This window comes from Lygodium microphyllum, chromosome 2, assembly GCF_053477565.2.
Source record: "Lygodium microphyllum isolate KBCC chromosome 2, Lygodium_microphyllum_v1.1.10, whole genome shotgun sequence".
NCBI lineage: Eukaryota > Viridiplantae > Streptophyta > Polypodiopsida > Schizaeales > Lygodiaceae > Lygodium > Lygodium microphyllum.
The window spans coordinates 139,439,484-139,511,572 of NC_141136.1; the positions used below are offsets into that span (position 1 = coordinate 139,439,484).

At 41.0% G+C, this 72,089-nt stretch overlaps 1 protein-coding gene across 1 annotated transcript; it reads left to right on the forward strand.

The window, feature by feature from the left end:
• Window positions 1–6,907: 6,907 nt before the first annotated feature.
• Window positions 6,908–37,193, forward strand: LOC148040394 (U-box domain-containing protein 43-like). The gene is made up of 3 exons (XM_087699138.1): window positions 6,908–9,083; window positions 9,386–9,701; window positions 35,573–37,193. The coding sequence occupies exons 1-3, from the start codon at window positions 7,866–7,868 to the stop codon at window positions 37,036–37,038; spliced, it is 3,000 nt and encodes a 999-aa protein (XP_087555264.1). The 5' UTR covers window positions 6,908–7,865; the 3' UTR covers window positions 37,039–37,193.
• The last annotated feature ends 34,896 nt before the right edge of the window (window positions 37,194–72,089 follow it).

Genomic DNA, 72,089 nt, shown 5'->3' on the forward strand with positions numbered 1-72,089 from the left:
CTCTCTCTCTCTCTCTCTCTCTCTCTCTCTCTCTCTCTCTCTCTCTCTCTCTCTCTCTCTCTCTCTCTCTCCCCCCCCCCCAAACTATTGCCTTGACCAACATATCTACATTAATCATCATCTCAAGTGTGTGCAATGATTGGTTTAAAGCATCCCTTGGATTTCTCATCTTGGTTTGCCTTCTTTTGTCTTTAACATCAACCTTCCTATCTATTTGTACCCCCATTACTCATGCATAATCATTGAAAAGTCCATCATGCAATTGAGGAAGCAAACAATTTACCTACACCACAATACTAAAGCCAAATCCCATTACACCCATGCCCCTTTCAGTATTTCATTTGCATAGCAATTGTTTTGGTAATTGGGTGCTTGGCTACTCGAAAGCAAATTCAATTGCCTTCCAAGTGAAAATCCTTACACATGTAAGCATGAAAACCTTTAACTTCTTCTAAAGAAGCATTTGCACATTAATAACTCACCCCTTTGTTCTAGTGTAATCATCTCAATTGAACATCACTACTTCACCACCAACTTCAATGAGGGTGACCATGTACCTAAGTTCCCTTTTGTAGAACTTAATGACCATAGTAGAGACTTTAAAATTTACGAGCACAAATTGGGCAAAAATGCAATATAGCTAACATGTCCACGTTATGGCTTAAAGTCTCCATTCTTCTCTTGTTTCCAACAAAGTCTATTATGGTTATGAGATGGTTTGCATGAATATTTCCTTATAATAAATATTTGATTTGATTTTGCTATTTGAGTGTTACATGTTGAGTCTTGTGGTATATAGAGCATAGGATGCTCACCTGAGAGGGCAGACTTGAAGAGTCATGCACATTCATTACTGTGTTTCAAACAAAGTTTTGAGCTATTATTGTGGCATACTCAAATTTGCACTTCTTAGCCACATGTAGGCATATTCTAGCCCAAGTTTTCCTAATCTGCAAGTCCTTATCCATGTGTTTGTAATCCTTACTCTTGCAAACTTGAAGAGTCGTACCCATTCATTACTATGTTTTTAAAGTTGTTTTTATGGCATGCTCAATTTTGCAAATATGGATTCATTTCTTTTAGGTAAAATAGTATGCAAAGATGGATTCCATTCCAATGCAATGATTTTCTTTGCAAGTACTGTGTATGCTATTGTGTAGGTTGCATTGTCAAGGTATAGTAGGTTTGAAAGAGAAATTTATCTATTTATACATTGTGTTCAGATAATTGGTCTTTGTGTTGGTTGATTGTATGCAATACTAGATAATTTTTCCTCTACAAGTTTCTTTTCAATTCAATCATAGTATAATGTTGCATTGTTTGCATCTTCTTTATGTAAGGCATGTGTGATGCTCACTTGTAATTGATTCTTCTTCCATGTGGGATCTCTTGCATTTGTATTAGCATGTCTTCACAGAACTAGTCCCACATAGACAAGTTCAATGACTTGGATGACTCCTTTGCATCATCTTCTCAACTAGAGCAAGAGATGAATACTACTACTTTTGGATCCATGCATGGATGCATCTCTTGTTGTGTCATGTTGCCATACACCACAACATCACTTTCTGTACCATGTGACCATTTGGGATTGGATTACTATCGAGTCCCTTCTCCATGGGACCTTTGCCTTTGACACCACCCAAGCCTTGGCAAGGCATGGGCAACATTGCTTCCCACACTGTTGTGACCCAATAATTTCAAACATATCCTCCTGCCATAGGTCCAATGGAACAATCATTTGTAGGGGTGTTGTACATGGATTCCTTATCCCCACATCATCATGTTTTATCATCACCCCACCTAGCATGTCAAGGCAAATGTTTCAACATGTTCATACTCCAACCGAATCCCAAATTTGAATCAATGCACCATTAGGTTTTCCTCGAGTACATAGACATGTGGCAAGGAGGTCTAGTTTTGCAGAACAAAATGATCCTTGGTGCCCATTGCACAATCCAAGCTCACCTATGCAAGTTGTGGAAGAAATAGGACCTCAGGCACCTTCGACCTAAAATACTGACCTGTATCCAAGAGAGGGAGATGTTGCCTTAGAAGAGCAGGTGTAGGAAGAATTGCGTCTAGCTAGTGGAACCAACACAACCACAACCTCCCTCCTCTTTATGACTAGGGCGTGAATAATGACCCTTGGGATGCAAGAGAGACAATGATTCTCATCATGGGCCAAGCTTGACTTAGACAACACGATTGAGACTGGAAGCCTACCCCCACGATTGAGAACCAATGGCCATAGATGGGAGTGCATTGCTCAATAGTATGCAAGATCAAATGTGAACTAATGGCCATAGATGGGAATGCATTGCTCAATAGCGTGGAAGATCAAATGTGAACCAATTGGCCAAGCAATGCAAAACCCAATGGAATTGGGTGAACAGGGAATGAAAGAGTATATTTGATTATGTGTGAAAAATCCCACCAGGCCATCTATCTTATTGACATATGACAAGTAGGGAGAGCAAGATAATGAAGCTACGAATATCTTTTGATACAAAGATGCATGACATCATTAAGAGCCATTGTGGAGGACATAGATCAATGGACCCATGTGACAACCTTGTTGACACATCCTCAAATCTTCTAGGTGAAAATCCCTTACTTTGCTCAATTTACATAAGAAGTTCATGATTGCTTGTCTTTGTGGAAGGTTCTCAGTGCCCATACTTCCATTTTTTTGGAATCTGATTTACAAGTTTTATCAAATCTCATAGTTGTTAAAGAGCATGCAGGAGTGTAGGAGAATCGAAACAATGTGGGGAATGTCCCCAACCTAACAACAGGAGAGGTTGAAGGAGCAGTAGCAGCCATAAAAGATGAACCTGATGTGGACAATTCTATGATAGGTAGCCACAAGCGTCACAAACCAAATAGAATAGCACTAGGATGGGACCTGGAGGAAACCACAAGACATATGATGGATCACCTATGAGAGATAGAAGAGAGGAGAGCAGCATGGGAGCAAGAGGCATTGTAGGCCACCTTGGCTAGCTATAGGGAGTCCCTTGATGCAACTCTTGAAATACAATGAGAAAGACTCATTCGTCAGATAGAGAATGATAGGGCTTGCAAGCAGAATGGGAGAGATGCAAATGATGTCATGCAATGACTACAAGCTTCTATTTGTTTTATTTGTGGGGTTGCCTTGTCTTCCTATCACATAAATGATCCATTGGATTTCCAATTGCAATGACTCGTTGGGAAACCAAACTTGCAAAGATCGGATATGCTTTCTATGATTGAGTCTTGTCTTGTAATCAAATTACTTTGCCTATTTTGGAAATCACTATTCTTGACAAACTCTTTATAGTTATAGAGATGTGTCCTCTTATTTAATAAAATAATATTCATTGTGCATTGAAATGTATGTGCATCGACGAGCGAGATATTTAGACATGTCCAAAGGGTGTATAGGAAACAACTTTAATGCACAACATTAACACACACGAAATGTTAAACTGTCTTGTCTCACTTGTCAACAAGAGAACATGAATAACAACATAGCACAGAATTGCAAATAAGACAAAGATTGCATAATAGAAACACAATCATAAAACAACACACAAAATAAGATGGAAATAGGTTTAGTGTTGGGGTAGTAGATAGACAATTAAGATACATATTGAATTATAACAAGGCTAATGAATAAGTACAATGATTAGTACAAATAACAAATTATGTTGTGAGTGTCAATGCAAATTTGTGATGATTGAAGTGGAGGCAAACGGGCATGTAGCATTGCAAGATAGTGGCTACATCAATTGTTGTCAACAAGCATTAATAACACAAATGGATTGGATGATGTGGTAGCATAGGCAAAGTAGCAAATGGCAAATTGTAGCCATAAATGCATGAGTATATTGACATGGTAGCATGCACATTCAAAAATGCACTTTGCATGTGGCAACCTATTGGGACAGTAGCAAAAACATGTTGAGAATCAATTGTTGTCATCGACAAGGCATGGACCACATTTGCATGATGATGGGAGTTGAAGTGCATCAACCTAGGGAATGCGTTCATTTTAATCCAAGTTAGATTAATGATGCTTGTCATTGAGTTGTTCAATATGGCAACTTAGCATACAATACATTGTTAATGCAATAAAACCCACAGCTTTGAACAAAGATGTAACATGGAACATTTGAAAGGTTGATCAAATGAAAAAACATGAGATGCATCACATATATTGTCGCATGAGATAATGAGCTAGACAATCTCTTTGTATCTCTGTGCTATATGCTTGTGCCAGTGCATGCACTTGTCTATCTTCCTACACAAAACTACCACATGCATGATCTATAATTTTCTCGCCAATCAATGCAAATATTATCCAATGCACACCATGTAACAATGCATCTGGCAAGGAACTTGGGGTAAGGATGGGAAAATTTTCCATTCAAATAACACCATCATTATTTTAGGTGACCAAAAGCACGCTTGACAACACTTATTGTGGATGCAATGATGTAGATGTACTCCCTCCCTAGGTCCATTTTTGGCAATCTATAGGGAGTCATGAACCAATCATATAGAGCAAATCCACCATAGACTATGATGTACTCTTTCATGGTGAACACTCTATTAGAGAAATGTAATCTAGAAAGGTATTGACCACTAAGTGCACATGTATAGAATCTGGAGTTATGGAAAATGCAACTTTTGTGAGTTGCACCTGGCCATCCTACATAAACATCCAAGAAGAAGCACAAGTCCCTGTCCACAATGCACTGGACTGACATGGAGTAGTTCTTATTACCATCAAGCCAATTTGATGCACTAACACCTTTGGGCTTGTCCATGTTCACATGGGTGACATCAAGAGCCCCACAAAAATTGGGCAAACCCCTATGTTGCATGAATCCATCCCTGACTCAGCCCATGCTCCAACATCACATGGCCATTGTATAAAGTAAGATGTATGTAACAAGACCACATCCACAAACTTGCACACAATCTTTGAGACAATGGAATTCCGAACCCCAAAGTGTTCACCAATCTCTAACAAGGCAAAATATAGCAATAGCCACCATTTTCCTGATAGAGAGAACTCTCCTACTAATAGAATATCCCCTTGGTTTAGGTGATTCTGCATCATGTTTGAGAGGTGCATAAACAATGAGATTGGAAAGCAAAAAACTCCCTAAATCATGCATTGTCTTCTCTCATAGCATGAATATAGAATTCTACCAATCAATACAATGAGGTTTCTCATAGAAATCGAACCAATCACAATGGGTCACAAGTCCATCCAACACAAAGTATGGGGCAAAAACTGAATAAGGTCAGTGATATCCAACTACTATTCACATTCCACTTAGCATGAATGTATTGGTTGCCTATTGTAATTTTAACATTCCATGCAACAATCTACGGGGGTCATAGTAGTGTAGGGCCCATAAATATTATTGGCTAGTGATACTTATCTCGTGCACAATAGCATTCCAAAGTTGGGCCCACATTCCACACAACAATGTATGTAATCAGCTAAGATGAAAAGCTACTGGCTTTGTAGAGACAATGCATGGCCTACGTTATAGACACGGAATGATGTGGGTTCTCTGCCTTTGTAGGGTGGGTGCAGGGATCCTGTGGTTTGTTGTTGAAAGCGATCAATAGAGAAGGTGCACATAAGGTGGAAGGTTGAAGGGTGTTGTTGCTACCACATTTTTATTTTTATTGGGGGGAGGGGGGTTTGAAAACCCCCCATGTGGCCCAAAAAATAATTATGGGAACAAAAAACGGTTCCCAAAGCATTAGCGTCATAGGAATTGCTCCTATGGGTTTTTATGAAAATACTCAAAGGGTGGTGACCTTGTGGAAAAACCCTTTCCTTTTGGGTATGCACACATGGTCCAGTGGCTTTTGGTAAAAAAAAAAGTGTTATGTTTTGTTGCTTTTCGCCGTCCATTTTTTAAATTTTAAAATTTTTGAGCACCTCATCTAGGTGATTCTCATCATCAAGACTAGCAACTTGCATGAGGATCATGTGGAAGGTGCATGGAGGAGGTGGAGGGCCATGGTGGGGTGAGCATTGGACATGGAATGAAAACAATACAAGTAATAAAGAAGGAAACATGTTGTCCTCGATTTCAACATCAAGAGAAAGAACAAAACCATAAATGTCATGTAAGGGAAGAAGATGATGAAGAAGGGGCAAATGAGGGTAAGGAGCAAAGGGAGGAGGTGAGCGGCAGTAGTGAGCGAGGGGACGAGGTACTAGCCTTGTTACAACGTCAAGGTGAAAAACTTAGCATGGCAAGACAACGAGATAAAACATTAGAACAAATTAGTTGGAAACTGGTTGGAAACCGTTCTCGATGAGAAACCCTTGTGGGAACATCTCCTTAGAAAAAGGGGAGGTCTAATGCAAGGCTTACAAGGTATAGAAGCAACAACTCTTTCTATTGGTTTGACCATTCGGTGGTGCATTTGTCCTCCAGTTGCAGGGAAAAGTAATAGATTCTTTGCCATTAATGTGAAGCATTCGCTTGTTAAGCTGCTGCCCCTTGGCGCAACTGGAGGGAATTGCAACATGTTGGAAGCTTTCTATTGGTCCTGTTAGAGCTGGCATGACATGTTGTTAGTTGTCCCTAGAGTAGTATTCATGCACACAGGTTGCTCAATGTTCATGAGAAACATGTTTCAACTCTAATACAAAAATCTTCAAGTTTTACAAATTTTGAACTTAACCTTAGATTTTCTAAGGTATTTTGTCAATATGAAATTTGTAAATAATTTTCTAAAACAAATCTTATACTAAACCTCGGCTTTTCGTGAACACAAGGACCAGCGTGACGGGTCCCGACTCCCGTCTGCTGTGGGGGCTCCCCTTTACGACCATTGGCTATGAAGTTATGAGCTACAGTAACCCGTGAGAAGACACCTTTATGATAATCAAATCCTTTAAAGCGTCTGTTTGATCGGGTCTTCGTCGTTCCGGTCTCGCAGGAGACTTCGCTGCGATTTCCGAGTCCGGACTACTTCATGCCAGTCATGAATAGCAATGCCAAGGACTGATTTTTTGCGCGTCGCTCCTGCCAACAGACGAGGGGTATCTGCGGCCCGATCGACCGATCGTGCAGCTCACCAGCTCATAATCTGTTGCGTCCAGGAGCTTCTCACAGGAGGTTTATCGCAGTGCATCGCATTCTTTTTCCACAGTCCAAGACAGGAGGACATCGACCATCCATCTCGTTCTTTCTACAGGACTTCCTTTTTGGCATCATTTCGGCTGCAAGATAAAGCTCCCCTCACTGACGGCTTAATGGTGGATGACGACGTACTTTGTGCTGGTGTCTCTACACAGGAGAGAAAGTTCCGGAAATAGACATCCGAGCAGAGGACTTAAGCCGGCTGACGGCACCCTTAACCCTGGTTAAAATGAGAGCAGGGTGACGCAGAGAATGCAGGAGAGGGAGGAGCACGAGGAGAGGGTGAGACGTCAGGAGTAGCTTTTTGAGGCCTCCATACATTCTCTGGATGCATGTGACTGGCCTTCGTCGATTGATGCACGCTTTAATGCATCCTAAGCAATCGAATTTTACGCCTCTGACAATCAGCTTCTCTGGCTTTCTAATTCATGTCCAGGTGCTAATGCTTATTTAGAAGGTTTGATGTTGCAAATCTGGGTCTTTCGCATGTGTCGCTGTACAGAGGCAGAAAACATGCTCATGTTGTGATCATCTTCAGGTTTATTTGCATTTCTCTGTCTTTGTGCTTGCCTCCTTTTCGAAGCCTCTGAGGAGTAAGGCTTAGTACAGTTACTTGTAGTACTACTGCCTTCCCATCTGAAGGTTCACACACACACACACAGAATTTAACGGTGCTACGAAGAACCATCTGTGAAGATGTTGATGGAACTTCTCCCAATCAGTACTGCGCTTACAATGCTTACAACTGAAATTGTAGACGTTGCTATTGCAGCACAGGATGTTCTTGTTGACAAAGATACTTACACTGTAGTTTCCAAACATATCCACGAGATCCTTCCTGTACTCAAATCACTCGATCCTCATAAATTGGAAGGCTCACAGGCAGCCAGGGAGGCATTGACTGCCATAGAACTGGACATCAGAAAAGCCAGGGGTTGGGTTGACTTGTACAAGACAAGGTCGCAATTTTACAAGCTTGTGCATTGTCGAAACATTGTGAAGCAGGCTGAGCAGATAATCAGGGATATAGGGAAGTCTTTGGCACTTCTCTCACTTGCGAGCACTGAGGTTGCCATGGACATTCGGCACAATGTTGAAGAACTAGGAGATCAAATGCAGCATGTTGAGTTTCAGGCTTCCCAGCAGAAGCTTGAAATAATCAACAAGATTGAGTTGGGAATCCAACAGCACAACACCGATCAAGTATTTGTGAATGGCTTGCTAAGAGACATTGCTAGGGCAGTTGGTGTGCCAGTTGAAGAATCCGAGATAAGGAAACAGCTTGCTAGCCTAGAAAGAGAGAAGGAAGAGGCAGCGGTTAGAAAAGAAAGAGAAGAAGAGGTGTATATGGAACAAATCATTGCACTTCTCTCAAATGCTGATGCCGCTCATTCACAGCAAGATGTAAGAAGAGATTACAAAGACAGGTGGTACATAATGAATTCCTCTGAAGAGTTACCTCCTCTACCTTCATTCAAGTGTCCCTTGACAAAGGAGGTGATGCTGGATCCTGTAACTATAACTTCTGACAAGACATACGAGCGAGCAAAGATTGAGGAGTGGTTTGACAAAGGTAACAAAACAGATCCACAAACCAAGGAATTGCTGTCTGACCTGAGCCTGAAGCCTAACAATAAAATCAAAGAGTGTATTATAGAATGGAGGAATATGAATTACTGCATTCGCATTCAAATTGTGAAACGAAAGCTTGCATCAGTAGATGAGACTGATGTTAAGCAGGCACTGGAGGATCTATGTGAACTTTGTGACAAAAACTCCAACATGAGATCCTGGATATCAGAAGAACACTTGGTTGCTGATATAGTCATAAAACTGAAGTCAGGGAATAAAGAAATCAAGAAAAAAAGTCTGTTGGCCCTTCGCACAATCATTTCAGGGGATGAGAGTAATAAAGTAAGCAACACTTCCTGTCTTTGCCATGGCATGTGTCATAAGTTTCTAGTTTTGCTGTTGATCCTTTGCACAGTAATTCCAGGGGATGAGAGTAATGAAGTAAGCAACATTTTTCTGCCTTTGCCTTTGCATGCATTGTGTTCTCTGTGTGCGTGTATGCGTGCAATGACTTAACTGCTTGCATCACTCCTTGTTATTTAATTAAATGTGAGACTATTGGTCTTACCAAATGAAAAAGTGTCTGCACATGTGCATGTGACAGCATCATATGAGAAGAACGTTTTGGTTCTTTCTTTTGACAGAAGCAGCTACTTGATGCCGGTGGAGTCGAATCAGTGGTTCACTGCCTTTCAAGGGATATCAGCATCTCAAAGCTGGCAGTCTCCTTACTTCTGGAGTTACTGCAAGGCAAGCCATCTCATGCGTTTGCATATAAGAAGCTTAGTGAAGTAAGGGGTGCCATTATTTTGTTGGTCACTTTACACAATGGGAACGACTTGGAGGCTTCACAAAATGCTAAACAGATTCTGGAGGTGCTGATTGACAGAGATGAAAAGTATATTGTGGAGATGGCAAAGGCAAATTGGTATACACCTTTGATTGAACACTTGAGTCATGGTCAGAGCCTGTCCTACCCTTCTTCTTTGTGTTTGTGTTAAAACAAGAAGGTTTACTCATGGCAATGCTTGGTATTATAGTTTTCAGTGCATCCCATTGCAGTTATAGAATTGTGCTGTCAAGGCTAATATGTCTCAGCCATGCAAATATTTCCTCGGAAGTGGTCTTGGCATAATTTTAAGGTTTTGTTAGAACATAGTTGTTTACAAGCAAAAATGAAAATGTCTTAACTATTAAGATTTACAAAGGGTAATTGAGAAAAATTAGAGATGTCCAATCTAGTATTCATGTGAGCTTTGCAACAACTAGAAAATCAAAAGGTATAGTACATGATATAACCGCAAAACGTGTTTCGCTGGCACTGAAATGCGAAACAGCTGAAACGGCTGAAACGTTTCACTGAAACGCGAAATGCTTTGAGTGAAACAGCTGAGTGACATGATTTTAAATGGAAAAAAAACTTGTTTTTTGAGGTTTTTGGACACTACATATATAGGATATGCATCATTTGTTGATGTGAAAGGATCTGCATGGTGTAATTCTATAAGTTGTAACTCATTGTTTATAAAGAAAACTGTCTCCTATGTATTATTTAACCGTTTCACTTGGGACTTTCCCAAAGGTGATGTTTTGGGGGTGAAACATTTCGCAATTACCTTGATAGTACATCCTTTGATACATGTGTGAGCCTTGGACTTGATCTACCAGTGATTAATAGTAGTTAGATCTTGACAGATCGAGTGTTGAGAAACCACATCATTCCTTCTTCATTCCCATTTTTGGTTTTAGCTTCCATCCCCAAAAGGCTTTCTAGGGTCTTCCGAGAGAGTCGGAGCACCGTACGAGAGATTTTAGTGGGCGAGACTCTAGACAATTCATGTCTATATATACGGCACATCCCCCATTGTCAGCACTTCACCACACTCACTCGTGAGACATTTCTCTCTCCTCTTTGCTTCCTTCATCTTCTTTAGATGCCTTGCATTCTTGCATCAGTTTTGCATTTGGAGTCCATCCTGCTGGCGTCATCATCCACACATAGGTGATAGCTTCTAGAGCCCCTCCTTTGCGTTTGGTGCTTACCCTTGCTAGCATCAGTATTCACCTGCTAGGTGTCAGCTCTTCCCCTTCAGGTGACAACTCATCCTTGTGTTTGATTGCTGTGGAGGTCCTCCTCCACCCGGCTCCTTTCTCCATCATTAGGTGTCATCTTTCTTAGCTGATGGAGTTTGCTTTTGCAGCATCTGGCGGCTGCTCCACCATTTGGCGTCACATCACAGTTGGTGTTTCCATCATTAGAGGATCTTCATCCTTGCGTTTGCAGCATTTGCCCCTCCTCCATTATCTGGCGATAGTGTACTGGTCCTTGGTGGCATCCAGCCTTTACGTTTGGGCTGTTCGGGAGGTCACCTTCATCAGTCACTCTTCATCCTTGTGTTTGTAGATTTAGAGGCTTCTTCGACGGTCTCCTTGCTCTAGGCGACACATCTTTATCTGTGCGTTTTCAGATTTAGAGACTTCTTTGGCAGTCTCTCTGCTCCAGGACATCCTTTGTGCTACGGCACCCTTGTATTAGATTTACTTCATTATTTCATTCATTCATCTGAGTTTCTCTTCTTTTTTCCTCTTAGTGTTTGCCGTACACACTGTGTTTCTCCCTGCAAACCCTATTGTCTCTTTGGTTTCTCAATCATTTTCTTGACATAATATTAGAGCGAGAAGCACTCTGAGCCATGAAGATCCTCTGCATTAGTGAAGGCAAAGACAAGTTGTAGGATTGGCATCAACATCTAATTTCCTTACCATTTCCGTTGCATCATTGGGAAATATCCTTCTTCTCCTTCCCACTCTCTCGTTTACAAGTTGGCATTATGGTATCTTGGCATCTCCATTGTCAAATTGCGTGTCTACTGGGTGCTCCTATTGTAGCAAGAACAGTCACACCCTCAAAGATTGTCGACATCGACCTTTGTTCCCTACCCCACCAGTGTATATGCATCTTCCACCAGGCTTTCCTTGTGCTACCTCTCCTTTTTGGGCCATAGAGATTGTTTTGCATTGGTTCTCGGCTTACAATGCTCAAGGCAATAAGACGCATCTGACGCACACTAAGTCCTCACAAGCAAACAAAGGCATTAAGACCTCACGCGGTGATAAGTCCTCTTGGAGACCACTACATTGTGCAGCGGTTTCTCCCACCCATTTTTGGGTCCAGTGGCTCCCACGGCCCACATCTCCTCCATAGTCCACTCCATTGAGAGCCCATGCTTGTTCCCCACCCTTGGCTCACCTTGAGCCTTTTATCCCACCCTCTTCTCCTCAGGTTCGAGAAGACACATTTGTTGAGAAACCACTTCAGTTTACACATTTCATTCAGGGTTTCCCACAGACAGCCCCAAAAAAGGTTGGTGTTTAATTTTGGCCACTTTTTTAGTGGGTGCCCACACAATGGTGCGCCACCCTAGACAACTTATGTCTATAAATAGGTAGTTACTTCATTCATTCTTCATACTCCTACCATCACTCTTCACTCATTCTTCACCCCTCTTCCTCTATCATCAGACACCCTTCCCTTCTCTCACCAGTGCCTTCCATTGCTCTCACACCCCTTCAAGTGGACATTGTAGTTCGTGGCTCATGGCTGTCTCACCCTTCCTCTTCTGCTTCAGGCGCCCTATTCCATCACTAGGCCTTGCGTTTGGAGCATCTTCCACTTGGCGTCACCATCATCTGCTTAACGTCAACACCCTTCTTCATCAGGCTCCACCTTCACTTGCGTTTTTTTAGGTTGGAGGCCTTCTCCTTGCTTGGCATCATCATCTCCAAGTTGGCGCCAACATCCTAGCCTCTAGCAATAGTCTCTATCATCGAGGGTCAGTGATTTCATCACTCATTGATCATAGGGGCTGTTGAGACTTGCATTTTTGCAACGTGACTTCTTCATCACCTAGCGTCACTCATTTACCACAGGGGCTGCTCGGACTTGCATTTTTGCGGCTGGCTTCTCCTCCATCACTTGCCGTCACTTGTCTATCACGGAGGTTGCTGGGACTTGTGTTTTTGCAGCCTGGCTCATCTTCCATCATTTGGCGTCATCATTATCCACTTGGCGTTAGCATTTGGGCTACTCTCCCTGCTTTTGATGGCTTCCACTCTGGAATTTGTGTTTTGCTGCCCAGGTTGCTTCCCGGCATTAGAGGATTGCGGTTTGCTCCCTCGACAGTTGGTGATCATCTTTCACATCTCCGACGACATTAGAGGATTGCGGTTCGCTCCCTCAATAGTTGTCCTTCACCTTCTAGTGATTACTTCGATAGCCCATTGCCCCGAGGATTGTGTTTCGCTCCCTTCATTCTACAAATTTCCCACACGTGCTGTCGCTTGATTCAAATAGGATAGTGCAGTTATCTTTTGCGCTTTGGCTCCATTGTATCAACTTTTCTTCTCATAGCACGTTTCAGTGCATCATTGTCGTGTTTTTCTTGTGTTTTTGAGTTTCTCTTCTCTCTCAGTGTTTGCCATACACACACACCGTGTTACTCCCCGCAAATCCTATTGTCTCTCTAAAGGATCTATCTTTGATCGGGGTCCTTGGATTTTCAGTGGTGACTTTATGACTAGGCCTTTGTATTCCTTCCAGCATGGTGTAACGGAGCTAGTGGCTTCTCACCCGAGGTTGTGTTTCAAGTTCACATCACAACTAGCGTTTCCATCATCAGAGGCTCTTCATCGTTGAAATTATGAGTCGATCATGCAATCATGCACATACCCAAATGAGGTCAGCTATGCTGCAAAAGGCAGCAAATGCACCTGTAAGCTGTAATGAAGCATGGACAGAAGAGTTGATAGTGAACAGGCTGAAAATGCAGGTAGCATACTTAGGAGCATGAACAGCAATGAGTAGGATCGGGGGACACTAAAATTCAACTGGTTAGTACTTGGGATTGCTGCAAACTGCAGCAAAGATGACTATAGGACAATGCGAAAAACTATGGCTGATGAAAGCATGATTAATCATTTTGGGAATTGAGTACTAGCTATGAAAATGAGTCAGCAAATGCAATGGAAAAATCAGGTTAAATTTAATCCTTGATTATTGGTAAATTTATTTGGCTCTCGTATAGCTCCAAAAGCAAAACTCAAAAAGCTCTCATTGAGTGTTCACTCCACCAAACTTTAAAATGTTCCTGTTGGGTGTTGATGTCGAAAAACTCTATGTAAAGGGAGTGCAAGGGAGACACTTTTACTCCTGCATCTATTCCATCATTCTATCAGAGAAATTTGGAGCAATAGAAGCAAAAAGATGAAGCTGCTGTAAACAATAGGCTGTGGGTGCAGCAGAGTGTTTCTAGTCTCCCTCTCCAATAGGATGCAATGTGCATCTATTAGATGATTATGAGATGGAGGAGAGGTATGCTTTAAATAGGCCGAAATGGAGCAAAATAAGGATCAGGTCGGCTAGCAATTAATGAGGCCACAAATGCAGGTTGGCCAGCCATAAATGTGCAACCCATTGAGAAACGCAATGCACTCAAATAGACTTTGTGTACAATCATGGTATGTACACCACTAACACTCTCAAATCATGGGGTGAATAGTACAACAAAATATAGAATGATGAATGACCCACCCGTTAGCAGATATGTTAGTTCATGGTTGAGTCTGTACATGTGATTCAATGGGCTAGGACATCAATATATTTTCTTGATTATTTAGGCATTTTATTTGGCCATTTATGATGTGGTTTTGTTGGCTGATTTGTCATATGCTTTGACATTATTTTGCTCTATATCAAGCACTCCTCGTCCACAGTCATCATCATTCATCTATCATCTATGGGTTCTTGGTGGAGAGAGGAGCTGGTGCCATTGCCTTCATAGTCAGTGACTCACATTGGTTCTGTACTGTCTCATGTCTTGGTATATGGATTCATTTCCTGAGCATTCTTCTTGAGTCCTTTTCTTTTGCGGTGCTCTTTTGTTCTCTCTGTCTTGTGTTCAGTAGTCTACTTCAGCATATGTACATGCTTCTGTTGCTGCATCCACTTTTGACATGGTATCAGATTGCAGGATCTTTCCTCCTGCTGTTGTTTTTCTGCTGATTACAGGTTTGTTTTACCTCTTCTGATCAGGTGACCTGTTGTTGACTGTTATCCAGCTTGTCTATGGTCCAGTACAGCTTGCGTTTTGTGCCTAGGACCTTGCTTTTTCAGTCTGCGACAGCTTTTTGCCTTGCCATCGTCAATTTGCTGCATTTAACACTCAATTTAGCCTGCGTTTTGGTTTTCTGACCTTGTTTGCTGGCTGGGTGACTGTATGTACAGATCTTTTTTGTTGGTTTTGGTATCTTTTGGCTGTATTTTCAACTTCTTGCAATAGTCGCACTTCTTTCTTGTTGTTTTTGGCATCCTTTGGCTGTATTTTCAACTTTTTGCAATAGTTGCACTTCTTTTCTAATTCGATTTTGGTTTCCATTGTGTGTGAACTCTCATTTTGTGAAGTCATTGCTGTTGGTTTGGCTGTATTCTCTCTCTATATACCTTCTATCCTCTATCGTCTCTTCCTATATTCTCCAGATGGCTCCTCCGTGCACTTCTACTAATGATAAGTTACATGGCCTTGTCTTTGTCAGAAATGGTGCAGGAATGGAAGCATAGACAAGTACTAAAATAAAGTGCTGAACACAAGACGGAAGAGAAAGAAAACATAAGAACATTGCAAAGGAAGAGATCTCAGAGATGTGCTCAGGAAATGGAATCTATATACTAAACATGAGACAGTCGTGTACAACAGTGAGTCATTAGTTGCATGGACACTTGCGTTGGCCTCTCTCTCCAATGGGAAGTCCACCTGATGAATGATGATGACTGAAGAGGAGGAGGATGGCACTGTAGATTGACAAGTCTGGAAGAGGCTGATGGCACTGTAGATTGACAAGTCTGGAAGAGACTTGTGAAAGTGTATATGGACAAGTGTGTTGAAGAACTAGCCTGGAAGAGACTAGTTCAAAGTGAAGATGGACAAATCTTCAAGAGATTAGTCCATGTGGGGTCATCAGTGGAAATTCACTTTCAGTTGAGCTACATTGCAAATTTGGATGTAGCCATAGTCTGCAAAGATGGTCAGAAGACTAGTGGGATGCAATGGAAGCAACTCCTAAAATTTAGGGAGTTACTATTTTTGGACCCCAGAATCTGTTCGTGTCATTATCTTCGTTTTTGTACGAGGATTAATCCTTTGGTCTGTGCCGAGGTCAAATTTTGAACCAAGGATGGAGAATTTTAGACCGAAAGGTTTAAACAGTAAAATTGTTACATGTATGCCATGTGTCACAATTTGGGTCACAATTTGGGCATAAATTCCCAAAAGAGAGAGAGAGGGCAGCACAAAAACGAGTTTCAATGCATGGGGGGCTCATTTTTGTGAAAGGGAGATGGATAGCTGCTGCAGATGGAGAGCTCTTGAGAGCTGGTCTACCCTGTCTATGATGCACAGAGGGCTGAGCTTGCTTCCTATTCTCTCTCTTTCTCTCCCTGACAGTATGGTTATGCTGCAGAATCAAGGGCTTTTCTTTTGATTCAGGTACAACTGCGTGGAATATACTGTTTTTGCATGAGGCAAGAGCCTCCTTTCTCCAGGAACAGGAGCAGTTGTTTGCAGTTCCCAGCAGGGACAGGTGAGGGTGGTAGCCTCACCAAGCAAGTGTCTGAAACAGCACTAAACCAGAACTGATTCTGGACTATTCAGAGGGTATTACAGAGCCCAGTTGATGTCAGAATCAAGGGGCACTTGGCCCAGATGATGCAAGACAGTGCAGGGAACAATATGAGCTGAGAACAGGTGTCAGAACAGGTCTGAACCAGTAATTACAGTGGGCTGAACAGTACAGGGAACAATATGAGTTGTAAACAGGTTTCAGAACAGGTCTGAACCAGTAAATACAGCAGGTTGAAATGGTCAATTCTGCACTCCAACCAAAAGATTCAGACTTGGGCAGAGTTTCCCCTCCTGGTCAACTTGTTTTGGGTCAGTAATTGTACTGTTATGTTGCCAAATTTCACCCAGAATAGGTGAAAGACAGCCCATTGTACTTTCTCCTCTTTTTAAAAATAAAGAAATACCGCAAGGGGCGCCTAACTTAGGGGCCAATAGGGTGTCTGTGTGGCAACAGGAGCATTCTAGCTTCCTGTTTTTCTTCTTGATTCTGTGTCTTTAAGTTCAGGTAAAGTGGGCGACTGTTAAATTGGGTGAAAGCATTTATATATTTTGGTTGTACACTACCGCCCTTCCCAGTGAACAAGCCGGTTTCATTTTGCCTCCCTTTCAAAGTTGTCCGTGACATTAGAATTGTCATTAGAGCTATTGTTCAAAAGATACTCCTTTTAGCTAATTTTTTCTCTCATCCTTTGACATTCCCTCACTGATTCTCAGCATATTTTAGCCATTGATGAAGAGCAATTGAAGAAATTGCTGCTGAACCCTAGTGTGCAGCAACCATTATGGTTTCCACAGCTGCCTTTGTAAGGTAGCCCATTCCCAAATTATTGTGGTTCGCATGTGAGAGATCGAAGATCCAAATTGAGTGTGGATTGTTGTACAATCAAGGGGCAAATTGTGCCCAAGCAGTGCTAGTCATTTATGATAGGCATTTGTATTGAAGATTGAAGGAGATCAGCTTATATCTCAGTTGCATTTCAACCTTATAGCAATACAAGATATAGAAATACTACAATGGGTGCCAGTTGTTGGGGCCAAATGGGTATCGACTGTCCTAGATTAAGTGGTAAAGTGTGTATTTTCAGATTCATGCATTTGATGCTTGCTGTCATTTGAGTTAAATCAGGTTATCACCACCCCTGCTAAGAAGGAAGGCTGGTTTCACACCTCCGGGGAGTTCCATTTGCCATAGCATGCATGCCGAATGTGCCCCCTACCTGGTGACTTACTCCAAATGTTGTCGGAGTTACCTGACGCTTGCAGCTCACTCTTATTGAGCTAAAAATAGCATTATAAACTGGATTAGCTCTTTAAACAGCCCCAAACATGTAAGTCACCAAACTTTCATTAAAAAAAATGCTTTCCTAGAGAGTGTGTACCATAAGCCAAATCCTAATTTGGGAGGATCGACACTTCTATAAATAGACAGGCTGCCCACACTCAGCCTATTCTTGTTTTGCAGATTGTTGGCGCTTATTCCTTGTTGCTGTCCGCACCCCTTTCGACGGATATCTCAGTTCGAGTTTGCAGTCCATCAGCTCGCATCTACATCTAGCCCTCTCCATTAACTGATGATCAGTCCACAACCCTCTCGTGTTGGCAGATTTGTGTGTTTATGCATGAGTCTATGCATGTCAGAGAGGGGTGAGCACATTCTAGATATTCTAGGCGTTGTATATTTGTCATTTTCATGGTGTTTAGGGCATTTATTATTGGCCGGTCCGACATCATTTATGGCATTGATTTGGCCTATATATTAGGCACTCCTCCACATTCATTTGTATCATCATTTGTTGTTTACCTCCTTAGGCTCTGGTGGAGAGAGGGAGCCGGTGTTGGTGCCTTCATAGCCAGTGACTCACGTTGGACTTGTACTGTCTCATGTCTTGGTGTATGGATTCCATTTCCCGAGCATCTCTTTGCTTTTGAGTTCTTTGTGCAGTGTTTCTCTTTTCCCTTGTCTCGTGTTCAGCAGTCTATTACAACAATTTTTCACGCTTCCATCACTGCATCCACTTTTGACATGGTATTAGAGCTTAGGATCGCTACTCCGGTTGTTGTTTTATGCATTTGGACTTCTGGTTTGCTACTGGACTTGTTCTGACTGGTGTGACTGATTTACAACCTGGGTGACCATCCTTTGCTAATTCATCTTCTTTGTATCTACCTCATCATGGCTTCTCTGGCATCTCTTGATGGACAACATGTAGATATTTTTTATTCCTCTACAAGTGTTATGTTGGAGACGTGTCGTGTTCAGCTTCCGGTTTTTGTGAGGATGCTATCTCTTTGTGCTTTAGATGTTCTAGTTTCAAAGAGGGGTGCTATACGATAGTAGAAGAGGAAGTCTGAGTGCTAATATTTTGGCAAGAAGGGACACCTCTGGAAGGACTATGGGACATTAGTAGCTTTATGGAAGGAGTAGGTGTGGATGGTGACGACTCTTTTGGCGAGTCTTCCTCATCTCCAGGTCTAGGTTTAGGCTCTAGTTGTGTGGCCCTGGCAATGGCTGCAGGGCTTCCCTTCCAGGTTGCTAGTATAGGTGATGCAAGACATCCCTCACAGCTCTCTAGTGCCAGAGGAGTGTGATAGGGTGGTGAGGTGGGACAGTTGTGCCTCATCTATACATGTATATAGGTGCATAGGATCCAGAGAAGGGTTTCCTTGATACATTGACCGAAGTTTGGTAGGTTTTCAAATCTTAGAGGTGGATTGACATCCAAGTTCATGATGAGCTGCTTCTTTGACAGAGAGCAGGATTGGCTCCTAGTGTGAGCTTACATGAGGGGACACATTGGCGGTCTAGCCAAAGGTGGGGAATCCATGGTCACATATGATCAGAGACATTTTTGAGAGGACGGTCTTGTATGCTAATGTGAGACATTGTTGATAGATATTGAGAGTTGCAATGATTCTTCTCTATTTTCAGGAGTTGGTATGATCGACATTGACATCAGATTCTCTCCGAAGCATCTTGGTGGTGGGCTGCCCATTCCCTACCTAGATATCCATTGTTCTCTTCTGGTGGTTATTGTTGTATGGATCATTATATTGTACCATATCACCCGTGATTTGACAGAGGGTGTTAGCGGATATGTTAGTTCATGTGTGAGTTTGTGCATGCTAGAGAGGGCTGGGCACATTCTAGATATTTTAGGCATTTTATATTTGTCATTTTCATGATGTTTAGGGCATTTATGGCATTGATTTGGCCTATATATTAGGTACTCCTCCTCCATAATCACTTGTATCATCATTTGTTATTCACCTCCTCAGGTTCCGGTGGAGAGAGGGAGCTGGTCTTGGTGCCTTCACAGCCATTGACTCACATTGGATATGTAGTGTCTCATGTCTTGGTATATGGATTCCATTTCCCGAGCATCTCTCTGCTTTTGAGTTCTTTGTGTAATGTCTTGGTATATGGATTCCATTTCCCGAGCATCTCTCTGCTTTTGAGTTCTTTGTGTAGTGTTCATTTCTTTTACAATGTTTCTCTTTTACCTTGTCTCTTGTGTTCAGCAGTCTCTTACAACAATTTTCCATGCTTCCTTTGACATCCTGACCCTGCGTTCGCTGCCTAACAACAGTCTACAGCCTGTTGGTGGCTGTTTCCAGCCATCCCCATCTGTCTGAGGAGCTGCTAGTCCATGCGTTATGCTGCTACAAGTCATCTATTGCCTGCATTTGTTGATCAGCTGCATGGCCTGCTTGCCACGTCATCATTTGCAGCTGTGTTTAACCTTCTACATCATCAGATCTGTTGTGTGTGTTGTTTACAATGATCATCTACATACTTTTGACAGTTTCCAGCCTGGTGCCCTACACTTTCAGAGGATATTTGTTGCATTTTGGGAACCATTAGAGTATGAGATACTCTCCAACTTATACTCTCTACCCCGATCCTAGAGACTTCATTATCTTCTTCAATGTTTGTCTTTGAGTAACCCTAACCCTAATTGTGTTCTTTATTAGTTTGTGCTTTGTTGTACAACGAGTAATTCTATACAAGGTTGACTTTCCACATTGGTGTCATCTCTAGCCCGTTCGACACAACCAAGGCTTGTCAAAGTTTTCCTTTGTTAAACCTTTAGTATTGATGGTTTAATTTATTCTTTAAGGGGCACTTCACATGAGATGTGGGGCTTTTCGAATCGGGTTAAAATTTATCAAGATTTCTCACAAATTTCCCAATAAAAATTGGGCCTTTTCATGTTGGAGTCCTTCGCCATCAAATTGAGGTCTCCAATGACACGTTCAAGATCGACTAGGCCTTGCCTTTGACATTGGGCAAAAAATGACCCGCCAAGCATCCAATGCTTAGTGATGCCATCACATGCAATCATAATCAACTGCATTGTCCTTGGAAGACCCTTCATGAGAAGATCTGCAGGATTATCATCTGTATGCACTTTGACAAGCTCAATGCTCTTGCTGTCAAGTATATCTCTAATGAAGTGTTACTTCACTTGTATGTGCTTCGTCTTTGTATGAAAGACGGGATTCCATGCTAGCATGATAGCACTCTGACTATCACAATGGAGAACAGGTAACTCTGTAATGCCAAGCTCCCCCACCAGACGTGAAAGCCATAAAGCCTCCTTGCATACCTTAGTGGCAGCCACATACTTTGCCTCTGTAGTAGACAGTGCAACACACTTTTGTAGCCTAGAGATTCAAGAGACTGCTTCTCCTGTGAAGGTAAACACATACCCAGAAGTGGACTTTCTACAGTCCGCATGACCAGCATAGTCTACATCCGTAAAGCCAACGACAGATGCCATTTGCTTTCCAAAGCAGATGCACAAATCCTTTGTGCCTTTGAGGTATCTCAGAATACCTTTCACTGCTTTCCAATGCTTTTTACCAGGGTTTACCATGTATCAACTAACCACTACCACTGCAAAGGCAATGTCAGGACGTGTAGCAACCATAGCATACATCAAACTGCCAACGGCTGAAGCATATGGTATATTGACCATTTCAGCCTTCTCACATCAGATGTAGGGTTGTCCTTTGCACTGAGTTTCACATATGGAGGCAATGGAATCCCAATTGTTCCCTCTTCGCCCCCCCCCCCCCCCCCCCCCCCCCCCCCCCTCCTCCTCCATATTGAAACGCTGCAAAGCCTTAGAGATATACTATTGCTGAGATAGATAGAGTAATCCTTTTGACTTATCTCTGAGTATTCGCATGCCAAGAATGTGATTTGCATCACCAAGATCCTTTATGTCAAAGCTGCCATGAAGATTTATCTTGAGTCAGTCCAAGGCATAAGTATCCTTGCCAGCAATCAGCATGTCATCTACATATAGAACCAAGATAATTAGGCTGCCATCTGATGCCTTCTTAGCGTACAAGTAGTGATCCACTTGGCTTCTATGAAAACCTTGAGATTGCATAAATGTATCAAACTTATGATACCATTCTCTTGGTGTTTGTTTCGGCCCATACAAACTCTTTTGAGTTTACATACCATCGTCTCTTTCCCTTTTGCCACAAACCCTTCAGGCTGCTGCATATATATGTCTTCATGCAAATCACCATGTAAGAATGCAGTCTTTACATCCATCTGTATGAGCTCCATATCTTCAGCTGCAACCAAGCCCGAAATGGTTCTCAATGTAGTCATCTTGACTACAGGAGAGAAGATCTCATCAAAGTCAACTCCATGTTCTTGCTTGTATCCCTTCGCAATCAATCGTGCTTTGTACTTTGGCAAGGAGCTAGAAGTGACCATCTTGTAAACCCATTTGCATGGAAGCGGTTTTTGCCCTTTAGGCAACTGCACCAAGTCCCAAGTGCCATTTTTCTCAAGAGATTCCATCTCTGACAACATGGCTTTATACCATTTCTTGCTGTCTTGTCTATCCATTGCTTCCTTGAAGCAAGACGGTTCACCACAGTCTGTCACCATGACATAATCAGCCACATTGTTTGCATCAGGAACGAATCTATCAGGTCGTCTAGTAGCTTTAGACGATCTCCTAAGCCAATGATCATTGTTTATTGGCTGTTGAGCCTGCAAATTTCCATTTTCAGCTTCCTGTCCTAGCATTTCAGCTTGCAAATCAGCATTAACAGCTTGTTGTCTTGGCTGTTCCTGCACATCCAATGGCTCATCATTATGGGCAATGGCTGGCTGATCATTTCCAGCATTATTTTCCACATTTGCAAGTTCATTTACAGCAGGTATTTGTTGTTGTACGGAGTGTACATTTTGCTGTCCAAAAGGTATTTCTTCTCGGAATACAACCCTACAGACCTCCTTAGTCTTTTCTGGTTGTTTATGCATGCGATCTTCCCGGAAGATAACATCATTGATGCGTACTATTTTCCTTTTCTCGGGATCCCATAATCTATACCCCATTTCACCCTCGTCACTATATCATAGAAAAATGCATTTACAAGACTTTGGCTTAAGTTTGCTGTGTTCTTATTTACGAATGTGCACAAAAGCCTCATAGCCAAACACTTTTAGGTGAGCATATGGAGATGGCTTACCGGACCACGCTTCCTGAGGGATAACCCCCCCCAAAAGACCTGTTTCGTGACCGATTAATCAAGTGAACAGCTGTCATAACAGCCTCTGTCCAAAAGCCATGGGGTAATGCAACATGATACAGCATAGTATGGATTTTATCTTGTATGGTCTGATTCATACACTCTCTGCAACTCCATTTTGGGGTGGATTATGAGGGGCAGTGAGCTCCCTCTTTATCCCTTTGATGTCACAAAATGCTTGAAAGACCCTGGACACATATTCCCCACCACTGTTAGAGCGAAGTTACGTAAGTGTCTTATTAGTTTGATTTTCAACCAATGCCAAGAATTTTTGAAACTTGTCAAGCACTTCGTCCTTGCTACGAATAGGATAAACCCATACCTTCCGTGTAGCATTATCGACAAAGGTCACAAAGTATTTCTTTCCCCCTAAAGATAACCCTGGCATCTAACATAAATCGAAACGTATTAACTCTAGAGGAGAAGAGTTCAGCAAAAGAGATTTCTTATGAGACGTTTGTGCATGTTTACCATAAACACAATGATTACAATGCTCAAAATTAGCATAACGAAGACAAGGCAAGTAACCCAAATGAGAAAGCACTTTCATTTCAGTTTGACTCATGTGTCCCAACTGGCCATGCCACAAAGAAACACTTGGCTGCTTGGTCACGGCAACAACATGGTCACACACACTAGATCCATGGAGAGGATACAAGGTATCACTTTTGCAACCTCTGGCAACCACTCTAGATCCCTTACAGATCTTCCATTTCCCATCACCAAAGGTGGTACAAAATCCATCGTCATCTAGCTGCCCTGTGCTAATCAAGCTCTTTTTGAGCTGAGGTACATGCCGTACATGCTGAAGTGTGAAGACAGAACCATGCTGAAATTGCAACTGCACACTGCCAATACTTGCAATGTCACATGCATAGTTGTCCCCAAGATGGACAACACCTTGTCGATCCCTTGTATAGTCAGAAAACCACTCATGATGAGGGGTGACATGAAAGGAAGCACCTAAATCTAGAATCCAAGTGTACATGTCATCATCCGTATCTGCAAGTAAAACATGTGTACTAAAGTGTGAAGAGACAAAGAGTATGTCAGTCCCACTGTCATTGTCATGAGTGACTACATTCACCTCTTCAATTTTGACACTGCTCTTCTTAGGTTGACTCTCTTTCTTCTTTTCCTTGCTATCATTTGTCTTCTTGCCCTTTCCTTTCTCTTTCTTCCATTTGTAGCAGTCACATTTAAAGTGACCCTTCTTGCCACAATGATGGCATTCAACATCCTTACCATGTGATTTACTGTGTCCCTTGCTATCAGATTTTCCTTTCTGTTGTGATCTGCCCCTAGTATGTAAAGCATTGGAAGACTTACTGGATGCATTGTTCTGCGGATTCATTTCTTCCATGAGTAGAGCACTCTCTACATCAGCATACAAAAGCATCACATTAGAATTGCTCATAGCAGTCCTGAATGTATCCCAACTCTTTGGCAAAGTGCAAAGCAAGAACGTAGCCTTAAATTGTTCATCAATCTTGAACTCCAAGGCAACCAGCTGGCTGAAAATGGAGTTAAACTCACTCAAGTGAGTAGACATTGCTGTACCTTCTTTCATATGCAAATCCATAAGCTTTTTCAGCCAGTAAACTTTGCTTGCGGCACTCTTCAGGGCATACAGTTCTTCCAATCGAGTCCAAATAGCATATGCATAATCCAAACCTTCAATGTTAAACAGCAAGGCATAAAAAATTGATAGCTCGATGGTTGAGCGTGCAAGCTCATTTAACTCATCCTAGTCTTCTTGTTCCATGTTTGCGGGCTTTGCCCTTTTGGTCTTAATCGGCCTTGCCTGCTTCTTCTGCAACAAGATATTATAGCACTATTTTTGCCAGACTGCAAAGTTATGTGCTCCTTCAAGCTTCTTAATGTGCATGAGATGACTGCTGTCACTATTGCCAGCCATGATTTTCAGCCCAAATGTGACCAACAAATTCAGCAAATGCAGGCCCAAACTGTCCCACAAGTGACTAAGGTACAAACAGTACCAGCCAGCAATAAATAACCATGTAAAAGCAGAAATTTGAGATCTGCAAATAAATTTTCAGAAGCACTAAACCTTGTGCTATAGCACTCCACAATTGATTACAGTTGTTCCAAGGACAAATACATCACATTACATGAGAAGTCCCAAAATTTAGCTGCAATTTCTGTTGTATATGCACCCACAGACACAAAATTTGACATGCACGATCAAAAGCCCCAAAATTTTTGTGCTCAAAGCATCAACCATACATCTGCACTGTCTCTGACATGCATAGAATAGGCCGATTTTGCCAAAGAGCAATTTTAGAAAAACCCCCAAAATTTTCAAGTGCTAGATGTCCAAATTGCATGGAATTAAACACGCATGTACATAAAATGACCAAATGGCGCACAAATTTCGCCCAAATAGCAAAAGCCCCAAATTGCACGGGGTCCAATGTGCATCAATGTCGAGAAATTGGGTAAATTTCAGCCCAATTCTTGCATGTACATGAAAAGCCCTAAATGTCAAAGGCAAAATGTCACCAATTCCTGCAATTTTTGAGACAAGTATCATTGTTTTGTTTTGCTCGCATCAAGTCTGGACAAATCCCCAAATTTCTCGGGTCTAGTGTGCACAAATTTCAGTGAAATTGAAAGTTTTTTACTAAAATGTGAAAAGCCCCAAAATTCCCGAGCAAATGTGCATCGATTTTGCAATTTCTGAGTCAGTTTGTCTAGTTCTGCATTTAAGTCCCCAAATCTGGAAAAAGCCCCAAATTTTCAGGTCAGGCTTGTTCGTGACCCGTGGCCCGTCTAGTCACGGGTGATTTGTCGAACATGTTGCAGCCTGTTCCATCGGAACGCCTGTCGTAGCTCGTCCCGCTTGGTCCTGGTCACGTGCAAGTCTCGCATGATCCCCCGTCAACTTGTCGCCTGTCGCCTACTCTCTAACAGCCCGCCTGAACCGTCGTGCAATCTTAGCCTGGCCCCCCGTCGACCGTGTTGACCTTGTGCTGCTGACTTGTACCTGCTGAACACTGACTATATTGATGCCGACGCCTCTCACTTGAGGTCGCATGACTAGCCTGTGCTTGTTCAGATTCGAGAAGTGTGCAATCCTTGTGCTCTGATACGAGTTTGATGGAGCTGAGAGTGAACATGACGGATAACACACAAAGAGTAGAGACTAGTAGAAATGAGTGTGAGCACGTCACCTTTGATGTTTGGTATAAAGACTAGTGTACCTCTTTAGGTTTTAGATAGATATATATGAAAGTACAAATGTGCTAAGGGTGTGTTCACACTCGTGCACATATAAAAGGCACGATGGCCCTTTATTCCCAATAGCTACTTGCTTATGATAATGTAGCTCCAAAAGGGAAGATAAAAGAGTCTGATGAGGGTGTGGTCATAGCATAGGTAGTGAAGGATTTGACATTGGGCATGCAATGGACAAGTGTATAGAATATGTGGTATAAAAGCAAGGCAAAAGGAACAAGGTGCAATGTGAAATCTTAATTGATTTGAAAGTTTGTACTTAGGATTGAGATACATTGAAAGTTTCGCTCAATAAGGAGCTCACTTAGGGCACTTAAGCTATAAAGTAGGCCCTGAGCTTAAGTTTGGTCTAGTGAGCAGCTCAATTATGATTAATGATCAAGGGATTAATTCACCTTTAATATAAAAAATGTGATCTAATCAAGGAGGAGTTGGTTATTCATTTGGAAACTTGATCTTGCCTATTTGGGGCTCTTTTTCTCTCTTTCTTCTCTTTCATTTTTGTAGTGGCCGAAGTTTGGAGAGTTGCATCAACAAAAGGAGATGCATGCTTGCTGATTTTCATGATGAACATCAAGAGAAGAGTGTTTTGCAGCCATCTTGAGGTGCTGGGCAATCGGGGTATATGGAGATACGCTAGGGTTTCCAAAAGAAAACACAATGTATAAACAAAATGCTAAAGGGGAGAGTCGTTCAATAGTTGATGGCTCTTGTGAATGTGGATTGAGGGAGGTGTTGATGTTTGCAGTCCACCATAGATAGATCTTGAGTGTAGTAACTGTGAAGAAACGCTTTGAGCACATGAAACACAAAATCAATCGTACGGCAAAGCACAAATTGATAGAACACAATTAGGGTTAGGGCAACTCAGAGACAATGAACATGGAGAATATTGAAGTGAATGTCTATTGAAAATACAGTGCTCATGCAACAAACACACTATGCAATGAATGAATACTGAACCTCGAACTTTTGTGTCTCAAGGACCAAGGCAAAGGTAATGAGTTGGAGACTGTGTCGTACTCCGAATGGATCTCGAAATGCAGCAAAGTAACATCTAAGGGTCAAACACCAGTAAACGTAGTTATGGAAGTTGGATCTAATGTAGAGAGAGAGAGAGAGAGAGAGAGAGAGAGAGAGAGAGAGAGAGAGTAGATATGTTGCCGTGGTAGGTTGACGGTGGTAAAAACGTAGGTATGATGATGTGACAGACTGAACATTAGTTGCAGATCACAAACGTAGTAGTTCAACATGTCGCTACTTGTAGATGATGTGGCTGATCAGCAAATGCAGCAGAAATTGATGTAGATTACGCGATGGACACTGGAAATATGTGCCAGACTGATGTAGACAGCAACGGGCAGCTTCGGATGAGATGTCCTCTATGAAGGGGTGTGGGCAGCGAAGCTAAAGGGCTTGAAACTTGCAAAAACGAGATTGAAGTGAATGGAGGGCAACATGCCTATTTATAGAAAGTTTTGGGACCTTGTACCATGCATCATTTAAAAACTCTCTCGAACTGCATATCAATTTAGGGTTTTCATTAATTAAGCATTTTTAGGGATGCTTAAGTCGCTAATGCAGCATGTAATGCTTATGTTAGCTCAATAGTAACCACCAGTTGGAGTAGGGGCTGATGGTGAAAGGTGCTGAAAATGACCTGCTGCAGATGCAAATACAGATCGAGCCAATGCTGAAAAGCGCTCTAGATGATGAACACCTACAAGGTAGCTTGTAGGGATGAAAACATAGCTGTCCACCAAGCACTAATAGTTAGGGTAGCAGTTGGGAACACTCAAACAAGGGCTGTAGTAGTTGAATAGAGAGAGGGAGTGATGGTGATAGCAATTGGAAATCGTGGGTGTTTCTCTTGCAGGATATTGAAGATGTCTTATCACTAGTTCTTTACTGACTCAGAGGATGAGGTCTTTGTCCCTTCCTTTGAGAGATGGTGAGATTTTTGTGCCAGTTCACATGACGAATGGAGGTTTTCTAGCTTGTTTGTATGTGATCCCTCTCCTCCCCATTCTCTCCATGTTGCATAGAAGGCTTGTTTTGCTGGCCTTCATATGCCATTCATGGCACCCTCTATACAGGTGTTCGTACTCCCTTCTTTACCCAAATAGCACTGGTTTGATGATTCAAACTACTTGCTTTGGTCGTGTAAGGTGGAGTGTATTCTTGATACCTTTGATCTTTGGGAGTTTATTACCCACCCTATTTCCGGTCCAGTGGAGGATCTCACTGTTGGATCATCGATGGATCATGTAGTCTTATGGGATCGGCTCAACTCTAGAGCTTGATTTTTTCTCTTTATGAACTTACAAGGTTTTGTCCTAGTGCATGTGCATAGGTTGCGGAAAGCAGCGGAAGGGTGGACAAAGCTTACTTCTTTCTACCATCAGAAGACATTTGCCCACCGAATTACTCTCAAGAAGAAATTACGGATGCTTGTTGTTAATGATTCGCCTTCCATGAAGGATCATATCAATAGGTTGGAGGACATGAGAGATGAGCTTGCGTCCCTTGGCAGGAAGATCTCTTCAGAGGATATGTCTATGTTTCTTTCAACTTAGTTGCTATCTCCTTGGTTTGATATCTTCTACGCTATTCTTCTTACATTGAAGACCTGTGAGAAGCTTCTATGGGAGGAGCTTGCCACACTTGTTTTGGAGTATGATGAGTGCTCCAAAGAGGTAGTTAGTGGATCCACCTCTACCAAAGCTTTTGTTGCAGGTTTGGGAGGGGGAGAAGAAGAAAGGGAAGTCAAAGGCTAAATGACAAGAGAGTTCTTCAAGCTTTAACTCTGACTCGGAGAAGCCTAAATGCTCATATTGTGGGAAGGGGACACATCTAGAGGAGAAATGTTGGAAGAAGTACCCTCATCTTCGTTCGGAAGCGAAGGATGGAGCTAAATCATCCGAGCCTTCTACCTCTACTCCAACCAGCGGTTACCCATGAGTCCATGTTCCTTTATATTGTTGACTTGGAGGAGCCTTCTTCAGTGGTTGCCTCGTCTTTTGAAAGGCCTTGGCTGGTTGATAGTGGGGTTTCTAGTCATATGACTCAATGAAATAATTTGTTGTAGGATCTATGCTCTTTTGAGGGTTCTATCACTATTGGTGACATTCTTTTGGTGCCTATTTGTGGTGTTAGCACTTTGTCTTTATTTTTTGACCGTGCATCGAGCTCCCTTTCATAGGCCTTTTATGTTTTGGACTTGGGCTTTCCACTCCTCTCAGTTTATGGCCTTACTAGGCTTGGTACCCGGGTTGTCTTTACTGAACAGGCCGTTTGTATGGAGGATTCTTACACGAGCTGTCATCATGACAAGTTGGCAAGAGAGCGGGCTTTACAGGCTCCATTCCCCTTCTCTTATGTATGGTTCTTTAAGGCGGTTATCTATTACTACACCTGTTTCCGCTTGTGCACCATCTTTTCCATAGGTTTCTTCCCATCCCCCACCCTCTCCTCTGATGGTTCCCTCGTAACTCACTCCCCTTTCAGAGAGGGACGATCTCGGTGATGTGGCTATGGATTTCTTGGCCCCTAGTGTTTCAGAGGGGTTTTCCCAAGATTTTAAGGAGCTTCTTTATCGGCCGTCTTCATTGATGGATTTCATCAACATCGCCATTCCTCTTGCCACCTTAAGTTCCTTTTCTTCATTGGCCTTTTGCCACATCCAGGATGTGAGAGGGGGTGTTAAGAGTCATGTTTGCCATGTCTTGTCATCTCCTACCTGTGAGTCTCAGTTTGAGTCAGATGAGGACTTTGGAGCTTTGACACGTCTGTCATGTGTTTTGATGGGGGAGGCTACTCATTCTGGAGTGGCCATCTATGTGCATTTCTATGCATTTCCTTTGGTTGTTGGATTCATATGTGCTTTTCTTGTGCAGTTTTTGCATTTCCCGAGTTGTCCTTGTTTGTCGAACATTGTCCATGCCTTCCGAGATATTTTTTGTGCCACATGTAATTTTCTAGCATTTTTACCAGCACGACCAACATTAAATGCTGGTCGGCCAGCTTTTTGACATCCTTTTGGGGCAGGTGAGCCAAAGTTTCCCTCTCCACTCTTGATTATCATCAGGTCATCTTCCTTCCTTCTAGTAGGTGTACACCTAGACTCCGTCATCATCCTCCATCTTTGATACTACTGTCATCATCAGCTTGTTCTGGGTGTCCTCAAAGAAGTTTTGTGAATGAGACTTGCATCGGGCGTCTCTAAGGAGACAATGTGGGCCTCTGCAAATCAATCAAACAATCCCTTTGGAGTTGAGTAGTTTACCGATTGTGATGACGGGGATGTTAGCAGTCATGTTTGTCATGCCTTGTCATCTCCTGCCTGTGAGCCTCAGTCTGAGTCAGACGAGGACATTAGGAGCTCTGACATGTCTGTCATGTGTTATGATGGGGGAGGCTAGTCACTCTTGACTGGCTGTCTTAGGTTGTGTATTTCTTTTTGGCCTCTTTTAGTGGGCAGCCACTGGCTGCCCGGCCACCTTTTTGGTCACTGTTGTGGGGCGCCCTTTTTAGGGCACTTTTAGGGTTTGCGCCCATTTTAGGGTTTGCGCCCATTTTAGGGTTAGGGTTAGGGTTTGTCCGTTGCCTATATATTGGCAGCCCCCCTCCCCACTTGGTCACTTGTCTTCTTGCAGATTCCGACACTCCTTCTCCCCCGTGGTGGTGCTGCCATCGTCATCAGCCTGATCTGGTGCCCTCACTGACGCTGTGGACTGCGTGCAGGGACTGATTAGTCCATTTCAGTGTATTCAGCATTCATTTCAGTCAGTGCAGATTTCTCTTCCTTATTTTCTGCTTTCTCTCTCTCTCTCCCTCCGTGTTCGTATTTCCTCTTCCGTTGCGCACTCTCACATGGTATCATCGCCAAACTGAGAGCACGGAGGTCTTCATCGACTGGAGAGAGACCACACCTATCATCTGTTGCTGCCCCCCTTCTCTCCAACAGCCAGGCGGCCCCTCCAGGTGGTCTGAATATTTGCGTTTGCTGCATTAGCCCCTTCCAGAGGCTGCCACGTCATCAACCAGCCCCTGTTTCCTTGCGTTTTCAGCTGGGCGGCCTTCTTTTCAGCTGGGCGACTCCACTACAGGCTGCGTTTTGCATCCAAGGTGGTCGTTTTCCCTCCTGGCGGCTTCTCTCCAGCTGGCGCTTCTCTTTTGGGCTGCGTTTTGGTGCCTGGCAACTTTCCCTCCGGATTTTGTGCCCTACACAGCTGCGTTTTCACCTTCTGGTGCTTGGCGACCTGATTTCCTGGAGTTTGGTGGTTCTTCTGGTGGTTGGTGACCCTTTTGGTGGTCATTCTTCGGCATCGGCACAGTTTTCTTTGGTGTTTGGTATTTTGTAGATTGGAAGATGTCTTATGATCAGTCTACAGGTTTTGATGATTCAGATGACGAGCTTTTGTCTCAACACTCATCTGAACGGAGGCGTGATTTCTATCGCGAGGATCGTCCTACGGAGTCTATTCCTCGTTCCCGTCCCCCTTCTATTCATGTATCTCGGCGAGCCCCTTCCAGTGGGCCGAAGATGCAACCTTTGGTACCCCTTGTACAGGTACCCGTACTTCCTCAGCTACCCAAAGAGGACCGGTTGGATGGCTCCAACTTTTCTCTATGGTCCTGCAAGGTGGAGTGTATCTTGGACTCCTTCGATCGTTGGGAGCTTGTTTCTGTTCCTACTCCCCGGCCTATGGTGGATCCCGCAGATGGGACATCTATGGATCGCGCAGCCTTATGGGATCGGCTCAATTCTAGAGCCCGATCTTTCCTCTTTCTGAGTCTGCAGGATTCTGTCCTTGTTCATGTTCACAGGTTGAAGACTGCAGCGGACGTGTGGCAGAAGCTAGCGTCTCTCTATCAGCAGAAGACGTTTGCCCACCGGATATCTCTTGAAAAGAAGTTGCGGATGCTCGCTATTGATGATAGTCTTTCCATGAAGAACCACATCAACAGATTACAAGATATGAGGGATGAGCTTGCATCCCTCGGTCGTATGATATCGTCTGAGGATATGGCGATGATTCTGTTGACTCAGTTGCCATCGCCTTTGTTTGATGTCTTCTACACCAGCCTTCTTACATCGAGGACCCGTGAGAAGCTTCTATGGGAGGAGCTATCCCCGCTTGTCTTGGAGCATGACGAGCGACTCAGAGAGGTCAGTGCTAGTGGATCCGACTCCACTAGAGTCTTTGTTGTAGGTTCGGGAGGACAGACGAAGAAGAAGACGAAGTCAAAGGCTAAGAAGAAGGACAGTTCTTCAGGCTCTGACTCAGATTTAGAGAGACCGAAGTGCCCACACTGTGGGAAAGGGACACATCCCGAGGAGAAATATTGGAAGAAGTACCCTCACCTTCGTCCGGGAGCGAAGGGTGGATCTACATCAAAGCCTTCTTCTACCTCTACACCAGCTGTTACCCATGAGTCAGTGTTCCTTCATATCCATGCTTTGGAGGAGGATCCTTCTTCCGTGGCTGCAGTGTCTTCTGCACAGCCTTGGTTAGTGGACAGTGGTGCTTCGAGTCATACGACTCCCCGAGGTGATTTGTTACAGGATCTCCGTCCATCAGAGGGTTCAGTCACTGTTGGTGACATTTTATCGGTGCCTATTAGTGGTGTTGGCACATTGCCTTTGTTTACAGACCGACCTACGAGCTTCCTTTCAGAGGCCCTACATGTTCCGGACTTGGGCCTTCCCCTCCTCTCAGTTTATGGCCTTACGAGGCTTGGCACACGAGTGATCTTCACCGAGCATGCCGTTGTTATTGAGGATTCTTCTACAGGAGCTGTCTTATCTACAGGTTGGCAGGAGAGCGGGCTTTATAGGCTCCATTCCCCTTCTTTGATGCAGGGTCCTCCGCGGCAGTCTATTGCTACACCCGTTCCCGCTTGTGCACCTTCTATTCCACAGGTTCCTTCTCATCCCCCACCTTCTCCTCCGGTGGTTCCCTCGTACCCCCCATCCCTTTCAGAGGGGGACGATCTCGGTGATGCGGCTGTGGATTACCTGGCCCCTAGTGTTTTAGAGGGGGCTTTCCAGGATCGTTAGGAGCTCCTTCAGCGGCAGTCTACATCGACGGACTTCATCGACCTTGGCATTCCTCTTGTCACCCCAGGATCCATTTCTCCCTTGGCCTTCAGCCACATCCAGGATCTGAGAGGGGGTGTTAGCAGTCATGTTTGTCATGCCTTGTCATCTCCTGCCTGTGAGCCTCAGTCTGAGTCAGACGAGGACATTAGGAGCTCTGACATGTCTGTCATGTGTTATGATGGGGGAGGCTAGTCACTCTTGACTGGCTGTCTTAGGTTGTGTATTTCTTTTTGGCCTCTTTTAGTGGGCAGCCACTGGCTGCCCAGCCACCTTTTTGGTCACTGTTGTGGGGCGCCCATTTTAGGGCACTTTTAGGGTTTGTGCCCATTTTAGGGTTTGCGCCCATTTTAGGGTTAGGGTTAGGGTTTGTCCGTTGCCTATATATTGGCAGCCCCCCTCCCCACTTGGTCACTTGTCTTCTTGCAGATTCCGACACTCCTTCTCCCCCGTGGTGGTGCTACCATCGTCATCAGCCTGATCTGGTGCCCTCACTGACGCTGTGGGGTGCGTGCAGGGACTGATCAGTCCATTTCAGTGTATTCAGTATTCATTTCAGTCAGTGCAGATTTCTCTTCCTTATTTTCTGCTTTCTCTCTCTCTCTCCCTCCGTGTTCGTATTTCCTCTTCCGTTGCGCACTCTCACAGGGGATTGCCACCACCTTGCTTCCCTTGTTGGGGGTTACCAAACTGGGGTGCGGAGGTTTGGTTCTTGGAAATGGGTAGTGTGTCTCTTGCCTTAGTTCGACACTTTTTGTCATAATGGCTAGCCTTTTGACAATGTTGACAATTCTTTTTAGGTACATTTTGCCATCCCGATTCAAGTGTGGATTGATTATTTCCTTGGGATTCACTAGCCCTATTTTGATTTTGATTTGAGTTTTGTGTGCCCTTACCCTATTACCCCTTCTGAGAAGATGCAACGAGAGCCCCCTCTATCGAGGGCGTGTTATGAGATTGATTGAGCAATTGTATGTAACGCAACAGCTGTCACTCAAACTCATAAAATGTGGGCATTTGAGGCTGTGAAATCACCTGCTGCACAAAATGGAAATATTATCTTGGCAGCTTGTTAAGGAACAGAGTAACCTGATTATCAGAGGACTTAGGAGCCCCAGTTGTTGAGAATTGGACGAGGAGATGCTAATATTCAGCCAACTTGACTTTCAAGTCATCCTTGTCTGTGATTTTGGAAATTTGGAGCTCATGATCCAAATTAATGTGAGGGATCCTATCCCGAGCTGCATAGTGATCAGTCAAGGGTGCCCAACACTCAGATGCTAAGTTGAAATGCTGAAGCTGAGAGTGAAACTCAGGCAACAAGGCCTGCATAAGCTCGACAATAGCGGAGGTGTTACGAGCCTTCCATGAGCGGATGACCTTGTATGGAACAAGAGCCAGATCAAGATGGGGTTCCAACCCCGGTACTAAATCCCATAGGTTCTGAGAGTCTAATACATGCCTCATCCAATTTGACCTAGTGGTGTAGTTTGACCCATTGAAATGAATCTTGTCATTAAATGCATGCTTGGTGGATGAGGAACTAGAGAGGTGTTTGGGAAGATGGATAGATGGAGGATAAGATGGTGGTGGTGATGGTGGATAAGGAGGTGCTTATCAGTACATGGTATCTATTGTTAGATAGTTGTTTTAGAGATGCTCATTAGTTTAGTGCTCAAATTTTAATGTTATTGTGTTTTCTCAAAATTTGATAAAAATATCTTAAGAAATTAGGGTCAAGTACAATTCAGCTTCAGGCTTTAAATCATACTTGGATCCTACTTTCCTACACATTTGTGTTTGACATATGGAAAAACTAATGCCTGCAAGTTTGGTTAGTTACATTCCATCTGTCCATCTGCCTCTTGATGCTTGTGGATATCATGGATAAATGGATCCCCAACTTTTGGAAGCCTGTTTGCTGAAAATGGCTAATGGGCTTTAGATCTCCATCAAGAACGATCTCATGGGGAAAGGGATGTAATTTGAACAAATGTTCAGCTAACAAATTAGCTAGTTTGTGGCTTTTTTCTGTTGTCTTAGATGTTGATATCGAACTGTCAGTAGTAGCATTAATCAGATACAATTATTACTTTCTTTTCCCTGGAGCTTAAATCAGATCATGTTCTGAATAGCAGAGAATTTTAAGTGTTGATAGTGTACTGTGATTGTACTCGATTGCATTGTTGTTAGTCTTTAGCAAAAGGACTGACTTGTTAGCAGTTGTATTGCAGGTTCACTTAGTGTTAAAATTATGATGGCAGAGGCTCTCAGTTCTTTAGACCTCAGACAAATGAGCATACAAACTCTTGGAGGAGGGGTTATTGCTTCACTGGTTAAGATGATGTCTGAAACTCTAGAAGCAAAAGGGGCAGCACTTAAGGCGCTAGAGAGTTTATCATGCCTTGGACCTAACAAGACATATCTTGCAGAGGCAGGAGCTGTTCCTCTTGTGTTAGAGCATTTGTTTTCAGGAAGCTCTCCGATGACTGTAAGGGAATCAGCAGGTGCTATACTAGAAAATCTGGTCCTGGCAGAGGGAGACAGGTTCTTGGTAGATGTACATGGCAATCCAATTGATCTAGGCAATACGATACAGAAACTTTTGATGGTACAGGAAAATTCCTCCAAATCATCAAAGTTACAGAAGCATGTGTTGCTTTCTTTGCTAGGTTTGGTTTCTTCAGATGCTGGTCATGAAAGTAGAAGATTAATCAAGGAGTTTCAAGGTGTTTCTAAGATTTTATCTCTTTTGGAGTATCCTGACCCTGAGATTAGAGATGCTGCAGTTCAGGTGGTGTATTGTGTAGCAAGTGATAATGCAGGAGAGATATCCTGCTTTCTACTCCAGAAAAGGTTGATAGGATTACTGGTGAGGTTACTCAATAATGCTACTAAACTTGAGATACAAGCAGCATCTGCAGGGATATTGGCAAGTCTTCCACTAGAGGAAAAGAAATTAACTGCAGATTTGATTGAAGTGAATGCCTTACCTGCAATTATGCATGTTCTCAGATATGGAGATCCCAAGTGCAAGGAAAGTGCAGCTGGAGCTTTGCTAAGATTCACATTACCATCAGATATGGAGTTGCAAAAGCGAGTGGTAGAACAAGGCATTTATCACATTCTGAAGGGTCTACTTAATTCTGGCACCCAGCTTGCTAAAGCAAGAGCTGCAAATGCCTTGCAGAATCTTTCTAAGAGCACCTTAGAGCTCTGTGTTCCTCCATCCTTCTCAGGATGCTTTCTTATGTTCAAAAAACCTCCATCACTTTGCAGAGTTCACCCTGGCCAATGTGGGGAGAAAACCACTTTCTGCCTTGTAGAATCAGAGGTTGTTCCTGACCTTGTTTCATTACTGAAAGAGTGGGACAGTGATGCTGCTGGTGCAGCTGTGGATGCACTTTCGACCTTGGTAACTGATGGGATATTGGAGAAGGGAGCAACACTTCTTCATGAAACAAAGGCTATTGAGTGTGTGCTAGCCTTGATATCACATGGTACAGACCTTTGCAAAGAGAAAGGATTAAACATGCTGCATCGCCTCTTCAAGATAAAGAAGCTAAGGGAGTACTATGGAAATCAAGCAAGGATACTTCTGGTTGACCTAGCAACAAATGGAAAACGTTCTGTTGCAAGACAGGCAGCTGAGGTTCTAGCTTTACTCCAGGTTATCCATGAAGCATCAACATACTTCTGATATAATGTGATTTGATATATAAACATCCTGTGCAGATCTATGCTACACACTGCATCTACATAAATGTGATGTGGTGTGGCGTGTAATATCTGCTTGAATTGTTAGTTTTTAGCTTTATACATGTAATGGCTTGTATCATTATTCTTAGTGGTGAAGCCCCCTGTTTTACCTTCTCTTTCTCCAGAAATAGGTCAAAACTATCTTGTAAATGTCAAGATGGACAGACTTCCAAGAGGAAGATGCTGTGAGGAGTGAGTGCCCGAAATTGGAAACAGAATTCTTTAGTTCTATGGAAGCCAGGTGAGCATTACAGCTTCTTTCCAACAGAGGAAGGTCCAGCATTTTCTCTCAGCTTCATTCTTCAATGTATTGCACTCATGACATTAAAATGGTTCCTTTATATTGAGAATGCACTTGAGGGAAGTTTAGAGTTGATAGCATCTACCAGGGAGAATTTGTAGGTGTAATCAATAGGAGTCTCTCATGTTTTTTCTTTTCCAATTCCACCAACTTATTGAAAGTTTCTTGCTCTTCCCTTCTCTCTGTTTCCCTAGCTTGGTTTTGTTGATCTTCCCTTACCATGTTTGCCTTTTCTTTCTTTGCTTCCCCTTTGTCCTCTTCAATAACCTCTTAAATAGTGTCAGTCTCCTTGGGCATCCCAGTAGATGCCAGCCTTTTTATCAGCTGTGTGGGTTGACACAAGGGGCTTGTCAAACCTATACCTAATAAGCTTGGTTGTGTGTATATTTTTGTTCATTAGGGTGATGTTATGTGCATGGGCCGTGCACAAATAGCTATCTGCATTATGTTTATGAGATAGTCCTCAATATCCTCTTGAAGGCAAGTCTAGGTACCTTATCTACCTCATGTTTGGTTGCCACTTGTTCCAACTTTTCGTCGTTAGCCTAAAAATGGTGCCTTTGATAAGTATATGAGTAGTCTTCTATGCCTTATTGATTCCCTAAGAGCATTGAGTTGCCGACTTTTGACTCTTTCGTGAATGGCTCTTTGCATGGGGAAATGCACCTCGCTTTCCCTTGCCTAGCTTGCTAGCCTTTGGGGCTTCGTCTGGTTGTGAGTGAATTAGAGGGCCTAAAGCGTATGAAGGTTTTGAATGTTTCTTTGCATGTGCAAATGCACCTTGCTTGCCTTACTTGCTTTCTAGCCTTTAGAGGTGTGGTTATACGTGATATAGACGGTCTTGAAGTTATAGAAGCTTTGGAAGCCTTCTTTGTGATGTGCCTAAGAGTAGCTATCCTAAGAAGCCTAAACATGCAAGGAGTGGCTTTAGGCATTAAACAAATTGATAGGATAAGACATCAAGAATTCAGACCCAACCCTGTCGGTTCATTCTTTTTGGAAGGCCCCTTAGTATGCCATCATGTATGCGTCTTAAATTGCTATAATATATGCAAAAAAGGTTCAATCATATATGAGTCTTAACTTGCTATAAGATATGCAAAAAAAAGGATCAGTTGAATGATTACATGCAAGTAGAATACCCTAAAATTACCTAGGAATCCTATACAGCTTAAATAAATAGAAAAATTGGAAAGGTACGTAGAAAGCATTTATCAACAAGCATTCGGATCTAATGGCATATACTAAGGGGGTTCCATTTCATTTGAATTGCCCTTAGCATACCATTAGGTTTGACTCCTATGATGCAACTAGGTGTGCAACAAACACATCAAGTAAACGTATGGAGTTTAAGGTTGCATACTCTTTTCCACGAGATCAAAGATGTGAAATGACTATGTCACTTTCATTTGTTTGACATCCACATGTATGAGATGCCGTGTAGCAAAAATTGGTTGCATGCATGCCAAAATTCATGATCAATCATTAACCACATTGGCAAGTGGCAACACAATTGATAATAGGTGACACACATGACATCATCTTCTCTTGCCATTGTGATATGTGATGCACGTGCTAGATTTCATCGTTGACTTTTCACATGGCGCACTCTAAAATTGTTGGTTGGGGTAAATTTCCAAAATTTTAGCAATAATACACCAACTCTCCTTGTTAGCCAAAGGTATGTGCAACTTTTGCAAGCATGGTTGACACTTTCATTGTCTTTAATTAGTTATCTTTTGCTTTTTAATACCTCAATTGAGTTTGACAAAATCAACTTAACACTATTCTTTGAACTTCTCTACCCAATCCAATGACAAGCTAAGGTGTTTTCCAATCAAATCAAAACCCTTGAGTTTCTTTGACTTGAAAAGCTTGAAAGATTATGAGCTTGGCATTAAATTGAATATTACTACACTAATGTCACATCTAAAGTTTATTGGAAAATTTCCATGCAAACCCAATGGCATGCTAAGGGGGCTCTAATAAAATTGGAACCTCTCTTAACGTGCCATCTAGCCTACGTCCATTGACTTTCTTGTGTATAATACCTTTGTTGTTCTTGGACTTGTAATGAATTAATAATTATGAATTTGGCAATATATGAGACATTATTGACCAAGTTTTGAGTTGTGAGATTTTCCTCATCTTAGAAGACCTTAATGTTGTATTATTGACATCATCCATGAAACCTATTGTTCGAAGTTCTCCACTGAGACTTGATGGTGTGCTAATGGAAGTTTTAATTAAACAAACTTGCTTTTGTATCATGTCTTTGTTGTTGTTTGACTTGAAATGAGTTAATAATTATAAACTTGGTGTTGCATGAAACATTATTGCCCAAATTCTGAGTTGTAAGGTTTTTTGTGTCCTCAATTTACAAGACTTCACTATTCATACAATGCTTGTGTGGGCAATTGATTTTGCTAACCAAACAAAAGAATTCAAAATTGTAGTCACTTTATTGCAAATTTATGAGATCAAGCTACCTTTGCTACTCAAATACCTAGAATTGTAGAATCTTCTTTGAGAGAATATTAGTAACATTGTGATGTAAATTATCTAAAAGTTTTGTTGATTAATTTCTTAGCCACTAATCCTATAAGCACTTCTAGTTGTGTGAAACGTTATTTCCCAAATTTTAAGCTATAAGACTTTTTGTGTCTTCTCCACCCAAGTTAATAAGACCTCACTATTAATATAATACTTGTGTTGGAGAATTGATTTTGCTAATTGAACTACAGGATTGAGAATTGAAATTGCGTTATTGCCAATTTGTAAGAGTAGGCCTCTTTTGCTTATTAGATATCTAGAATTGTCGAATCTTCTTCCTTTGAAAATTTTAGCAACATTGTGATGTAAGTCATCTAGTTTTCTTGATTAAATTCTTAACCACTAATGATGGAAGCACTTACAGTTATTTTATAGTTAGTTTAATAGAGTTTTGTGTTCTCAACTTTTGTCACTTCAACTAGACAGTGTGTCCTAAAGCCATGCCCAATTTGATTGTAACCTCTTTTAGCACACCATTGGGCCTAGGTCTAGATCCATTTCTATGTTGTTTTTAATGACGAGTCTATATTGAATGTATTACTAAGCCTTTTTCAACACATGCTTACATATGCCCTTTGATGGGTAGCTCACTTTGATATCAAAGTGGTTTATTTTCTAGTCAATTTGCACTAAATATGGACCCTTTGGTGTGCTTCTCACTTTGATATTATGGATCCCTTCAAAAATCATAACATTCGGAAAGAAATAATAGGGAGTGTCGAAGAGGACACACCAATTAAACAGATAATTTCTTTTCTTTGCAATGCTAAATATTCTCATCTTTTAAGGCATGAGTAATGTGCACTAGATCCTTTGATATAGAGTAAGTAAACTTAGCTAACATTTCTTACCATTAAGAGGTGTGGGACAAGTATAACAACTTGGTGGATGTTGATGAAGTTTTTTCGAATTCAAAGACCTTCATCCACTTTCCATTTGATGGCAAGGTGTACAACCAAAAGAGAATTGTCTAGGAAAGGCTATCTTAACTTGTTGAAGTTTGTAGACCTTTTGTAGAGAGTGCACGACACATTAGCAAAAGTACATTATATATGAGATGTTCTTGAGCTTTGTGTGCTTCTTATCTAACGAGAAGAACAAAATGATTCAACAAGTCTTCAAATAGCTAAAGTTGTTTGTTAGAGAATTGAGGATGTTTAGGAAAGAGAGATTATTATTGAGGGGACTCAAAATGAAAAGGAACTCTTTATGGAACTTGACAATGCAAACTTTAAAGAAGTCTACCTTGTGGAGGATTGCAAAAGCTTGTGAGAAAGAGGACTTTGTAGGTGACTCCAATAATCAGTTTTCCCTCTTGGACACATGCACCACAAACTTTGTGGAAGCTCAAGGTGCTTTGGGATTCTTCCTTGACAGGGCCAAAGACTGCTCTAAGTAGGAGTTTTCAAATCTTCAAAGAAAGGCTTAGAATCCAACAAATGGAAAGGAATATTGTTATTTTATCGAGTTGTGGAAGCTCAATGTACTTTGGGATTCTTCCTTGACAAAGCAAAAGACTACTCCAAGCATGAGTTTTCAAATCTTCAAAGAAACTCAGAACAAATGGGAAGGATCATTGATATTGTATTGACTTGGAAGAACAAGAACAAGGATCCATAAACTTTTGGCTTGATGACAAGCCAAAGAATGATGGTATTGAAGCTATTGTAAGCTCTATCCCTTCTTGAGATTTTTTCAATTAAGGGTTCTTTCTTATCAAGACCTAATCTAAGTCAAGTTGAGGTGTATGATGATGGGAGTTTTGTCTTGGTGTATTTGGTATTGATTAAAATTCGGAAAGGACTCTAATACCAATGCTCAAACTTGACACCATAAAGATCTAACACTATAAGTACACACTCTAGTTTGCTATTCCATTGTAGGCATTCGAAACTTTGTAGGGATTTTTGGTCTATGCTTGTTTGTTAGAGGATAAAGATGATGTGAGTGGAAGTAGCAAGAAGAAGAGACAACTTTTTGATTGACTTCTTTGCAAAGTAACATGATGAGAATCACATTGATTGTATACATCTTTCATCTTGTTGATGGGTATCTTCTTTATTGAAATCCCCAAAGTCTTATACATTTTCTTTACATGTTGGTGTGTGTTTGATGAAACTATATATTGAAGTTCTTTTCTATAGAAATTCGAACATCTCACATAGTGTCTTTTCTTTTGGTGACCTACAAACATACAATATTAAAGTAGAATGTTCTTGCTTGGTAATAGTATCCTTTTATGCATTGGATATTCCATATTAAGAATGGTCCATAATTCTCAATAAAGTATATGACATGCTTTAAAGAAATGTGCAACACACAAGAAAGAGAAAACTAGCTAGAAACATGTAAAAAATATAAGCTTAAGTTGAATGACAAAGTACCTACCAAATAGAGTATAATATTATTTTTTGGACCATGATTTCACAATTGTAATTACTAGACTTTTTATTATTTTCAAATTAGACACTTGAAGCTTTACTTTGAGTCTCTTGCATGTCGTATATCCGTGTTCATGAGAGCAATGCTTACCTCTTCCATTTTTCATTATTTTAATATTTATACCTCATCTAGTTTTATTACAAAAATAAAATGTCCATGTCTGTTCTTTGTAGAAATCTTATTAGCATGAAACATTGCCATTTGTACTCTCAAGATTCACCCAACCATTATTATACTCATTGTATTGAATATATGTACATTGATTTTTTCTTTGTTAGTTTGAGAGGCAAACAAACTTTAAAAAATGTACCAACACTTAAATGGATCTATAAACAAACATAGAAAACACCAGAACTGCTATATTGGAATCGGTTATGTGCTTGTAGTCACCTAAAATCTTCATGATTGCCAAAATTTGTTGATATCTCTCTTTTATAATGACTAGTCTAGGAAGAGCAAAAGCATGTGGATCATTTTACCATAGATTCTTTACCACCACTAGTTACCCCTAATTTGTCATACATGCTTCCATAATTTAATTTGGTTAGACTTAATCTTGAAAATCCTAGCTTATCTCCTTCCACACATTTCATTGTGACGAATGGGATCCCTAATCAAATTTGATAATTTCTTATCTATTTTGACATGTTACTTGTCTTTTGAAATGCATATATTTAAAGCTAATGTATGTTGTACCACTTTTTATTATTTGCTTCAAGTTATCATTCTTTGCTGACAAATTTTCAAGGCTTTTAAATTGCCTTTGTCTTAGTTTGAATCCAACATAAGTCATTGAGGCCCTCAATTTAGCTAAATGTGTTTTTATTTTTGGTTTATTTGTTTAAGTTTTGCTACTTATATCTTCAATGATTTCAACTTTGTCTTTACCTTTGCCAACTCACTTGCTTCTAGCATGTATTTTTTTCTCCCAAGCATGATGGCTCTAATAAACCATTTTCCTTACCTTATGAATTTTAATTTTGTGTCAAGTTTGCAAATGTTAAAAAAATCTACGCAAACCACTATTTCCATAGCCAAAAATCTAATTGTCTCATGAAGTGTGAAATTTATATTGCTTATATGTTGATGTAGTGGATATACCACTCCATCTACCCAAAGATCAATATACTTTGTGCCTTGATCTCTTAATCTTTCAGCTTCAACTTGATTGGTACAAACATGTGGTTCCTTCCTCTCCATGTGGAATACGGTTCTTCCATCGTGGTGTGAATATGACTGTTCCTTTTTCTTAAAGCCTCATATCCACCTCTTTAGGTAGAAAGAGAAAGGATTGCAATAATTGGTCATCACTTTCTCAGCACTTATTTCACATATTATATACACAAATAGAAAGAGACATGTTAAAAATATTAAAAACATAAATAGAAATAGAAACAAAGGATTCAAATGTAAATGAGGGCTCTCTCTGAATAGTGGGTACCTAGATTTAGAAAGGATTTCTCTTAGTAATCCAAATAACAACTTTAAGTATATCACTCATAACCTTCTGTTGAGAGAGAGAGAGAGAGAGAGAGAGAGAGAGAGAGAGAGAGAGAGAGAGAGAGAGAGAGAGAGAGAGAGAGAGAGAGAGAGAGAGAGAGAGAGAGAGAGAGAGAGAGAGAGAGAGAGAGAGAGAGAGAGAGAGAGAGAGAGAGAGAGAGAGAGAGAGAGAGAGAGAGAGAGAGAGAGAGAGATGATGATGATGATGATGATGATGATGATGTAATAATTAGCTATTAGGACTTCTAAAACTGTCTACAAAATGAAGCAAGCCTTAAACTCCCCCCAACAACGGGCAAGGAGTTCTCCCCTTGAAAATGAGGCAAAGTTGGGCTCACACAAGCGAAGGAGGGGGAAAACCTAGCTTGGGATATTCACCCCCTTACTTGTGGCCCCAACTAAAATGAGAGCATGTCCCCTTCTTTGTTCACTCAAGGTGCTCACCAACCCACTTGCTTAGCTACGTGCAATCCGACAGGAAGCCCAAGGCCATTGCGACCATGCTCAAGTGTGATATGAGTGTTACCCCATAGTGCTCCTTGGAGAGCCCAATCCTTAGAGGCCTACCTCCCACTTATACCCACCCCCATGATAGAGCTTGGAGCCCTCTCCAAAATACAAAGTGAATAAGTGCTCCTAGTAGTTCAAATAATGTCTTGAATAGTTTCTTGCTTCATACAAACAAAATGATACCTCAAGCTTCTTTGAATGATACATATAAATGCACATGAAAAGAGAATTGGTGAGAAGAGAAAGGAATAAATAAAAATAAAATAGTGAGAAAGTTGAATCCCAAAAATTAAAAGGAATCAAGACTCAAAAACCCTACTTTTGGGGTCCTATTAAATATTTTGGGAATTCGACTATCGAATATAAATGAAAAGGGAAGAGAAAGAAAATAGGGAGATGTCAGTGTTATTTAAGGGTAATGTGGCCCTCAAGTTAAATTTTTTAAAAATCAATGAGATGAGATTCTTTCCCTTTTTTATCTAGTTAGGATGTGATTACAAAATTGATCAAATTTTTATGGAGGCAATTTGACACTTTTGGGCCTAGTGGTCAAGTTGCTAGTGGATGGCACACCCAATGAACTCTAGTTCTTGCTCATGAATACAAAATCTTATTGAACCGATGAATGCTTGCTTTAAGGAGATTATGCAATCTCTTTGGAATCCTTCAACCTCTTCCACTCTCGTTGGATGACCTATGCAAAGGCCAACTTCTTAGGGAGAAAATTTATATAAGGCAAACTTAATGCTAACTCACTAGATAGGAATAGTGTGGAAGATAAGTTGAAGAGGCATAGAACCTGAAACATAGCCAATAATATTGCATGCCATCTTTAGGATATTCTTTTACAAGCAATAACATCTCTAACCTCAAGGGGTATCCTTTTATTGATTGATGCATAGCTTTCCTACAATTCAAGTTGATTAACACTCTAACCATATTACTTTTTAAGGATTGCGATTGTAAAGCCATCCAAAACAAACCAATGTTAGAACATGAAGTCCATGTTTATACAAACTAGTAGAAACACTTTTATCAAGTCAAGGTAGTTTGTTGACCTACTTGAAGATGCATATTGTTCTTTCTACATGATTTTCCCCACATTTTATTTGCCACATCATAATTTAATACTTGAAGTTTTCCCTAAAATTTCTTGTGTTTATCTATTAGGATGGTTGTTCTTGCATGTTAGCCAATTGCAAAGGACTTGTATCCCATAATGTGCTAGATAAACTTTTTCATTAAGACCCTTATAACGTCCATCAAAACATGGTAGATTTGACATTCTTGTATTCTCTGCCATGAGTGATGTCATTGCCTCCTTCCTTCGTACAATCTCCATTGCCCTTGGTTGCATATTCGCCTTTGATGGCCTTGGGAGTCTCTTCCCTCAAATGAGTGAGCATGGCTAACTTTGGCTATATCTTCCTTGATATGCATAGCTCAATATATTAGAAAATGTTGCCTTACCATTTTCAAACTTGATGGAAAGCTTGAATTGAAAAGTTAGCCTCACTCACTCACACACACTCTCTCATCAAAACATGATCCTAACTGTTATAGGTTTAAATCCTTGTAGTGTTTCAAACAACGCCTTTCCTTTCCTGCGTTTTTTGCGCGTTCTGAAGCTCGAGTTTAGCCGACATGCAGTCTCTTCATGCCTCACCTCCTCATGACTCACCTCTTCTTTCACTTCAAAGAGACAAGAGGGGAAAAAGGAAAGCCAAGTAGAGGAAGAAAGAGAGAACAAGAGAGAGGAGAACAAGAGGAAGAAGAAGCAAAGGGAGGAGACAACAAGCAGCAAGCAAGCATCAAGGGAGAGTAACTCACTAAGGAGAGGAAAAAGGAGAAGGAAGAAGCGCCACCACCCACAACACCAAACACCCAAGGTGAGTCCTCTCTCTCTCTCTCTCTCTCTCTCTCTCTCTCTCTCTCTCTCTCTCTCTCTCTCTCTCTCTCTCTCTCTGTGTATTAGGATCTATGATTGAACTTTTTATAGCACAAAGAAATCATGAATGGCGGTCGTCAGATTGAAATCAGCCGACTGAGCGCGTTTGCCAGCGCATCTACATTTCAGTACAGACGCAGGGATAGACGCGAAGCTATGTTTTCTGTCATTGCATCTGTGGCCGCGTCTCATAACGCGTGTATTCTGCGTCTGAGACGCGAGAATACACGCGCTCTGCACAGAAGAAGCTTTGACTTCAGAGTTGCGTCTCCAGGCACGTGTATCCTGCATGTGAGACGCAGGAATACACGCGCCCTGCCCAGAAGCTTTGACTTCAAAGTCGCGTCTCCAGGCGCGTGTATTTTGTATTCCACACACGAGGATACACGCGCGCCCAGAAGCATTGACTCTAGAATCGCATCATCTGAGAGCGCGTTTATGCCGCATCTCAGATGCGGATATACATGCACTCTGACAAGAGGGTTGACTTTAGGGATGCGTTTGAGAGTGCATCTATCTTGCATTTTAGACGCAATTATACACGCGCCAGCCAGCTCTAATAAAAAACAAATTTTTATTTCTGAAATTGTACGAATTTATCTTTTTCCTGTGTTTTTTTTGCAGATGTCGCATCCTGGTTCATCTAGCAATGACCCAGATTTGGATCGCATGAATGATACATTGAGCTTGTTCGGCAGAGGGGTCAATGCATTTTTTGGAGGTTTTCCTAGTAAGGAAGACTTCATGGGAGAGATGACTAGACACCTTGGCCGCGCTCCCACAGCAGATGAGGTGTTCAACGTCATGTCTGGAATGCCTCTGACGTCTTTGTTTGGCACTGCTTCCCAAACACCAAATATCCAAACTCCAATTGCAGGTACTCCACGTGCAGCACCTGTACATGCATCGGCTGAAGCACAAGCATCAGCCGATGCACGTGCATTTTCACAAGCACATGCATCCAGCGAGGCAGAGGGTAGTCGATAGAGAGGGAGGAGGGAGAGTCAAGGGGGAGGATTAGGCTTGTGTGGGGGTTGCCTAGGAGGTGGCAAGCGATCACCCTCACCAAAAGATCACATAGAGGAGCCCGTACGCCAATACTATAGAGTTACAGATATTGGTGGCATCTTCCATGATGATGAAGGAAGGGATGTAATGGCATACATGAGGAGTGTCGTGCATGCGACGTATAAAGATTGTTTCGTTTACTTCAAGAATCAGAAAAGCGGCTTGTGGCAGGAGGTGTTGAGGGCAGTCCATAGGAGGTACCCAAATCCTGAGGGTCAGTGATTCTCGGATGATTGGGGACGCACAAAAGTGAGAGATTTTGCTTCAAAACAAAAGATCCTACCTCATGACATGCGCCAGGGAGTCACTGCGGAGACAGGAGGAGAGGCGTGGAGCCTATAGCCAACCACCTATGTGCCACCACATGGAGTGGAAGAAAGCCAAGAAGAAAGTAGTAGAGAAAGTGAAGAGTCGCCAGCAGGCAGAGGCGCGACACATCCAAATGGAAACCATGGGATCGTCGCATTACAGATCGGGTGACAGAGAGTCGTGGGAGGCAGAGTTTGTAAGTATATTTTGATTTCTAGTTTTTTAAAATTTATATTTCTTTCAATTCTTTATATAATTTGTTCTAATACATTGTGTCTCATAATTGTTTGTATATATCATAATTGTTTTGCAGACTATTATCGTTGGTAGGATACCTACTCCTAGAGAGGTAGGTTACCATTGAGGCCATAACCGCGCAACCACATGGCTTCACTTCTATGAGGAGGGTCTCATCACTGAGGAGCAATACAACCGGGCTATGAGGATTCGACAGCCAGAGGAGATATGTTTTTCTTACTTTCCTATTAAAAGTATAGCTAATTATAACTTTTTCTTTGCAATTGTACGTAAGCAACCTTGATCTTTTGTGTGTGTAGGCGAACCCTGATGTGGAGCATAGCGAGGATGGGGATAGCGACGCTAGTAGCCATGGTGGTGCTAGTGAAGATGTTTCTTCTTCAAATTCGTAGAGGAGCACCATACCTCGTCTATGGCCTTGTTTTCTTGTATATCTATTATCCATCTTTGAGCCTAGTGCTTGCGGCCATGCTTTAGGTCGCAAGCACTTAAACTCCCCATGTAAATGCGCTTTATCTATAATGAATATATGGATTTTTGTTTTCAATTCTCATGCTTTCAGATCCATTGTGTTTTTTCCAAATGCACAATTTGATGTATGGAAGGGGGAAAAAAAACCAGAGTGGTTTTTTTTTTTCAGTTCTATTTTTCGTGTCTATTTGCGTGTCTAAATTGCAGAAAACGCGGGTTTATAAATGCGCCTAAAATGCAGAGTACACGCACTCATACACACGCTACATAATTCAAATTTAAAAAAATAAATTAAATATCATTTAAAAAAAAAAGGAGATTTTTGGTTTTGCGTTCGCGTCTATCGGCGCTTGTAAAAGGGCGTCTATGGGCGTTTCTATATGCTCGTCTAATTTTCCATCTAGACGTGTTGGTAGACGCACAAAAGAAATTAAATAAATAAAAATTTTGATTTTTTAATTCACTTGTATTCACGCGTGTATATGTGCGTCTATTTCTGTGTGTAAATTTCTTCATACATGCGACTATAGATGCGAGTTTGTAGACGCGCAAATAGACGGTGGGTAGATGCGCCCATAAGATTTTCTCTCAATTCAAAAATCGCGTCTAAAAGTGCATCTAAGAGGCCTTTTTGTTGTAGTGGGTGTGTTTTGAAATTTGGAGCATCTTGACAGCCTAGAGCATTTGAGTGTGCTTGAGAACTCTTTATGTTCTAAGATATTTATTGAAGAAAATAAAGATATGTTTGAGATCTCGAAAGCAAGAAAGGAAGATAGTGCTTGTGATGACCTCATGAGCTTTCTAGATGAGATCGTAGAAGAGTTTGTTGAGGATAGCCATAAGGTTGAGAGAAGAAAGGAAAATGCTCCTAGTATATGACTAGAAGTCTCCTTAAAAAGGTTGAGCACAGGGGGAGGGCTTGGAAATTGGAAGGTTAGAAGATGAAGTTCAAGATTTTGATTTGTTTATTGTTGAGATTAATGTTGTTGAGTGTAGTAATGAGATTTTGGATATATAAACTACTCAAGAGAGTATTGAGGTTGAGGTTTTTGACTCTTTGTGTGACGTTGTTGTGGGTTGTAACTTGATGGAGTCTTGTTTCGTAGCTTGTGAGTTGCTTGATGATGGTTTGAGTTGTGAACAGATTCTTAAAGAGGTTCCTATTTGTATTGAGATTATTGTTGGTTGTGTTTTGATTCCCAAAGTGACTTCTATTGTGATCTTTGACTTTATTTTCAATCTTTTCGACTTTTTGCCAATTGGACTTGAAGAAATTTAAACCATTAAATAGAGGAAGTCTCGAGCAAAATAGTTCAAGGATTGTAACACGACGCTTTCTTGGATTGACAAGGATTGTAGCCATCCTTCACAGAAGTTACCACACGCGAACGCGAGTCATGGGCCATAAGTTGAAATTGACCAAACCCATTTAAAACTTAGTAAAAGCTTTAGAAAGAAAAAGAAGAAGAAGAGAAAAACGACGATGACAGGCTGCCCCCTCAGCTTAATTTGAAAAAATGGCGCATGATGATCCCAATTTTGGAGTTCGTGATTGTTGAAGAAAAAGTGTGAAATCTCCTTTTGTATCACAATAGATAACTCCAGCAATATCCCCCTCTTCTCAGTTCATCGAGAGGCTTAGATTGAAGCAAGATCATGCGAGAACCAGGCGAATCAGTCATGGCATCTATGGTAGCCTCTTTGGACGTCAAAGAGGAAATCGCCAGCATATCAGATTGCATCTTGAAAGCTTCCAGATTGTTGACTTGCCAAGATACCCTCCATAAAGAACTCTTCTTCTTGGCCACAACCCTTGTTCTTCAATTTAGCTATAAATACGAGGCATGAGGAGCCGCTAAAGGGCAATCCAAGCAAGAAAGGAGAGGCCCTTCTCAAGAGTATAGAGCAAGAGAAAGTGGGGCAAGAGAAGTGTGAGGATGGGAATTCTCATCATGAAGACAAGGAGGGTACTCCGCAAGCTCTTGGAATTGAATCCTCTATCCCTTCTACCCTACTTTCCAGTGGCATCAAGACTCTTCTCGATTTTTCTAAAATTCTAGTGATCGCCAACCCCCATCAATCCAATTGCAACAACCCCAAGCTCTCTTTCCAAAAATCCCTTCTATGATCTCGCGATTAAAGACCATGGCCCCAAAGAAGAAAGTTATGAAGGTCGCGGAGGGAAGAGCTACCAGTAATGCTGCGGACACAATTATTACAAATGGAGTGACGAGCACTGGGATTACAAACGAAGCTGTGATTGAATACCATCAACTAAGCCCTCGTCATGGATTCCCAGGTATTATATTTTTATAAAAAAGGCAGCTAGCAAGCCAACATCCCATGAAGTTGCAACAAAAGCTACATTCGTAAAATAGGAATTTATTCATTTCCTACATATAATCCTTTAAAGAAATTCTTAACTGCAAATTCCAAGGGTAACTTTGGGTTTGTACAAGATGAATCTAAGCGAGTACAAGGAAGGTATTGTGTCCCTAAGAGACTCAATATTTTTTATTTGTATTGATCTAACCAAACCTCTGATGGATAATCATGGACGCTAATTCTCGGTATAAAAGACCTTGTGATGAAATTGTCGAAAGAATACTTTTTTGTAATAAAACTAACCAAGATTTCTTATATCGTGGGCAAGGACCCATGAAACTCTAAGGGAGTTATTCTCAAAAATAAAATTTTTGTTTAGATTCAGTCTAAACTAGATCTCAAGGAAGGGGAAATCCGAGAAGACTATTGGAAGGTATTGCCACTTACGCTAAGTTTTGCCTTGACATTATTATTTTTAGAAAGAAATATTTTTCTTGGAAATAACTTTGTTGAAAGTTTATGTTTAATGCAATGTTCTTGATGGCGCTAGACCTCCCCAAGGCTAGGTGAATAAAACCTACTCCAATGGGTTTTCTTTGTTTATTTCATGTTAGTGAGTATAGACCAATCATGACACGAAAGCTCTTATCATAGGGAACTCTAGTCGATAGGAGGAGGTGAGGATACCAGGGGGCTTTGGTCATAAACTCCTTAGGCTCTTATGAACTGCCAACTACCCTTCGATTTTCAAACAATAATACATTCCGGTTGACATCACTTTAGTCAGAATAGAAAACATTGTAAAAAGTTATTTTTCTTAAAGGAACCTATTGAGAAGGGATTGCTTTACTTTGTTTTGTCGTGAATTAAAGGCGTGAAACAAATTTGTATCATGAGATAATTCAAAGAAGTTGTTTTTATATGTTGAACCTAAGGTGGTAGGTAACTAGGTAATTAAAAATACTCTCTCGAGGGAAGCGGGAGGATGGACCCTTGATGGGGATCCAGACCTATGGTTGGGTGGTCTCGATAAGCCGAGAGCTTTCCTAAGAAGGAATAAAAATTGCATTTTTGATGAACCATTAAAGCTTGACTCGCATCACTTTAGAACCATGGGCAGAAGGGATCAAAGTGCAATACTTCCCTTCATTTCCCATTCTTTTTGAACCTACTGCAACGTAAGCCCGTTTTAGCCAGTAGTTTCTATAAGGGGTGGAATCTCGAACCACTGACACTAGTCAACCGTTAGTAGCTGATTTGACCAAAAGGACTCAGGTCGATCCTTCTGGAAATGGCTAGAACTTCCACTATGGGGTAGACTCAAGCGAGCCTAGTTAGCAAACTCTGAGGGTTTTCATCAAAATCCCAGATGATGCTTTCTAGGACATCTCTTAATGGGCTACTAAGAATGTACCGTCGAAGGAAATCTTCAATGGGCATGTTACATCTATTGATGTTGTTGATCATGATATTGTTTGTGACATTGATGGTAATTGTGTTGTTGATTATGTTTATGTTTTAAGTGGACCTAATCTCACACTTCTTAATGGTCATGTTGAAGATTTTATGGTTGTTTTAGGCAATAATGAATAATAAAAAACTTTATTTCATAACTTTGAGATTTTTAAAAGTCCTTCTAGGGTTTAGGATGCTGGTGATAAGCTCGATTGGGATTCTGAGAGTGAGAGAGGTGAAAATAAACAAGAGAAGATGCTTATATTCTAGAGGTTGAGGAGGAGATTGAGAGCTTTATTCTAGAGGTGATCTTAATTGACATCGACCTAATGACTCATGTGATTGAGAGAATATATTTGATCCTATTTATTAGTTGGCTGATTTTTGTTGCAACTTTTTATAAAGAATATTTCTATTGCACATGAATGCTTGTAGGCTAGGGGATGGGCCAAAAATGTTATGAATTTTTGCAAAGAAGAAAAATCCACTAATTCTATGCATCATAGCATGGGTTTTGTTGCTTGCTTTTGAGTTTGATTGTTTGATGTATTGTTGTTTGTATGCTAGGAAGCTTTGGCATAATTTAGTCTAGGATTTTTGCGATGTCTTTGATTTGGTTTTTCATTACATAGTGGATGTTTCTTGACTTAGATTGTTGTTACCTTGATAGGATAACCTAGACTTTCACTAGAGCCACAAAACATTGAGGAGAATAAGTGAATTTCCTTTAAACTGATAGTAGGCTTTTGCTTAGAGGTCTCATATGTGGATTTGATAAGGCTCTCATATGGTAGTTGTCAAACCTTTGGTGTCTCATGTTCTTTCCCCAAGGGCTTCATTCTTTGTAAAGAAGACATGTCACTTATGAGTTAAGAATCCTAGAAAGCCCCATATCTTGGCTTGTGCAAGAGTCATATGACCCCTCTTTTTACACTTACATGATGTATCAAAAAAATTTATTGCATGCTCCCTTTTTAGATATAAGATTTTGTATCTTGTTCAGTTTCTCATATTGACTAAGCTTAAAAGACTAGAACATTTCTAACACAAGAATTACACATTGCACTTTAAAGGCGATATGTTGTCATGTCACTCCAAAAATGGTATTTCATGATAGTGCATTCTCTTGAACACCAAAAAAGGTAGTATTTCAAAAATATAATAAATAAATTATCTTAAATTTAAAAAAAATCACTTAAAGTTGATATTAAGTTTTCTCTAACACAAACAATACCTCAAAGATATAATTAAACTTATTGATAGATACAATATATTAAAAATTGTAAAGATTGCCACACTAAAATTTGGCATAAGTAAAACATAAGAATGTGTCAAAGTCTCAAACTATTACAACAAGATATACACAATGCTCTCCTTTGCATTGTTTCAAAATATCAATCACATATCAATGTTCCAACTGATTTTTTAAAAATCTTGGATTAGCAAAAATACTCAATCCTAATTTAACATTGGAAAAAAAGATAAGATTTTTATATATATTTGTAATAAATTTAACAATAGTATCTATGAAATATCATTGAAATTTTCTATTTTCAATTGTTTATACCTCTTCTATCTAAGACATAATACTTTGAAACATTCTAATAAATGTTCAATATATCCTTTTTACAAGTGATAATAAAAACATTGAATGAATATAATATGTAGTAGTGAACTAAAATACCTTTGATGCTCTTTACAAAGTCATTAAAGATCTTATAGTCGTTAGCATCAAGTGTGTATTTCTTTGTTATAAGATCATCTTTCAAATGTGCCTTTGCAATTATTGATTCCAAGGATACTAGTTGATTTTTCATGAGATCGTATGTGTAATTTCTTATAGCCTTGGTGGCCACTTCATACCATGATAGGTAAATCTTCATATGTGGAGGACAATCTAGAAGGTCAAAAGGACCACATGCCCTCTTCAAACTACCTCCCAACCTTCTCCTCATGCTTATTAAGATTTCCAAATGCCATATCCCTTTGCTTCCTCCTTGGCTTATATTTGTAAATTTACATCTTCTGTGTTCATTTTTTTTTCTTTTTATGATGTATTTTCAAATAAAACAGCACAATCCAACCCAAATTGCAAGATATGTTTGAATATCAAGCTATACTTTCTTTTTTGATAAAAAGAGGACCCCACCTTTCACCCTGATAAGCTTATCCTTTGACAATGTAGAATTTCCATTTAATTAGCTCACAATAATGCTTTTGCATATGATCTTTTTATTAGCTTTTGCAAAAGGTAAGAAATATCTCTCCACACCCTCCTCTTCATCAACAAGATTATCTAGAGTATGATGAAGGTCACTATGAGCTATGACATCATCATCATGATCTTCATCCTCGATTATAGACTTCCCTCCTTCCTTGCTATCAAATTCAATAACATTAAGATTCTCAAAAATATATCTTTTTCCTCATGCATCATTACACCAATCCTTGTAGTGCATAAGAATAAGCATATAGAACATCAAGTAACTAAGTAGCATCAAGTGATGAAGCAACAAGTATGTAATCATCTGAGCTATACTCCAAGGCATTTATCTCTTCTGTCTTAACACTAAACTTAGGAAAAATGGAGCGATCATAAGAAGATTTGGTATTATCCTATGCTTTCCCTTTGCCTTTTTTACATCTATCATTGTGTATCTTATGGCTCTCTCTATTGCCCATAATAATGACAAGTAAGGAATGCCTTAGGACCATGAAACTTACTATTGTGTAATTGCCTATGAGACTTAGACTTACCCTTGTTAGGTTGTGAGTCTCTACTATGATTATTATTCCCATTACCACTATATTCACCTCTCACTAAGTGCATGAGAAGTATGGTTGCATCAACATTCTTCTTGTTTACTTCTTCTATAAGCAAAGCACCATCTACATCCTTGAGTTGAAAGCCACCTTAAGGAGGGTTTGTAGTCATAGCAATGTGGAATGCATCCCAAGACTTAGGTAGTGTGATAGGCACTAAAAGAGACTAAACATTTCTTACACTCATTTAAGTGAGAAAACATAAACATCCCTTCCTTTGTATGAAGGTCCATGTGTTTCTTAAGCCAATACATCTATGTTGCATGACTCTACTTATTATAGAGATCATATTACAAATCCTTTTCCATAATGTATAAGCACTACCCTCAATCTCAATGATATTGAAGTATACGTACTTCGATAATGATAAAATGATGGTAGACTTATATAGCTAATCCATTAGGGCCAAAAACACTTTAAAAATTTCACGTTTGTTAATCATGGGATTAAGAAAAGGGCCAAAGAGAGTTTGCCATGTGTGCAAGAGTATAGTATTTTTGTCTCCTCTTTTTTGGAGATAGAAGAGTCCACTTCTTGATTCTCTTCCTCTTTTTAGACAAAATCTCCAAAGTTTGACATGCTTTGGTAGTCTCAAAGTCCTTATTTACTTATAAAATCTGACAAAGGACATGATAAATATACTTTGAAGTTAATAACGACTTTTTTGAAAGTCAAGAAATTTTTGGTGCTCAAAATATTTTCATTAGTCTTCTTAATATTCCTTTTTAGTACACTAATCAGACTATGGGTTCTTTTACTAAGGGAAGGGTTTTTATATATTATGTATGTTATGTGGTTCCTTATAGAGTAGGTATATATGGACATATCGAGGATTTGCCATTGCCAAGTCTTTCATCTCTAAATTGGAAGATTATTGATAAGGCAATGATGTATAATTTTAAATTCAAAATATTTTAGGATATTCAAAAGTCCATGATAGTTGGAAGGATCTCAAGAAGAATACACCTATCATGGTTTATACCCTTGCATATCTTGGTGGCGTGCTTCAAAATAGCACATTTACAAAGGACAAATGTATATTGGCTAAGTAGAAATTTTGCAGAAGAGAAAATTGGATAACATTATAGGATGGCTTTGGAAATCTAGAGAGTATGACCACAAGGGCGATACCATTCTTTGGTTGCTCGAATAATTTGACTTTGAAAGGTACTCCCTTCTCTTCAAGAAGCTGAAGAGGAGATGGATTAAACTTCATAGGAGAAAGTGTTGGCATTCCTTTCTTTTTGGAGTTCACCTTACTAGTTTTTCTAGATGACTTGCCATTACCCTTACCCTTATTCTTAGTTGAAGATTTTTATGGAGGAGAGTTGGAATCGACTAGTGTGATTGCCCTATTCGAAATCAACTCAATACATCACTCCCTTATCCACCACATATATGAGTCGGGGTAATCTTGGCACTGTGAGAAAAAATGTAACAAGTTAGTAAATTGAAAAAGGGTCCCTCAAAAAATAAATAATATGAAAGAAACTTACATTCACCCCATCTATCTTATCTTTGAAGCTATTGTCCTATAGACATTTGAAATCGCTCTCCATCCACAAGTATGTGTATCATTTTGCAATGGTACTTCTTATTGGAGAAAGTTATATACTAAAATAAACAATTAACCAAAAAGAAAATAGTATTCCATTCAATGCACATTTTTGTTTGGCCATGGATACCACTTAGAGAGTTCATGAGGATAATTTCTCTAGTGAGTATATCTTATGTAAGGAAAAAAATATGGTAGTTTGTGATGGAATCAAAAGCTTTGAAAATCATTGCTATATTTGAACTAGATCTATAAAAAAAAATTCCACTGATAGCAATGGATTAACAATAAATATAATTTTAGAGATTTCTTGGCTAAGAGAAGCAATCAACGCCCTAAAGCTAATAGAAAAATTAAAGGGGTATTATTTGCAATCAACAACATAATCATTTTATACAGTAAAAATTTTGAGAGTTAAAATACCTTACCTTATGCAACAATAAACTATAGAATATAACAATTGAATATCCTTTTTAACTAGCATGGACTTGTCCTCAAGAGATATGCTAAGATAGTCCTCTTCCTTAGAAGTGCAAGAAACATTGACAATCATTTGTCAATTTGTCCATACACCTCATCCATCCTCTTATAATTAACAAGGCCAAGCACATAGATTTTTCTCTTGCAAACATCATCCTTGGTTTCTATGACCTCTTGCATTTTTTCTTATTGGAAAAATTCTTGTTGGGATGCGGTCCTTGTTGGGTTATAGATGTATCACATCTCGATCTTTGGCCCTTCTACTTTCTTGGACAATTTTGGGGAAATGTTAAGGATCTCAAAGGCTTTTTAATCAATAGTGGGCAAGGGCCTCAATACCTTGTCGAACATGTACTTGATTCTACTAACCATACTAAAATCTTTATTTATCAAGGTGTTCCTATGAGTATGAACAACAACATTGTAAGCCTCATTCATAAATTCAATATCAAATTCTTCAACTGTCCCCTGAAGATAAAGAATCACTGTAAGTTGCCATTCCTTTTGCATGCCAGTTTTAGTCGACACTCTTGATGATCTATCAAAAATATCCTTGACAACTTTGATAAAAGCTATCTTTGGAATGACATGCTATGTAGCTCTTTGGGTCTTTCTTATCTCACTAAAACACTTCTGCATAGAGCAAAACCTAGACCTTCTCTTTCTCCTTGGCTTGGAAGGCTCACTTCCTTGAGTAGAAGAGGATCTAGATTGATCTATTGGTTGATCAGGTGCTCTAGGGGAGATTGGAACCTTGGCAATTGTAGGAGAGGATTGTCCAGCAAGATCACAGGGTTGGTCATTAACCACATGGACCTTGCCTTGTGCAAGAGGAGAAGACACTATCTCTACACTTGATTGCTTTCATTGCATGGTAGGAGACTAGGAAAAACCAAGGGTAGGAGGAATCTCATGGACCTTGCCTTGGGCAAGAGGAGAAGACACAGTCTCTACACTTGATTCCTTTGATTGCATGGCAGGAGACTAGGAAAAACCAAGGATAGGAGGAATCTCAGGAGGGACAGCAGCTTGTGGAACCTTTGATGGCCTTGCCTCTTGTTCACTATCATTGCTCTCTATATAAGCTTTCCTTTGCTACATGCTTTGTCCTTACCATCACTATCTAATGAAAAATGACAAGAAGAGCAATAAATATCTATTCACTTGAGATATTGTCGATACAATGTGTAGAGGATAAGTTGATACGATGCAAGAGCAACGAAGCCAAATCTCCGTAGGGTGCTATTCGCGCCGTATCGTGGAGCTGCTGTGTTGATATGGTACGAGCATGGCAAAGTGTAATCTCTCAGTACGATCCTTTTCACTTTATATAATGGAGGAGCTGATATGGCACAAGCGTGATAAAGTGAAATCTCCGTAGGATTCCTTGCTTTGTATCGTGAAAGGAGCAAACATGTGCGCACAAAAAGAACAACCCCCCTATTCGCATCGTTTTATAATGTCCTATTTTTATGAGATCTTACATCTATCCAATTTTTCTTAAAAAGCCATAAAATTATTAGGTCGCTCTTAAAAAAATTTGAAAATTTGCTAAGGATTTTTAAAGCTCATTTGCTATTTTAAAACTTTTTAAAGAATTTTTAAATAAAAAATGATAAAAAAATCACCAAATTTTTTTTTTGGTCATAATTCATGCCATATCATGATAACCTATTTTTTTAATTTTTGGTACTTTTTAGGATTTTTTTCTTTTAAATATTTTTTAAATAGAAAACAAGGTCAAAAAATTCTTAGAATTTTTTTAATTTTTTTTCAAAGCTTAATACTTTTATAATTTTTTAAAAAAATTTAATAGTTGTAAGGTCTTACTAAAAATAAAGATCATAACATTATCACACACTCATGTGTGACCATTATTCTAAAGTTTGAAAAATTTTGGACTCTTCCTTTGCTATTTTTTCTACCTATCATTACATAATTTGGATCGAAAAGAGATTACATTTTTGAATAGATATTGCATTAGTATATGTTTGCTATATAAATTATATCTTCTTTAGGAGCTCTAAAAATATACAAGAGATATTGAATAATTATATATTTTTAATCATTTCTTTGCTAATTATTGTATCAATTTACTAATAAAAATTATATTGGAGAGAGTATCTTTTTGAAGAGTTATGGAATATAGTTTATCTTTACTAAATAATATATTCTATCCTTTTGAGCTATAGAAAAAGATTGAAGAGATATTGAATAATTATATCTATTATTATGGATTTTATGTAAAAATTTTACTAATAATTTCTTATTTATTCAACTCCATTTATTTATCAAAAGATTATATTGTTATATAAATGACTCCACTGATAATTTATTTATCTAACTCCATTGGCTTATCAAAAGTTCACGTTGTTTCATGTAGAGAACTTTGTATAACATCATATAATACTCTTTACACTATTAAAAAAAAAAGAAGCATGAATGTTATAGAGTAAAGGAGATCTATAATCACAAGGATTATTTTGATGGATATTTTTTTTGTAAAACATGAGATATATTGCATTTGAAGAAAGATATACAAGGATAAGGCATCAATAATGTAGTGATGCTTTCAATCACGAAATCAATCTGCATTAGAATCAAAGTTCTGAGAGAAAGAAATAGAGTCGAGTCCTTTCTATTTCTTTCTACAAATCAAGGGAAGAGATCTTACAATATTGCTAAGGATATGATAGCATGAGTAGTATCATCCCATGACATCAAGCCACCATTTAGGTATTGAAATCTCAGAGTGCTATTAAGAATCGCAATCAAGGATATTGAAACCCAATGGTGCTATTAAGAATCACACTTGAGGGTATGATGAGAAAAAGACTCCCAAGTGCTAATATCAAGTAAAAAGTTGTATCTTTCATATTCTCCAAAGCATCCTGCACACATGAAATCCTCTTAGTTCTAAAGTTGATATAATGTACAACATCATTAATACTTTTATCTATTATTAGGTTAATGTTTTTTATATTTTAATAGACTAAAAATTGAATAATAAACATTAAAAAATGAGGAGGTTTACTAGTGGTGACAAGATTGTTTGAATTGATATTTTTGTCTCCCCCCAGAAATAAAAGTACTTCATTTCTTCTAATTATAATATATTATCCTTGTCTTATCCATTAGTGCTTGCTAAAAAGTTGATATTACAACAATGTATAATGAAGATATTCTATTTTCAAGTGCCAAGATCAAAGGGAAAATTTTCACTTTCTATTCTATTAGCTTGAGGTTCATCCTTAGTATATCTATCCCTACCAATTTGTATCAACACCATGAGACTCTTTTAACCATTTTCTTTTGAATCAAATTTAAGAGATGGAAAAAAAAGCTTGGATTTGGTTGAAACAAAATCTTACAAAATGGATGACTTAGGGGATGAAGTAAAGATGCAGCTTGGATGTCCCAACCTAGTTGTGTCTGCTAAAAACTGACGAGCTGATCTCATTTTAGGTCCATGGAGAACCATATCTCTATAGCTCAATCACGGCAAGTAAGTGGCATTGGTTCTCTGTGTAGAGACTCTTTTGATTATTGATCACCTTCTCAAGATTTTCTAAAAGGAGATGAAGGGAGACCAAAGCAGACTGCTGGTAAGAACCAAACGTGATTTTGGTAAGAAATTTTATGACATAGTATAATCTATTTTCAGAGATAGGAAACAAAGAGAAGAGGAGAGAACGATGGTTCAAATGAATATAGACTAAAAAAGAATGGTGATTTTGGTGGAAAATGGAATAATAGAATATTTAACCATTCAAAAAGAAATAATAATAGACGAAAAGTGACCCTTGATATGAATTAACATCCTTAGGCATTTAATGGTTGACCTCTTAAATGAATAATATATTTTCTTATTAATCACATTTGAATGGCCAAATTTGGAGGGTTTGTTCTTTTAAAACCTCAAGTAATTAGCAACTTAATCATTTTCTTACAAGTGCTGTTTTTGAAACATTTTTGGCCCTAATGAAGCTCTTTCCAATCCTTTTGTATCATACAAATTTGGCTTTATGCCCTCTAATTTTAATGGCTTGGCTTGCTTCTTTTGCACCAATACCAAAGGCAAGTCTTCCAATACTAGAAGTTATTGCCATCCAACTTCTCTATATTAAAGATATCATTGTCATTAGAAGTATTGGAAGCACCTCCCATTATGTCTGCCAAATAAATGTATTATGGGCTTTATAATAACAACAAATTGGCCTCAAAACCAAGCCAAAAAGCACGCAATAGGAGAAAGATGGAGCTAATACATTGCTATCCACAAGCAGGAAGCACTAGAATGCTGAATGCAAGTGTCCACTCTCAAGGAAATGGTTGAAAATCAATTTTTAGCACGGTTGTCCATAAAATTGTAGTAAATCAATATGTAATTCTAGGTAAGTACACAAAAGAGTAAGCTCCCATTGCCAAGGAAATTTGGGTAGCAATCACGATGTACAATGCAACTAGCAGTGTAAAGTTAGAGCATAAACCATGGAGTATCAAAGATTGTCAAAATATCCAAGGTGTCAGGTATATAGATGCATACCAGTATGTATGCCAAGCATGTATTCACCATTGATGTGCCATTGATAACCCATTGACAATAAGAGATACAAGGTGTCCAAATCAAAGACAAATCCATTGACTCAAAGGAAGATTTATGAAGAAAATACCAAATACTCCCACTGGAGCAAAATTCGGACTATCCAAAATAGCAAAGGAATATCAATGCATAGAGCTCATAGCATTTAGGTGCCCAAAACACATCATGTATACATTTGCGAGCATGTACCTTCAATATATCTTCAAGCTCACAAGACAAAATCATTGAAGCAAATAGACACTGCCCAAATGCAGCCAACTGAGGTCAAATCCAAGATGTAGAGCTCAACATAAGCATATCAAGGCATAAAAATCATTACACCGATGATCAATGCAACCATGTAGCATACTTGAATGTTATGTAGACATTTATTACATAGACATTCACTATGAATGCTTACTATCCAAACTTTACTATAGCAATAAACCCTACAACAACTGAGCTAATCAAGCTCATATAATCCAAAAACCGGTTCTTGAGCATCAATGCATTATCTAGGCACAACAAACATGTCCCATAAGCATCAATACAACATAAAACAAGTAAATGCTTGTCATCCAAATAGTGAGCAACAAAGTTATGATGAACTATAGGTACTCAAGATCAAAGCCATAAGTACTAGGAGCAAGTGCTAATGATTACCAAGCCTTGACGGGGCCTTGACAAAGCCTAGAGAGTGTTGGAGATGGAGCATGGCTAAAGAAAATTGGAAGAATACAGACGATAACAAATGCAAATCATGTTGGCTATCTTGAGAGATCTTGCTTTTGCCATTGAGCTCAAGGCTCACTTGTTGGAGCTCAAATCAATGTCAGGGAGGTCTTTGGAGCTCTCAAGAGAACACTAAGTAAAGAGGGATCTTATTCTAAGAAAATCTATCTTATATTCATCAACAAGCTTGTTTTCATCCTTTATGTAACCACAACACAAAAAAGAACACCATGCACAACAAATCTTCACACATCATCATAGGAAGGATCTCCTACGGCTTTATCTTTAACAAAATTGATCACATTCTTTATATTCTTCTTAAAATCCATCAAAGGACCACAAAAATACAAAAGATTGCTCCACTTTGAATGGATGTTAACCGTCAGATGTACAAGGTGGAAAATTTGGAAAATCTAAAGTAGAAGACAAAGGCTAAGGCAAAGTGAAACGGAAGACGAAGGCGCGACATGAAAAATATGGAAACACAAGAAGTGCAAAAAAGTCCTAAATAAAGGAAAAATGTACACAAGAAAAAGTGTAAGTCAATACTTTTGTAAAAGAGTGCAAGCGCATCATGATTTAATTTAAAGAGTGCCGGGCTCTCACCTGTGCAATTTGTAAAGGTAGATGGGCGATAGGAAGGAAGCTAGGAAGATAGGAGGACAATGGGAAAAAGGGCCTAGGCCACAGCTGGCCATGTAAAAAAGGGGATAAGGGGATGACCGCCCAAAATGGATTTAGGGTTTTGTATATAAAGTTGAAAAGTGAATTGGAAGCTCATTCTTGTGTGTGGCCAAAAGTGGGTCTCCTCCTCCTCTTCTTCTTCTTCTTCTTCTTCTTGTTGCTTGCTTGAGCTTGTGCTTGAGAGAGGGAGTGTGAGAGTGTGAGGGAGTGAGTGTGTGAGGGTGAGGGACCGAGGAGGAGAAGCTTTCCATATTCCCCTCTCTTCTTCTCTTCTCTTGCTCGCGGCGATGGAGCTTGGAGCGTAGAGCTTGAGGATGGATGAAGCTTGCACTTGGATCGTGGAGCTACCGGAGTGTGCGGGAGAGGAGATAAGATCACTACACACGTAAACATAGATGGTGCGCCGGCTATGTGAGAGGTAGCCACTAGTGCTTGGCTTGGAATGCTTGAAATAATAAGCAGTCCATGGGTCTTGGCGGTTGAGTGAAAACTCCCACATTTTAGTTCCATTGCTAGGACAATGGATTCAAGCCTTGAGCGCTTGCGTGCTTCGAACCGAGCATCGAAGTAAGGGTTTTCCCCGAACCGGTGTTTGAGGTAGATAGGTAGAAAGCGAGGGACTTTGAAGAGGTATTCGATCTCCTTAGCAAGTAGGTTTTTGGTTTTTTGGATTTGGGAAATCATGTTGGAGTAGTGCAGATATTTTTCTTGTGATTTGGATGCATTAGGATAGGAAAAAACAAAGAAAAATAAGAAAAACAAGCATTAGGGTTTCTACTGTCATAACAGGGCATGACGGCTTGATTCGGTTGCCGATTTGTATTTTGGAGTTTATTGGCTATTCCAGGTATATACAACTCTCCCTCTCCATCCATAGCTTTGATCTGGAGGTGTGTGTGATGGGCAGTGACCTGAATCGTGTGATTTGACCGATTTATCATTGCACCGACCAAAGTCGCGCCGTGCTCGGCCTGCCTGAGTGACAATGATTTTGGGCCAAGTCCCAAAATTAGCCCTTGGCCCACTACCACTCGGACCACTTGATTCGGCCCACCTGACTCGGCCCTCGGCCCACTCGGCCCTCGAACCATTCGGCCATTCGGCCCACTACACTCGGATGCCTTTCACTCAGCCCGTCCGAGTGAAGCATTCGGACCAACTTGGAAATTCGGCTCTCGAACCATTCGGCCATTCGGTCCACTACACTTGGATGCCTTTTACTCAGCCCGTTCGAGTAAAGCATTCGGACCAACTTGGAATTCGGCCCTCGGCCCTACCAACGCGGCCTTGCCAACGCGGCCCAACCCCACTTGGACAAGCTGACATTCGGCCTGCCCGAATTCACCACTCGGCCCTCAGCCCACTCGACCCTCGAACGGGCCGAATCGGGCATTCAGTCCCTACAATTCGAACATGTTTGGCCGAATTTGGATTTGTCCAAATTTTAACCTGTAGACCCTGAAACTGACCGAGAGACCATATAGAGCCGAAACCATATCATAAATCGATCACTGGGCTGAAATTTAGAGTAAGTAGTTCAAAGTTTGGCTACGAACAGTCCTTCAAATCGCACATGACATTTACCGTAACGACCTTGCAAGCTAGGGAGGACTGCCCCCCTCCCCCCCCCCCCCCCCCCCCCCCCGGGCCCTCGTAGAGGGCTCTGCTCCCTCTGCACCTCCCCCAAGTAGGTTGGAGAGAAAATGCGTGCCGTGATAGGTCCTCCAAATTAGATCATAGTGTAGTAATGGCTCTACACAAGCATGGATTCTCACTTGCAAAGGAACAGTCAAAAGCCCATATCCGAACAAAGACAAACAGAGACCCTAGAACCTCAATGGGCCAATCTAGCCTACAAGGGCAAAAAGACCATACTGCAAAAACACGTATGTATTACATTTGGACTGCATCTAGTCAAAGCGAAAATCAACAACATCAAGCTACAACTGCGAGGATGACTAGATATGATAGTCCCGACAATAGATGCACCTTGAATAGCACTACACAGAAAAATCCAAGACATCAGTGGAGAATCCACATCTGGTCGTGTAGTTGGGGACCCAAGGGCATTTCTCAAAAGGCTTAAATTTATAAGCCAAGACCCAGAAGATGAAGACATAGTACCACCTACTTATCTTAGGGTCAAACTCACCGCAAAAAGAGAGCACACTATCGATGCTCTGATTGATGAAGAAGCAGATTTTAATATCTTGACCTATGAAGCATGGACCCTACTAGGCCAACCAGATCTTACACTGACTAATGCAACTCTTAGCCCTTACGAGGGACACCCACAAGCACTCATAGGGAAGTGCAAAATCCTTGCGACAATTGAAACTGAAAGCTTGCTTATCCTATTTCCTCCAAATAGTGCTAATTGCAGAAAAGGAAACCCTCCTAGGAAAACCCTTCAAAAGGGTGACCAAGTATGAGGCTGACTATGTAGCATAGAGGATACACCTGACACTATCGCGTGTGAGGATAGTCACAACCTTTAGCAAGGGTGACCTCATCAAACCTCGAGGGAAAGGCAAGGAAGGTGCTGACATAACAGTCAAGCCTGCTAATGAGAGTAAGGACTTGTTGGAAGAGTTGATACAAGCACAGGTCGAACAACGAGAACCAATGAGTGAGGCCATGCATGAAACAAGAAGGTCAAGAGACAATGCCAAGGATGGGCTTTGGACTTATAAATATCGTAGAAGACCCCAAAAGAAGCCTAAGCCTTATAGATGAATGTATCGATGGAGAACCAATACAACGCCGAGATGGGTATCCAAAGAGTTGATACGTGCTCAAGGGTATTATGCAGGTAACTGATGGATTTGGGTATCAAAATCCCCTGCTAAACCACCTCTATCAGCTAAAGGCTAGATTGCATCAAAAGCAACAAAGCACAGGAGGAAATCTAAGAGAAACTCCAGGTCATGGGGCAAGAAACCAAACATGAGTGTTCAAAAGAAAGAGCCTCAGCCTAGCATGCTTAATAAGCAAATGTCATATATAACCATTGAGCGTGTACAAAGACCACTAGTGCTCAAGGAGCTTTTGACTTCTCAAGAGGATGATGAGCACCAGAGGCACAATGCTACTCATAAGAAGGCTGATTTCTCAACAAAGCAAATGGCACAATCGTCTAACAGCCTCGAGCAAATCGTCCACTGCTAAGTCCACCTAAGAGTCCCAGATCTCCTACACCCTCTTTTCCAAACAGACACAAGAAGCACAATAGCAGTCGTCCAGGGAAGTTGCTCAATCCCAATCTCTATCTACATCTGAGCTTCCAAATGTCCAAGAGGCAAGACATGACACCACCCTTAGCTCTCAGCCTAAGGATATGCTTGTGTAATCCATCGTGGCTAGCTCAACTAATGCTTAATCTACACAAGTGAATGCCCTAAGGGCAACAAAAGACACAACCACTTCAAATTGACCTAAGGACATGACACCGCAATCCACCAATAGTAGCAAGTCCACTGAACTAGCTGCTACTACCTCCAATCAGGGGTCACAGTAGTCACATGCCTTGGCTTTGACAATGCCCCCTTGCAGAACATGTCCTTAGTAGTTCACCTGTGGAGGAGGTGTCGCAACTAACTTCCTTGACAACTCTAGCACTTCCAAAGTGCCCAAAGCCTAGGCTGAAGGAGCTAAACAAAAGGAAATTGGTTGAAGAGCTAGACTCTCCAAAAAGAGAGGCAGTTGTACCCTCACAACCTAGCGAGAATATTTAGCAGGCCGCGGCTATGTCCCATGAGGAGACACTAGAGAAAGAGAATGCCGAGGCCCAGCCAAGCACATCGATGATTGACCTAGTTCAAGGTCCCGAGTCTTCAAGGGATACACCTCTATTGCCTAAGAAAAAGAAGAGAAAAGAACGAAAACAACAATGGCAGTTGCAAGTGGCTGTAGACCCCAAGAAGATTGAAACCAAGAGTGTCGAAGAGCTGAGGAATAAAGCATCGAATCCATCCACCAATGAACCCATTGATGTCTCTCCTAATAGCGGTGAAACCTCAGGTACATCCGTGTGTTTTGAAAAATCAAAGCAGCCCTTACCATCAATGGTTGCTTTCAACACTCAATCCACCGACAACAAAACTCGCATTGACCAATCAAGAGTGGATACAATGCTATCACAACAGGGTGACAAATTTATACCAGTCACATCCAAGGAGAACCATGATGCAATAACAAAGCCTTAGGAGAAACATGGAAGCCCTGAGAGCATAAGAAACCCTAGCATTGACCAATCTTGCTCATCCAGGCCTGAGCCCCCAGCTATGCTAAAGCCTAGGGAAACTCCTAGAACCTTGCATGAGATAGCAACCGAGCAAGCCCTCGTTGAACATAGAAGTGTTGCAGAATGCTTAACTGAGTTGGATGCTAAGCTGCAAGTATTTACACATGTCTATGTCCTGGCAGAAATGGGCGCATTCTCTAAGGAGTAGCTTGAAGAATACTTGCTATTTCCCCTATCCTGGGAAGAGCAAGAACTTCTTGACGAGCACTATGACAAGCTCTTGCATGAACGCATGCCACTCACCTCTGACGAGGAAGTTGATGAACTACGCTTAACTGTAACATTCAATGATGTGCTTTGCCAACCAAATTTCTTAGGGATAGAGCAACTGAAGTGACAATCAGAGGGTCAAAGTCGATTTGAGAAATGTTGGTTTGAAAACCATATTGCAATGGCCGAACTAGGAGCCCAGTCTCAAAGGAGGGATTGGCCAAATGGTGGTCTCAAAGAGACCCAACCTATGTGGCACCAACTTCCTTTCGAGTACTAACTGCCATTCGGGGTACGGACTTAGCGGAAACTAGCCAATAGAACTCTCTGTCTGATAAGGTTCTCACTAAGGAGGAGTTACATGTTGCTAGTAGACTCGGACAAGGTTCCATGCTACTCGATGTTGCAAAATATCTATCGTTTATTGAGTAATCTACCACGAGTACTGGGGATGCATGTGCCACACTCCTGTACAATCTGAAGTTCTACAATTGGTTTTTATCCTCGTGAAGTGATATGGATTCGTAAATATGTACTTAAATAAACAATGACTTTTGTGACCCTGTATAGATAAGATCAACACACACAAGCAATGATAGTCAAGCGCAGGGAGAAGAGTTGGGTTTGACAGGCAGAGCTCCTTAGGTCCTCCTCTCACCACACATTTAGAAGTCGTGTGACCATTCCTGCCTCCAAGAGGAGGGCATGCAACCCTCATTGTCGCCATACTCTGACCAACATCTCTGATGGTGTAGATGGGGCACCGTCCCTTTCTATACACCTTTTCCCTTTTTCAGTCTATCCTTCCGAGGATGAGCCCTGTCCCACTCCATGACAACCAGTCCACGCAACTTAGCATAAGCCAAGATCTGCTAATGGCTAGAGGCAAAATGAACATCATCATGGGGGCCATCCCTCTACAACAAACACTGCATGCCTCACCTCTCCCCCCTCATCATATGCGCTTGATAACCCACTGTATAATTCCTTCCATGCGAATAGTTTTATCATGCCTCAGGGCCTAATCCTTGGTTCACATTTTGCAGGTCCCCCTATGGTAGTAGTCATGGACCACATAGTGCAGTTGCCATGTAAGGAAGCTCTCTGCTGTCGGAAAGAGCATAAGGCACTAGCACCCCCACCAGAACGCTACCTGCCTACTCTAAAGAGGTACGCATCGAAAAGAGGTCCCAAATGACACCACCTAGGACGCAGGCCGAAAACCCCCCAAGCCAAGAGGACGAGGGCTGAAGGGAGCACACGAGGTGTGGCAACACCAGCCGTGCAGGCTTTCACCAGACGCTTAGGCACCAGGTGCTCGAAAGAGGAGAGGGCAGCTTGAGACAAGCAGGAATTTAGTGCATTGTTTAAAAGCATTTTGGAAACAGTTGCGGCCACGGACTACACCATCCGAGTCCCGACTGACATCTTCCCTGCCCAGCCTCACAGGAGCCCTTCACCGATACAGCCTCAGTTGCTTGACCACCCGGACTCGCCCCGCCTCGTGCAAATAGAGTAGCCCCTATGATATATAAGTAGCTTAATAAAGGCCATCCTGCCATAACTTTTTGTCTTTAAATGGTTAAAAGGGCAGGCTCCCCATCTGTATACACTTTCCTTACCTATTGCTAATATATGCCACGTCTTTAACAAGCACCTGAATATATATCGCAATCAGTATCATAGCATTTTGATAATGTAATATCTTGATATGATCGCATATGTTCATTGTACTTGATGCATGCGACTTGCATATACTCTCATGAAGTGACAAGTGGATGCAAGATGACACAGGTCTTCGTGCGAACGTGTTCAACGCCCAAGTCACCGCAAGACCACCAACCTCACAAAGAGCCGCGACAAAGCCACGCTGCCGAAAGTGAAAATCACCCTTTCGAGTGCCCACATCGCATGGCCCAAAGCATGATCTTAATCACTTCCTCTTTTTAGATTACACTCTACGCCAGGCACTCATGGCAGCTGTTACCTCGATTGTACCAACATCGCATGTTCCAAAGAGGGTTGCAATATCTCAAGTGTATCTCCCCATCTCAACAACTGTTTCTCTAACAACGAGGCTAGGGCACAATCATCACTGTAATATCCATTTCTTGAGCCTTTGAAGCTTGACATTTCCCAACCCATTGAAAGGTTGATAGCCTCAACATATTGCAATGGTTGTACTCAGGCAAGTCCCAGAAAAAAAGAAGAAGGAAAAAGAACAAGAAAAAGAAACGAAAAAAAAAAGAAAAAGAAAAGAAGAAAAGAAAAGAACGAAAAGATACGAAGCACCCACGATCACAACACAACACCTAGGGGTCCTCAAATTAGGTATGTCCAGTGACCTTGGTCAGCTAACTCCGTCCCTACCCTCTGTCCCTAGTCCCCTAGCCCTTTAGTATCACCCACAATTGTTCAGGGCATATCAAGGGCAAGACATACCTAGGGAGCTTGTCTCGCCTATGGTTAGACCTGTTACCCTGACCCATTTGCATGATTCCCTCTTGCACTCTGCCTTAATACCATTGCAATCAATTGTGGTACGCACTGGACGAATGGCCATGAAAAGTACACCGTCCTCATCAAGCAAGTCCAATAGCTCCCAGCTACTACAGAAAGTGCAGTGTCCCTGTGTTCAATTATGCTACATCGTGCAATCACAACGCAAAGGATGTCTCATACACCTTCACGTGTACTTCTTCTCAACATGGACAACTTTCCTCCATCCACACATTGTTACGAGAAACCAGCCCGCTGTCTTCTAACTACGTAATATCTAAGTATGCACGAGCACTCACATAATATTTGCACCGAAATATACACACAGTTTGGGTCCTCAAGTGCAAGACAATACTCTCAACTTGCTTAGAGTTTGACATGTCTCCCAAACTAATTGAACTATGTCGTGTGCATGATAGAGAAGACTAGCATTACCCTTAGGGAGAGACCACCTATCCAATGAAAGTGTCATTTGCTCTTCATTGACACCCAACTCGAAATTCTTATCCTTTATCATCCTGCAAGCCCACCCACCAAGAATCATCATGTGCAGAATCCCCAACAAACCAACACTTGTATTGGCCATCAGTGCAATCCCCAACAAAGAACAGCCCTACCACTAACTCCAAAAACCCTACCACCAGCCACCTAGGCCACCAATGTGCCCCCAACGACCTTCCTCCACACCACCACCAATACTCCTCCACGGCAACCACCGATGTCTCTTCCACCCACGTCTTCAGTGCAGGCCAAAGCTTGCTACCTACGACGGTGAGTGCCATGGGACTAGCACTCGTTTAGGAGGGGGGGTAATATTAACCGTCAGATGAATAAGGTGGAAAATCTGGAAAAGCTAAAGAAGAAGAAAAAGGCCAAGGCAAAGTGAAACAAAAGACGAAGGCGCGACATGAAAAATATGGAAACACAAGAAGTGCAAAAAAATCCTAAATAAAGGAAAAATGCACACAAGAAAAAGCGCAAGTCAATACTTTTGTAAAAGAGCGCAAGCGCATCATGATTTAATTTAAAGAGCGCCGGAGTGCAATTTGTAAAGGTAGATGGGCGGTAGAAAGGAAGCTAGGAAGATAGGAGGATAATGGGAAAAAGGGCCTAGGCCACGGTCGGCCATGTAAAAAAGGGGATAAGGGGATGACCGCCCAAAATGGATTTAGGGTTTTGTATATAAAGTTGAAAAGTGAATGAGAAGATCATTCTTGTGTGTGGCCAAAAGTGGGTCTCCTCTTCTTCTTCTTCTTGCTTGCTTGCTTGAGCTTGTGCTTGAGAGAGGGAGTGTGAGAGTGTGAGGAAGTGAGTGTGTGAGGGTGAGGGACCGAGGAGGAGAAGCTCTCCATCTTCCCCTCTCTTCTTCTCTTCTCTTCTCTTGCTCGCGGCGATGGAGGTTGGAGCGTGGAGCTTGAGGATGGAGCTTTCTTGTGAAAGGTGAGAAGGATCGAAGCTTGCACGCGAGCTATGGCGGGAGAGCAAGAGCAAGAAAGAGAGAGACAAGAAATGGGAACTCCAACAGTCACAATGTGTGACCGGGCCTTCCTTTATTCAAACTGTCACTAAAAGAATAAAGAATAAAGTGACGTGACGGGCGCCCGCCACCTGCAGTGTGCAGTGGCGGGTACTGTCAGTGTAGTAATACACGGGGTGGCACGGCGGAGGCGCCTTTACCCCCAACAACCTCCCACTTAAAGGCGAATCTGCCTTAGTGAGAGAGAAAAGAAAAAGAAAAGACAGTACAAATGTACATAGGTGAGGAAAGGTGACATCTCATCCAACGCCCATCAATTTCCTGAGGAAGGCAAAGCGCTCAGTAGTGAGGCTCTTCGTGAGCAAATCTGCAGGATTCTCGTCAGTGGAGATCTTGACAAGGTCAACAGACCTGTCCTCCATGACACCACGTATGAAGTGATACCTCACCTCAATGTGTTTCGTCTTCGCATGGAAGACCGGATTCTTAGCCAACTGAATGGCACTC

What these genes read in the sequence shown, in the direction of transcription:
- LOC148040394 (XM_087699138.1), top strand. Translation starts at nt 7,866, where the DNA reads ATGTTGATGGAACTTCTCCCAATCAGTACTGCGCTTACAATGCTTACA. An exon ending in CAGGGGATGAGAGTAATAAA is followed by an intron (nt 9,084 to 9,385) that starts GTAAGCAACACT and finishes TTCTTTTGACAG; the next exon opens with AAGCAGCTACTTGATGCCGG. An exon ending in GATTGAACACTTGAGTCATG is followed by an intron (nt 9,702 to 35,572) that starts GTCAGAGCCTGT and finishes GTTGTATTGCAG; the next exon opens with GTTCACTTAGTGTTAAAATT.